The sequence below is a fragment of the Triticum aestivum genome, chromosome 5B (assembly GCF_018294505.1).
Source record: "Triticum aestivum cultivar Chinese Spring chromosome 5B, IWGSC CS RefSeq v2.1, whole genome shotgun sequence".
Taxonomy (NCBI): Eukaryota; Viridiplantae; Streptophyta; class Magnoliopsida; order Poales; family Poaceae; genus Triticum; species Triticum aestivum.
Genome location: NC_057807.1, coordinates 638,541,439 through 638,613,527, shown reverse-complemented (window position 1 = coordinate 638,613,527; position 72,089 = coordinate 638,541,439). Strand labels below are relative to the sequence as shown.

General features: G+C 46.5%; 4 protein-coding genes across 4 annotated transcripts; all 4 read left to right on the top strand.

The window, feature by feature from the left end:
* Positions 1-32,134: 32,134 nt before the first annotated feature.
* On the top strand, positions 32,135-32,932 carry LOC123113819 (chlorophyll a-b binding protein of LHCII type 1-like). The gene has a single exon (XM_044535131.1). The coding sequence runs from the start codon at positions 32,135-32,137 to the stop codon at positions 32,930-32,932; it is 798 nt and encodes a 265-aa protein (XP_044391066.1).
* A 9,226-nt stretch (positions 32,933-42,158) lies between these two features.
* LOC123113818 (chlorophyll a-b binding protein of LHCII type 1) lies at positions 42,159-43,155 on the top strand. Its single transcript, XM_044535130.1, has one exon. The coding sequence runs from the start codon at positions 42,228-42,230 to the stop codon at positions 43,026-43,028; it is 801 nt and encodes a 266-aa protein (XP_044391065.1). The 5' UTR covers positions 42,159-42,227; the 3' UTR covers positions 43,029-43,155.
* Positions 43,156-50,438: 7,283 nt separating this feature from the next.
* LOC123113816 (chlorophyll a-b binding protein of LHCII type 1) lies at positions 50,439-51,436 on the top strand. The gene has a single exon (XM_044535128.1). The coding sequence runs from the start codon at positions 50,510-50,512 to the stop codon at positions 51,308-51,310; it is 801 nt and encodes a 266-aa protein (XP_044391063.1). The 5' UTR covers positions 50,439-50,509; the 3' UTR covers positions 51,311-51,436.
* A 7,292-nt stretch (positions 51,437-58,728) lies between these two features.
* LOC123113817 (chlorophyll a-b binding protein of LHCII type 1) lies at positions 58,729-59,787 on the top strand. The gene has a single exon (XM_044535129.1). It carries the CDS (start codon positions 58,803-58,805, stop codon positions 59,601-59,603), a length of 801 nt encoding a protein of 266 aa, XP_044391064.1. The 5' UTR covers positions 58,729-58,802; the 3' UTR covers positions 59,604-59,787.
* The last annotated feature ends 12,302 nt before the right edge of the window (positions 59,788-72,089 follow it).

Sequence of the window (72,089 nt, the reverse complement as noted above, 5' to 3'; positions counted from 1 at the left end):
ACACACACACACACACATTTACACATTTACACATTTACACATTTACACATTATAATTCACTAGCAAATATGCCCGTGCGTTGCAACGGGAGACAAAAAATTATAGCTGACCAAATAAGTATGACTTAATATCCTGATATATGAGCGTACTCTGTTTTAACACAGTGGCTCACCATGTTGCTATTTTTTTCTCACCCTGGCCGATGATGGTCGCGATGTCCACGTGATCATAATGCATTCGACATGGTAAATTCCAAGGCTATGAGTTTGCTAGTGCATGCCACACTTGTCATTATGTTGCACACGGGAATGTTTAAAACTTTAAAAACAAATCTCGTTGACCACGAACTACTCCCAACGCCAAGACATATAAAGACTTTCGAAAAACTAATTAAATCCTTGACATAAAATACTTTTGAATCAGTGAACATTTTTCCGAATCGACAAACATTTTGTTTTGAAAATTTTTATTTTCTCAAAAAAATCATGAACAGTAGTTTTGTTTACAAAATAAATTAAATGCATGAACCGGTTTCGAATTCATTAACATTTTTTGACTCAACAAACATTTTTTGAGTCGATGAACTTTTTAAAAAAATTGGGGAACAAATTTTAAAAAACAAATATTTATTTTTATTTTTTTGTGAACATTTTCTAAAATGTCATGGACATGTTTTTCAGATTCCCGAATCATTTTTTTCAAAATCATGAACATGATTTTATTTCCCGACCATTTTTTTTCAAATTGTGATTTTTTTTATAATTTTGCGAACATTTTTGCAAAACCACCAATATTTTTTGAATCTTTAAATTTTTATGATTTTCTAAGCACTTTTTGAATTCACATACTTTTTATGATTTCTCAAACATTTTTTTTGAAAAGTCGCACCATTAGAATATCAAAAACCCGAATTAATTTAAACAAGAAAGAAGAAAGAAAAAATAATGAGAAAAAAAAAGACAAAAATGTAAAATGAAAAAGAGGGGAGTGAAGCCCGCACATGGGTAGGACATGCGTGAGAAAAGAAAGATAAAAGATGTGGAAGCTCGGGATCGAACCCCCACTAGTAGAAAAGGGTCTAATGTGCAGCTCATTACTCCCGGTTTGAAATTGAGCTGGCACTAATGTGACCATTAGGGCCGGTTCCAATGGCTAGGCGGGCCGCTCTCACTAGTACTGGTTCGTGGCGACCCTTTAGCACCGGTTCGTGCCATGAATCGATACTAAAGAGCATGGTGGCAGGATGTTGACTCGGGCCCGTCCAGCACCTTTAGTACCGGTTCGTGCCATGAACCGGTACTACAGGTCTTCCTACATATAAACCCTTCGTCCAGCTCGCTCTGTTCTTCCCCCTTTCCCCTCTCCTCTCTGTTCTTCCTCTCTTCCCCTCGAGCTCATCACACATTTTGCCCAAATTTTGTCAAGATTTGAAGGCCCCCATCCATTCAAGTGATTAACAAGGTGAGCAACTTTGTCCTTTCATCTCTCATTGCTAGATTAGCTCTTGCAATGCTTTATATAGTGATTAATTTGTGGGTTTTAGTAATTTGGGAGGAGTTATATGTGGTAGTTTATTTGATTTATATGCAATTTTAACTTAAAATAACACTTAGTTTGCATATGTAAGTGTGGTTTACTTAGCGCCTTCCCGTCTCCGTCGTAACCACCGTCGATCGTCCGCACCGACCCGTCGCCGGCACCACCTTGTGGTGAGCCTCTTGTTCTTATCTTTTTTGTATAAAAAAATCATGTTTGTGTGATTTAGATATATAGTTACTTGTATAATTATCTTACCCGTACGTTGTTTGTTATACATAGTGCCATGGTTTTGATATCCGCCCCCGTCGGCCCTCGTCCGTGTTATGATTCAGATTTGGTATATTCTCTTTTAAAACTATTTGTTGCATTTCATGTTTATGACAAATTATGCCCACCAAGTTGACATAGATGTTTTTATCTAGGAGGTATGTGAACCGGAAATTCCAACCGAACCTATTGTCGAGAGGTTAAATTTAGTTGAAAGAGAAAATGAGTATTTGAAAGAAAAATTGAAAATAATTGAGGGGGAGAAGTTGGAATTGGAGTTGCATGTTGCCGATGTCGTCGATGATCACAAGATCAAGATGGAGAAAATGCGGTTAAAAATTAGAAAGATTAGAAAATATGCCATTGATAGTGAGGCTTGGTATCATTATGTTGTTGGATCAATTGTTACCTTAGTTGCGATCTTGACCGCATTTGTTGTTGCATTTAAATGCTTTAGCTAGAGAGTTATTTGTATGTTGCATTTAAGTGTTGTATGGAGTTTATGTATGAACTTGTATTAATTTGGTATATTCGGTGGTGTGTAATGAAGATGCGCTGGCAATGGATGTACGATGACCGATGCTCTCCCAGTTCGTTGATGGCATGCATACTTTTCTGATTGCGGCTCAGGCAAACAAGCGGGCGGATGGTTTTATGCCTTGTCCATGTGCTGGCTGTAAAAATGATCAAAATTACTCTAACTCAAGAAACCATTCACGTCCACCTGTTTGAGTTCGGTGTCATGCCCCACTATAATGTTTGGACAAAGCACGGAGAAAGAGGGGTTATGATGGAAGACAATAAAGAAGAAGAGGACGACGATAGCTATCCTGGCCATGGGTTCCCTGAACACAATGATACAACAATGGGGGAAGAAGCTGAGCCAGCAATGCAGGAAGAAGCCGAAGAAGAGGCATCAGATGAGCCCACTGATGATCTAGGTCGGGCCATTGCCAATGCAAAGAGAAACTGCGCAAGTGAAAAGGAGAAGAAGAAGTTGCAGCGCATGTTAGAGGATCACAAGAAATTGTTGTACCTGAATTGAGAAGGTGACAAGAAAAAGTTGGGCACCACATGTTGGGGAACGTAGTAATTTCAAAATTTTCCTACGCACATGCAAGATCATGGTGATGCATAGCAACGAGAGGGGAGAGTATTGTCTACATACCCTTGTAGACCGTAAGCGAAAGCGTTAGCACAACACGGTTGATGTAGTCGTACGTCTTCACGATCCGACCGATCAAGTACCGAACGTACGACACCTCCGAGTTCAGCACACGTTCAGCCCAATGACGTCCCTCGAACTACGATCCAGCCGAGTGTTGAGGGAGAGTTTCGTCAGCACGACGGCGTGGTGACGATGATGATGTTCTACTGACGCAGGGCTTCGCCTAAGCACCACTACAGTATTATCGAGGTGGACTATGGTGGAGGGGGGCACCGCACACGGCTAAAAGATCAAACGATCAATTGTTGTGTCTCTGGGGTGCCCCCTGCCCCCGTATATAAAGGAGCAAGGGGGGTGCGGCCGACCAAGGGGAGAGGCGCGCCGGGAGGAGTCCTACTCCCACCGGGAGTAGGACTCCCCCCTTTCCTAGTTGGATTAGGACTTGGGAGGGGGGAAAGAGGAGGGAGAGAGGAAGGAAGGGGGGCGCCGCCCCCCTCTCCTTGTCCTATTCGGACTAGGGGGAGGGGCGCGGCGCCCAGCCCTGGCCGCCTCTCCTCTTCTCCATAAAGGCCCACTAAGGCCCATTAACCTCCCGGGGGGTTCCAGTAACCTCCCGATACTCCGGTAAAATCCCGATTTCACCCGGAACACTTCTGATATCTAAACATAGGCTTCCAATATATCAATCTTCATGTATCGACCATTTTGAGACTCCTCATCATGTCCGTGATCACATCCAGGACTACGAACAACCTTCGGTACATCAAAACATATAAACTCATAATATAACTGTCATCGTAACGTTAAGCATGCGGACCCTACAGGTTCGAGAACCATGTAGACATGACCGAGACACGTCTCCGGTCAATAACCAATAGCGGAACCTGGATGCTCATATTGGTTCCCACATATTCTACGAAGATCTTTATCGGTCAGACCGCATAACAACATATGTTGTTCCCTTTGTCATCGGTATGTTACTTGCCCGAGATTCGATCGTCGGTATCTCAATACCTAGTTCAATCTCGTTACCGGCAAGTCTCTTTACTCGTTCCGTAATACATCATCTCGCAACTAAATCATTAGGTACAATGTTTACATGGCTTAAGTGATGTGCATTACCGAGAGGGCCCAGAGATACCTCTCCGACAATCAGAGTGACAAATCCTAATCTCGAAATACGCCAACCCAACAAGTACCTTTGGAGACACCTGTAGAGCACCTTTATAATCACCCAATTACGTTGTGACGTTTGGTAGCACACAAAGTGTTCCTCCGATAAACGGGAGTTGCATAATTTCATAGTCATAGGAACATGTATAAGTCATGAAGAAAGCAATAGCAATATACTAAACGATCGGGTGCTATGCTAACGGAATGGGTCAAGTCAATCACATCATTCTCCTAATGATGTGATCCCGTTAATCAAATGACAACTCTTTGTCCATGGCTAAGAAACATAACCATCTTTGATTAATGAGCTAGTCAAGTAGAGGCATACTAGTGACACTCAGTTTGTCTATATATTCACACATGTATCATGTTTCCGGTTAATACAATTCTAGCATGAATAATAAACATTTATCATGAAATAAGGAAATAAATAATAACTTTATTATTGCCTCTAGGGCATATTTGCTTCAATCTCCCACTTGCACTAGAGTCAATAATCTAGTTCACATCATCATGTGATTCAACACCAATATTCACATCTGTATGTGATTAACACCCATAATTCACATCGTCATGTGACCAACACCCAAAGGGTTTACTAGAGTCAATAATCTAGTTTAAATTGCTATGTAATTAACACCCAAAGAGTAGTAAGGTATGATCATGTTTTGCTCATGAGAGAAGTTTAGTTAACGGGTCTGTCACATTCAGAGCCGTATGTATTTTGCAAATATTCTATGTCTACAATGCTCTACACGGAGCTACTCTAGCTAATTGCTCCCACTTCCAATATGTATCCAGATTGAGACTTAGAGTCATCTGGATTGGTGTAAAAGCTTGCATCGATGTAACTCTTTACGACGAACTCTTTTATCACCTCCATAATTGAGAAACATATCCTTATTCCACTAAGGATAATTTTGACCAATGTCCAGTGATCTACTCCTAGATCACTATTGTACTCCCTTGCCAAACCAGGGCAGAGTATACAATAGGTCTGGTCCATAGCATGGCATACTTTTATAGAACCTATGACTGATGCATAGCGAATGACTTTCTTTCTCTTTCTATTTTCTGCCGTGGTCGGGATTTGAGTCTTACTCAATTTCATACCTTTGCAACACAGACAAGAACTCTTTCTTTGACTGTTTCTATTTTGAACTACTTCAAAATCTTGTCAAGGTATGTACTAATTGAAAATCTTATCAAGCGTCATGATCTATTTCAATAGATCTTGATCCTCAATATGTAAGTAGCTTTACTAAGGTCTTTCTTTAAAAAACTCTTTTCAAACACTCCTTTATGCTTTCCAGAAAATTTCTACATCATTTCCGATCAACAATATGGCATTCACATATACTTATCGGAAAGGCTGTAGTGCTCCCACTCACTTTCTTGTAAATACAGGCCTTTCCAAAAGTCTGCATAAAACCATATGCTTTGATCAACTCATCAAAGCGTATATTCCAACTCCGAGATGCTTTCAACAGTCCATTGATGGATTGCTGGAGCTTGCACACTTTTTTAGCACCTTTAGGATTGACAAAACCTTCTGGTTGCATCATATACAACTCTTCTTTAATAAATCCATTAAGGAATGCAGTTTTGACATCCATTTGCTAGATTTCATAAAATGTGGCAATTGCTAACATGATTTGGACAGACTTAAGCATCGATATGAGTGAGAAAATCTCATCGTATTCAACACCTTTGAACTTGTCGGAAAAACCTTTTGTGACAAGTCGAGCTTTGGAGATAGTAACACTACTATCAGCGTCTGTCTTCCTCTTGAAGATCCATTTATTTTTTATGGCTTGCCGATCATCGGGCAAGACAACCAAAGTCCACACTTTGTTCTCATACATGGATCCCATCTCAGATTTCATGGCTTCAAGCCATTTCACGGAATCTGGGCTCATCATCGCTTCCTCATAGTTCGTAGGTTCATCATGGTCTAGTAACATGACTTCCAGAACAGGATTACGGTACCACTCTGGTGCGGATCTTACTCTAGAAGATCTACGAGGTTTGGTAGTAACTTGATCTGAAGCTTCATGATCATCATCAGTAGCTTCCTCACTAATTGGTGTAGGAATCACATGAACTGATTTCTGTGATGAACTATTTTCCAATAAGGGGACAGGTACAGTTACCTCATCAAGTTCTACTTTCCTCCCACTCACTTCTTTCAAGAGAAACTCCTTCTCTAGAAAGGATCCATTCTTAGCAAAAAAGATTTTGCCTTCGGATCTGTGATAGAAGGTGTACCCAATAGTTTCCTTTGGGTATTCTATGAAGACGCACTTCTCCGATTTGGGTTTGAGCTTATCAGGCTGGAACTTTTTCACATAAGCATCGTAGCCCCAAACTTTAACAACCGACAACTTTGGTTTCTTGCCAAACCACACTTCATAAGCCGTCGTCTCAATGGATTTCGATGGTGCCCTATTTAAAGTGAATGCAGATGTCTCTAATGTGTAACCCCATAACGATAGTGGTAAATCGATAAGACATCATAGATTGCACCATATCCAATAAAGTGCGGTTACGACCTTCGGACACAGCATAACGTTGTGGTGTTCCATGTGGCGTGAGCTGTGAAACTATTCCACATTGTTTTATATGAAGGCCAAACTCGTAACTCAAATATTCTTCTCCACGATCAGATCGTAGAAACTTTATTTTCTTGTTACGATGATTTTCAACTTCACTCTGAAATTCTTTGAACTTTTCAAATGTTTCAAACTTATGTTTCATTTAGTAGATATACCCATATCTGCTTAAATCATCTGTGAAGGTGAGAAAATAACGATATCCGCCACGAGCCTCAACATTCATCGGACCACATACATCTGTATGTATGATTTCCAACAAATCTGTTGCTCTCTCCATAGTTCCGGAGAACGGCGTTTTAGTCATCTTGCCCATGAGGCACGGTTCGCAAGCATCAAATGATTCATAATCAAGTGATTCCAAAAACCCATCAGCACAAAGTTTCTTCATGCGCTTTACACCGATATGACCCAAACGACAGTGCCACAAATAAGTTGCACTATCATTATAAACTTTGCATCTTTTGGCATCAATATTATGATTATGTGTATCACTATGATCGAGATCCAAGAAACTGTTTTCATTGGGTGTATGACCATCGAAGGCTTTATTCATGTAAATAGAATAACAATTATTCTCTGACTTTAAATGAATAACCGTATTGCAATAAACATGATCAAATCATATTCATGCTCAATGCAAACGCCAAATAACATTTATTTAGGTTTAACACTAATCCCGAAAGTATAGGGAGTGTGCGATGATGATCATATCAATCTTGGAACCACTTCCAACATACATCGTCACTTCACCCTCAACTAGTCTCTGTTTATTCTGTAACTCCTGTTTCGAGTTACTCATTTTTAGCAACCGAACAAGTATCAAATACCCAGGGGCTAGTATAAACACTAGTAAGGTACACATCAATAACATGTATATCAAATATACCCTTGTTCACTTTGCCATCCTACTTATCCACCAAATATTCAGAGTGTTTCCGCTTCCAGTGACCATTTCTTTTGCAGTAGAAGCACTCAGTTTCAGGCTTTGGTCCAGCTTTGGGCTTCTTCACGGGAGTGACAACTTGCTTGCCATTCTACTTGAAGTTCCCTTTCTTTTCCTTTGCCCTTTTCTTGAAACTAGTGGTCTTATCAATCATCAACACTTGATGCTCTTTTCTTGATTTCTACCTTCGTCGATTTCAGCATCACGAAGAGCTCGGGAATCATTTTCGTCATCCCTTGCATTATAGTTCATCACGAAGTTTCAGTAACTTGGTGATGGTGACTAGAGAACTCTGCCAATCACTATCTTATCTGGAAGATTAACTTCCACTTGATTCAAGTGATTGTAGTACTTAAACAATCTAAGCACTTGCTCACTAGTTGAGCAATTCTCCTCCATCTTTTAGCTATAGAACTTGTTGGAGACTTCATATCTCTCAACTCGGGTATTTGCTTGAAATATTAACTTAAACTCCTAGAACATCTCATATGGTTCATGACGTTCAAAACGTCTTTGAAGTCCCGATTCTAAGCCGTTAAGCATGGTGCACTAAACTATCAAGTAGTCATCATATTGAGCTCGCCAAATGTTCGTAACGTCTGCATCTGCTCCTGCAATAGGTCCGTCACCTGGCGGTGCATCAAGGACATAATTCTTCTGAGAAGCAATGAGGACAATCCTCAGATCATGGATCAAATCCGCATCATTGCTACTAACATCTTTCAACACAGTTTTCTCTAGGAACATATCAAAATTAACATATGAAAATAACAACGCGAGCTATTGATCTACAACATAATTTGCAAAATACTACCAGGACTAAGTTCATGATAAATTTAAGTTCAATTAATCATATAACTTAAGAACTCCCACTTAGATAGACATCCCTCTAGTCATCTAAGTGATCACGTGATCCAAATCAACTAAACCATAACCGATCATCACGTGAAATGGAGTAGTTTTCAATGGTGAACATCATTATGTTGATCATATCTACTATATGATTCATGCTCGACCTTTCGGTCTCAGTGTTCCGAGGCCATATCTACATATGCTAGGCTCGTCAGTTTAACCTGAGTATTCTGCATGTGACAAACTGGCTTGCACCCGTTGTAGATGGACGTAGAGATTATTACACCCGATCATCACGTGGTGTCTGGGCATGGCGAACTTTGGCAACGGTGCATATTCAGGGAGAACACTTTTGTCTTGAAATTTAGTGAGAGATCATCTTATAATGCTACCGTCAATCAAAGCAAGATAAGATGCAAAAATATAAACATCACATGCAATCAATATATAAGTGATATGATATGGCCATCATCATCTTGTGCTGGTGATCTCCATCTTCGAAGAACCATCATGATCACCATCGTCACCGGTGCGACACCTTGATCTCCATCGTAGCATCATTGTCGTCTCACCAATCTTATGATTCTACTATTATAGCTACCGCTTAGTGATAAAGTAAAGCATTACAGGGCGATTGCATTGCATACAATAAAGCGACAACCATATGGCTCCTGCCAGTTGCCGATAACTTGGTTATAAAACATGATCATCTCATACAATAAAATTTAGCATCATGTCTTGACCATATCACATCACAGCATGCCCTGCAAAAACAAGTTAGACGTCCTCTACTTTATTGTTGCAAATTTTACGTGGCTGCTACGGGCTGAGCAAGAACCGTTCTTACCTACGCATCAAAACCACAATGATAGTTTGTCAAGTTGGTGCTGTTTTAACCTTCGCAAGGACCGGGCGTAGCCATACTCGGTTCAACTAAAGTGAGAGAGACAGACACCCACCAGTCACCTTTAAGCAACTCGTGCACGTGGCGGTGAAACTAGTCTCGCGTAAGCATACACGTAATGTTGGTCCGGGCCGCTTCATCTCACAATACCGCTGACCCAAAGTATGACATGCTGGTAAGCAGTATGACTTATATCGCCCACAACTCACTTATGTTCTACTCGTGCATATGACATCTACGCATAAAACCTGGCTCTGATACCACTATTGGGGAACATAGTAATTTCAAAAATTTCCTATGCACACGCAAGATCATAGTGATGCATAGCAACGAGAGGGGAAAGTGTTGTCTACATACCCTTGTAGACCGTAAGCGGAAGCGTTAGCACAACACGGTTGATGTAGTTGTATGTCTTCACGATCCGACCGATCAAGTACCGAACGTACGGCACCTCCGAGTTCAGCACAAGTTTAGCCCGATGACGTCCCTCGAACTCCGATCCAGCCGAGTGTTAAGGGAGAGTTTTGTAAGCACGACAAAGTGGTGACGATGATGATGTTCTACCAACGCAGGGCTTCGCCTAAGCACCGCTACAGTATTATCAAGGTGGATTATGGTGGAGGGGGGCACCGCACACGGCTAAAAGATCAAATGATCAATTGTTGTGTCTCTGGGGTGCCCCCTGCCCCCATATATAAAGGAGCAAGGGGGGTACGGCCGACCAAGGGGAGAGGCGCGCCGGGAGGAGTCCTACTCCCACCGGGAGTAGGACTCCCCCCTTTCCTAGTTGGATTAGGACTTGGGAGGGGGGGAAAGAGGAGGGAGAGAGGAAGGAAGGGGGGGGGGGGGCGCCCCCCTCTCCTTGTCCTATTGGGACTAGGGGGGAGGGGCACGCGGCCCAGCCCTGGCCGCATCTCCTCTTCTCCGTAAAGGCCCACTAAGGCCCATTAACCTCCCGGGGGGGGGGGGGGGGGTTCCGATAACCTCCTGGTACTCCAGTAAAATCCCGATTTCACCCGGAACACTTCCGATATCCAAACATAGGCTTCCAATATATCAATCTTCATGTCTCGACCATTTTGAGACTCCTCGTCATGTCCGTGATCACATCTGGGACTCCGGAAAACCTTTGGTACATCAAAACATATAAACTCATAATATAACTGTCATCGTAACGTTAAGCATGCGGACCCTACGGGTTCGAGAACTATCTAGACATGACCGAGACACGTCTCCGGTCAATAACCAATAGCGGAACCTGGATGCCCATATTGGTTCCCACATATTCTACGAAGATCTTTATCGGTCAGACCGCATAACAACATATGTTGTTCCCTTTGTCATTGGTATGTTACTTGCCCGAGTTTCGACCGTCAGTATCTCAATACCTAGTTCAATCTCGTTACCGGCAAGTCTCTTTACTCGTTCCGTAATACATCATCTCGCAACTAACTCATTAGTTACAATGCTTGCAAGGCTTAAGTGATGTGCATTACCGAGAGGGCCCAGAGATACCTCTCCAACAATCAGAGTGACAAATCCTAATCTCGAAATACGCCAACCCAACAAGTACCTTTGGAGACACCTGTAGAGCACCTTTATAATCACCCAGTTACATTGTGACGTTTGGTAGAACACAAAGTGTTCCTCCGGTAAACGGGAGTTGCATAATCTCATAGTCATAGGAACATGTATAAGTCATGAAGAAAGCAATAGCAATATACTAAACGACCGGGTGCTATGCTAACGGAATGGGTCAAGTCAATCACATCATTCTCCTAATGATGTGATCCTGTTAATCAAATGACAACTCTTTGTCCATGGCTAGGAAACATAACCATCTTTGATTAATGAGCTAGTCAAGTAGAGGCATACTAGTGACACTCAGTTTGTCTATGTATTCCCACATGTATCATGTTTCCGGTTAATACAATTCTAGCATGAATAATAAACATTTATCATGAAATAAGGAAATAAATAATAACTTTATTATTGCCTCTAGGGCATATTTCCTTCACCACACTGGAATTGCTGCAATGGAAGGCAGAGGATGGTGTATCTGACAAGGGGTTTGGAAAGTTGCTGGTAATGATAAAGAATATGCTTCCAAAGGACAACAAATTTCCTGAGAGTACGTACGAAGCAAAGAAGTTTGTCTGCCCTCTATGGTTAGAGGTGTAGAAGATACATGCATGCCCTAATGACTTGCATCCCCTACGCGGTGAGTACGAGGATTTGAACGCGTGCCTGGTATGCGGTGCATTATGCTATAAGATCAGGCGCGATGAACCTGGTGATGTCGAGGATGAGCTCTCCAGGAAGAAGATTCCTGCCAAGGTGATGTGGTATGATCCTATAATACCATGGTTGAAATGTTTGTTCCAAAACAAAGAGCATGCCAAGGCGATGCGGTGGCACGAATAAGACCGTAAGAAAGACGGAAAGTTGAGAGTACCCACTGACGGGTCGCAGTGGAGAAAAATCGAGAGAAAGTACAAGGAGGAGTTTGCAGGTGACCCAAGGAACGTATGGTTTGGTCTAAGTGAGGATGGCATTAATCCTTTTGGGGAGCAGAGCAGCAACCATAGCACGTGGCCTGTGACTCTATGTTTGTATAACCTTCCTCCTTGGTTGTGCATGAAGCGGAAGTTCATTATGATGTCAGTGCTCATCCAAGGCCCTAAGCAACCCAGCAACGACATTGATGTGTACCTAAGGCTATTAGTTGAAGAACTATTACAGTTGTGGAATGGAAAAAGTGTACGTGTGTTAGATGAGCACAAACAGGAAGAATTTGACCTAAAGGCGTTGTTGTTCGTGACCATCAATGATTGGCCTGCTCTCAGTAACCTTTCAGGACAGACAAACAAGGGATACTGCGGATGCACGCATTGTTTGGATGATATCGACAGTATATATTTGGACAGTTGTAGGGATAATGTGTACCTGGGACATCATCGATTTCTTCCGAGAAGGCATACCGTAAGAAAGAAAGGCAAGCATTTCAAAGGTGAGGCGGATCACCGGACGAAGCCTCGCCACTATTGGTGCTGATGTGCATGATATGGCCAAGGATTTGAAGGTAATCTTTGGAAAGGGTCCTGGCGGACAACTTGTTCCGAAGGACGCTTACGGACGCGCACCCTTGTGGAAGAAGAAATCTATATTTTGGGACCTGCCCTATTGGAAATACCTAGAGGTCCGCTCCGCAATCAACGTGATGCACGTGACGAAGAATCTTTGCGTGACCCTGCTTGGCTTCCTGAGCGTGTATGGGAAGACAAAAGATACATCGGAGGCATGGGAGGACCAGCAACGTATGCACGGAAAAGACGGCATACATCAGGGTCATGCCAGCTATGCTCTTACCAAAGAAGAGAAGGAAATCTTCTTTGAATGCCTACTCAGTATGAAGATACCGTCTGGCTTCTCGTCGAATATAAAGGGAATAATAAATATGGCAGAGAAAGTTCCAGAACCTAAAGTCTCATGACTGCCACATGATTATGACGCAACTGCTTCCGGTTGCATTGAGGGGGCTTCTACCGGAAAACATTCAATTAGCCATTGTGAAGCTATGTGCATTCCTAAATGCAATCTCTCAGAAGGTAATCGATCCAGAAATCATACCAAGGATACAGAATGATTTGGTGCAATGTCTTGTCAGTTTCGAGTTGGTGTTCCCACCATCCTTCTTCAACATCATGACACACATCCTAGTTCACCTATGCGAAGAGATTAATATTTTGGGTCCTGTATTTCTACACAATATGATCCCCTTTGAGAGGTTCATAGGAGTCTTGAAGAAATATGTTCATAACCGTGCTAGGCCAGAAGGAAGCATCTTGAAGGGCCATGGAAATGAGGAGGTCATTGAGTTTTGTATTGACTTTATTCCTTACCTTAAGCTGATTGGTGTTCCTGAATCGCAGCATAAGGGCAGACTAGATGGAAAAAGCACGCTAGGAGGGGATCAAATAATATGTATGGACGGGCATTCTCTCACTGAAGCACACTACACAGCTCTACAGAATTCCGTCTTGGTGGCTCTGTATATGGAGGAACACAAGAATTTTCTACACTCCAAACACCCGGAGCAGTCCGACGAGTAGATTACACGTGAACGAACGGGGAGTTTTGCCGGTTGGTTGCACACACGTACCATGCATGATGGCGATATTGAAGATGACCTGTACTTGCTGTCCCAGTCACCATCTTCGAATATAATGACTTTCAAAGGGTATGAGATAAATGGGAATACATTTTACACGATCGCCCAAGATAAGAAGAGCACCAACCAAAACAATGGTGTCCGCTTTGATGCAACAACCAACACGGGAAAGGAAACATATTATGGTTACATAGAGGACATATGGGAACTTAACTATGGAGGTGGTTTGAAGGTCCCTTTGTTTCGGTGCAAATGGGTCAATATGACATGAGGCGGGGTAACGGACGGAATGACAACAGTGGATCTCGACAATCTTGCGTATGCAAACTAACCATTTGTCCTAGCCAATGATGTGGTGCAGGTTTTCTATGTGAAAGACATGTCTACCAGGCTGAGAAAAAGAAAAGATATGAAAGCGAATGCATCATACGATGAGCCAAAGCGCCACATAGTTCTTTCAGGGAAAAGAAACATCGTGGGAGTGGATGACAAGATAGACATGTCAGAAGATTATGAAAAGTTCGATGAAATTGCTCCATTCACAGTGAATATTGATCCGAGCATCCAGTTAAATGATGAAGATTGTCCATGGTTACGGCGCAAAGGGACACACGTGAAAAAAAAGTTTCACACCCAAAGATCCCACTCTGGTATGTGATAGGCTTCACCATCATCACTTTCTTGTGTAGTGACTTTCCATACTTATATATCTTGAAAGTGCCGCTTCAAACAAACCAGAGGGAATCTTTGTAATAGTTAGGGTACTTATGTGTTTTGGCATTTAAAACGCGAAGAAATTTTATGTGCAAAAACTATGCACTTCGTCTACAATTAGTTCGTCAAATAATTCAAATTTAAACTATTCAAATTTGAAAACTACTGACACTGACAGAAAGTTTATAATTTTTTGTACCTAAAGAAAAAATATTCAGAAATAAATAAATGAAAAGAAATAAAGTAGAAAAGAAAAGAAAACTAATTTTTTTGAGACAAAACTAAATAAAAAAAGCCAACCTACTGGGCCACATCGGCCTGTATACGACTAGTAACCCAACCTATAGTTGGGCCAGGATGCAAGCCCGCAAGGCCCAGTAGGCCCACAGGGCAGAGCGGCAGAGTTAGGCTTAGAAGCCTGCTGTAGAGAGGAGTTCGAGAGAGCAGCCGCGCCGGGGCTTTTAAACAGGTGCGTGCGCCCTCTCGGCTAGCAAGGTGGGACTAAACTTGCCCGCACCGCACCTACGCCAGTGCACCCTCTTTAGTACCCGGTGGTGGCTCAAACCGGTACTAAAGACCCCCTTTAGTACCGGTTGGAGCCACCACCCAGTACTAAAGGGGGTGCGCTTCCCGCCGCTTTGCCTGGCCAAAACAGCCTTTTAGTAACGGTTGGTGGCTCCAACCAGTACTAAAGGTGCCTCCTATATAAGCGGCACTTACGAATTTTTCTTCCCTTTCGTTCTTCCTCTGCTTCTTCTCCTCTGCCCCCCGTCACCGTCCCCGTTGCTGTCCGTCACTGTCCCCGCTGTCCCTCGTCGCCCCCCTCCACCGTCGCCGTCCCCGTCACCGTCCGTTGCCGTCCCCTCTGCCTCGTCGTCCCCTCGCCTCGCTGTCACCGTCGCCGTCGTCGTCACCTCGCCCGCGCTGTGAGCCCCCTCCCCAGCCCCTCTCCTCCCTCCAATTGAAGCCGCCGCGCCGCCAGCGCTGTAGGAGCACACGCGCACGCGCACGCACACACACACACACGGTTCTGTTTTTAGTTTTTAGTTTTCTGTTTTTTATACAAATGTTTTATATGAATTAATTAATTAATTAGATTAATGTCAAATAGTATATAGAAATGTTAGAAATGTTATAGAAATGTTACAAATTTTAGAAATGTTAGTTTTAGCTAGATGAATTAGATTAATTTCAAATTGTTATAGATATGTTAGACATGTTATAGAAATGTTAGTTTTTAGTTTCTTATAATTTTAGTTATAGAAATTTAGAATTTGCATATAAGAAATCACAATCCAATCATTTAAAAATTGTTACTTTTGTGATGTATAGTATTTGTTCTCGACGATGCCCGGCCCGCATCCTCGCCATCAACCCGTTCGCGACGACGTCTTGCTTCAGAGGAACCATGTCCGGGACTGGGCTCCGCCGGGCTGGCACAGGTAGGTGCTACCTTCGGGGGCTCGCCGCTTGATGAGGAACCCGGGTCCCGTCGTCGACCCTGAGCTCCTTTGGTGGCGTTCCCGTGGGCCACTTTCGGTGCGGAGGGAGCCGACCCCGCCGGAGGTGGTGCGTCGCCGTGTCAGGGAGGAGGACGAGCACGTCCGTCGTTACATGGCTGCTATGGACGTCAGGTTCTCCAATTCCTGGCAAGGTCTTTGGGAAGATGACCGGAGCTATGATCCTGTGATGCTTCCTTCTCTTTGGGTGTCCACCGCCCGCGCCTCAGGAACCGCCAGTGGCCTAGATTATTATGTAGTATTCAATCTTTATTAGCTAGTTAGCTAGTGATGTATTCGATATATAATATACGAGACAATGTATTCGAGATTATATATTATTCGAGACGATGCATGTCATGTACTATGATTCAGGATTTCTTTATTGTGACTACATGCATGCATTGTAATTTGAATACTAAATTGTTTTATATTTCTTCTGGATTAGTTAAATAAAAGCTATGGTGGACAATACCGGCAGAGAGGGAGAAGAGGCCCTGTTCGAGATCATATGCTTCCCTCGTGCGCGAGATGATCGAAATGAAGAAGATGATGGCTCCCAATATCTGAACAATACCGGGGAGGGTGATGATATGATATTCGATCACGACGACCGAATTGATGAAGTCATGGACGACGACTATGATTATGATGGCGAAGAAAATGTTGATCTTGAAATTGGTGAAGAAACTGTTGATCTTGAAATAACAGAAATCGGCGAGGTATATTTATATAAGAAGGCATCTGGTGATCTCACATGTTTTAAATGATTTTAAGATATATTAACGAATTGATCAAATCTTCTACAGGCAGAGTGCAAGGCCCGGGCAAAAAGTTGAAGGAGGGCGTAAAGTTTAACATCGATGCCATCAAAACTAATGACGAACCAATAGCGCCTAAGAACATCGTGAACAAGTTGGCTCATCAGTGCGGAGTTCTTGTGAAGGACAAACTCCTGATCTCCCTTCAAGAATGGAAAAAGCCATCAAAGCCCCGTCCAGATCTTACTTTTGTCGATGACAGAGCAAAAACTATGCTTTGGGAAAATCTCATGGAACATTTCACCCTACCAGATCATTTCACAGCTGCAGATGTGGAGAAAGTCAAGGACGCTGCTCTTAGGAAGATGGCAATTGCATTTAACAACCACAAGAAAACTGTATGGAATAACTACGTCAAAGGAGGAAAGAAGACTCCAGAATTCAAGGGAACATTGGAGAACCAAAGAGAACACTGGCCCGCTTTAGTGAAATTCAAGGAATCAGAATTATCTAAGGAATGGTCCAGAAAAAACAAGGCCAATGCCGGAAAAAAAGAACAAATTCCATAGGATGGGGCCAGGTGGCTACGCAGTGGCAATGCCTAAGTGGGATAAGTCTGAGCAAGAGATGCTGGCTGCACAGGTCACTCCAGTTACATTGAGCTGGCCCCCCAGGTGCAGAACTTGGTTCTATGCGCATGGGGGGGTGTTGGACCCGAAGATAGGCTAGGTTTTGAAGAAGGCGTGTCTTAAAGGAGCCGATGTTAAGTTAGTTGAAGCAATAGAAGAAGCTCGAAAGGGGGTGTTCACGCCCAACAGAGAGAACGACGACCTTACGTGCGCCCTGGGAAATCCTGAACACCCGGGAAGAACACGAGGCAAGGGCGTTGTTCCGTGGTATGAGGGATTTTCTGACTGGAACACCGACTACAGAAGCCATGTGAGAAGGAAGATGGAGGAGGATAAGAAGAAGAAGCTGGAGGACGAGCAGAGGAAGCAGGAAGCAGAACGCCTTCAAGGCCTAGAATCAGCGCACGCGGACTTGTCACTCAGATTGCAGTGGCAGTAGCAGTACCAGATCGACTCACTTAGCCAGGAAAGGGGGTCTCAGCAGCAGCGGTAGCAGCTAGCGGATGATCCAGCATTGGATAGCACCGTCCCATCCATTCTGAGAAGTAGCGTGGGTTCCGTGAAGGTGGCAGACGCCGTTGCTTATACAAATCCCCCCGGAGCAACCTACCATTGCAGAACGATTCCAGCCGGCTATGCTCGTGTCGTGGTTGATGAGGTGGTGGACCAATATTCGGGGCTAGCGCTTGACATTCCCGAAGGTGACGAGGGGCACACACTGGGAGAGGCCATACATCGTATCATCCTATGGAGAAACGATTGCATCATCTTTCGAAGACCACCGACACCGTGTCAGCTAGAGCTTGACATCCCAGGAGGTGACGAGGAGCAGACGACTCTCGCTCCTCCTAGTCCGGCACAGCTTCAGGCCACTCCTCCTGCTTCAACTCAGCCAACGCGTGAGGCCACTCCTCCTGCTTCAACACAGCCAACGTGTGAGGCCACTCCTCCTCCTCCAAGTCCACCAACGCGTGCCACTCCTCCTCCAAGTCCGACAACGCGTCAGCCATCTCCGCTACCTCAGCAATCGCGGAAGAGAGCCACCGCAGCTATGGTGCGCAGTGCTACAAGTCGAGGTAGTATAGGAGGTACATGCGGAGGCAAGCAATTTCAATATGGTCTAAGCCTCGCGCCTCTTCTGCAGAGGCCTTACGATATGACCAAGGAGCAAAACGAAGCCATAGTGAAGGCCCAAGTGGACGCCCATTTTGCCCCAAAACCGCCACCACCGCCAAGGGAGAAAGTGCTCGAGGAAAAGATTGACCACTTTATTCATATGGCTAAAGCACCAGCTCCCAAGCCTGTTGACACAGACTATGAGCGCCAAATCAGGAAGGCACATCGAGCATGACAAAAGGAGTCGAGCTCGAGCTCGAGCCAACCAGCTAGCCAAAAATGCGGGAAAACCGTTCCACAACTAGGAGAACAGGTGGCGCAATTGATCCCCCCGCTTGTTGTACCAACACATGAGAGTATCGACGCCAGTCGGCTGATAATAACCGACGAGCATATAAGGCAGGTTGAAATGCTCGGCATCACTGTTGGACAACTCCTCGAGATTGAGCCCATGCCTCTGCTTAGAGAGGAGGACATAAAACGGAAATATGTCCGCGGCCAACCTTTGGTCAAGCCTGAGGAGGTCAAGAACCTCCCAACGAGAATGTATGAATTGCATGATTGGTACATGAAAATTACCAAGAGTACCAATCGAGAGTCCCTCATGGTGAAAGTCAAGGAAGAGTATTACTTCGATAAGCTAGCTCTTTCCGTTGAGTATTCAGAACTATTTCAGTTATTCAATCAAGACGCAATCGACAAATCTCTCGTCAGTTGCTATTATCTGTAAGTGATTTCTTTCTGTAATTTAAGTCTCAAGCTAGTTGTAGTGCTCATTGATCGATCATTACCTGTAATTATCCTCACTATATTCTTTTCTGTGGTATTATGCAGGATGAAGATGTATGAAATGAAAAAAGGTGGACGCTATGGCATTTGGTTCATTGACCCAAATACCGTTAATGAAGAAACATGGACATATCCATGGTATAAAGCAGATGTAGAGAAAAACATGCTAGAGTTCTTGAAGCGCCTCAATATCAATGAAGATATACTACTTCCTTACAACTTCCTGTGAGTCACACTGTCTTGTACTATAAATTCTGTTTCTACTTACTAGCTGGCTAGATGTTAATAATTAAGTGTATAGGGTTTAGGGTAGTTGATGAGTGTTATGCACATCCCCGCTTAATTAAGACATGCAAACGTGTGTGCATGCAGTTTGGATCTTGTTAATCATTAAAGCTGACGAAGGAACAGTTGAAGTACTGGACTCACTACTTAAAAAAAGAGACTACACAATCATGAAGGGGATAGTCGACAGGTAATTTCAATCATTATTAACTATATGTCGGCCTCTTTAGTTCGTCATTTCCTGATATCAACTATTTAATAACTCGTTTATTCATTTTCTTTGCCGGCGGGTAGGGCTTGGGAAAAGTTTAGGAATTCGAAAGATGTTCCAGGCGAATGGAGAGAAAAGCTGTATTGGTTTCGACCCAACGTATAATTAATTAAGTAGTACTAGCTAGCTACCATGCATCTATTTAATTCTAGTTTCAATATCATTAATTATCATGCTTGATTAATTATTATCTGATTAAATTCTATTGTCGTAAAGGCCCTGAAGCAGGCAAAGGGGACTGATGTGTGTGAATACTACGTTTTCGAGAACATTCGCATGATGACGTCCGAAAGGACCAAAATTGATAGACAGCTATGGGTACGTTTGACATAACAATATTCACAATTTTTAGATCATTATCGATATCTAGTCACATAACTAATACACATGCATATTGATCTCCTTCTTAACAGTTCGAATCGGTGCGGGAGAAGCTCCTACCAGAGGAGCGCATACGAGCACCTCAAGAGGAAATAGCGGGATTTTTGTTCGACAGGGTTATAGATCCCAAAGGGGAATTCTATTACGAGTTACCGCCCCAATGAACCACTCCCAATCATCATCGTGCTCCGAAGTCACCAAGGTAAATGCCACTGGCTCTGAAGACAACATTAGGAAAAACTGTATATATATGATCGGTTCTACGAGAAATTCTATTTATATATATGCATAATGTGTACAATATGTAGTATCGTAAAATAACAGCAAATGAAAAATAATTAAATGGAAAACACAACATTAAAGGAAAAATAAATGATAAAACCAAAATCCCCCAAAAAATTTAGTACCGGTTGGTGTTACCAACTGGCACTAAAGGTCTCCCCACACCCGGCCCTGGCTCGTGCCACGTGGTGGCCCTTTAGCGGCGGTTCGTGCAGAACCGGTACTAAGAGGGGGACTTTTAGTCCCCACCCTTTAGTGCCGGTTACAGAACCGGCACTAAAGGCCCTTACGAACCGGTGCTATAGCCCGGTTCTACACTAGTGCCTGGTCTCATGGCTAGAGGAGCTCTCGCCCAAACACTCTGTTGCCGGTAGTTCTGGTACTTCTACTCGTCGCCGTGCTATAAAACAACCAAGGGGGCGGCGGTTTTTGGTCCAAAAAATTGAATCGTTTTCCCACTTACAGGTGGCATTGGTGGGTAATTTTTACCAATTTGGAGGGTAATTATAATGACGGACGACCAGAAACCCAATTTGCTTTATTATTAGGTAAAGATACAAGTGTCACAAATCAATCCTTGGAAGCATGTGGTTTTATTTATTTTTTACTTTTCAACCATTCTTACAAATCTATTATATAATTAAGACAAGAGGCAAACAAGCCATCACGTTCGTCCACATATGTTAAATTATCTAAACCACTAATTTTAGATATAAACGGTCAAGATTTAAAGATGTAAACGTTACATACAAATATAGTTTACATGCCTATATTTAAATTATCTAAACCACTAATTTTAGATATAAACGGTCAAGATTTAAAGATGTAAACGTTACATACAAATATAGTTTACATGCCTATATGCTTTTTGCACATGACAAATCTGTCACGTACATAGTACATATATGTAGATGGAAAAAGTGCAATCAGAATCACATACTATAAGAGAAGGAGACGTGTAGGAGATGGAAGCTAATTAAAGATGCGATTCTTTTAGGGTGCCGTGTATGTGTAGGAGATTTAAATCATGTACATCCAATAAATCTATGCGGTCCAAAAGCTCAAATGGACTACGGAACGCAAGCTAAAAAAGGGAGTCCGGAACAGAAGCATTTCATGTACGTCAAAGCAGTATTAGGTCAACTTGATTTTTAATGCTTTTTTTCTAACACTGATTGGACCAGGTTTCAATAAAAACATGCATGAGATTGATGAGAAGCACATCCGTATGAAGCACCCCATGCATGAAGCATATGTTCTTAATCATATCAATCAGACTGAGCTCAATGCACATAGAATTTACTTTGTTTAGCTTACATACTTGCATCTTGCCATAATTAGAGCCTTTTTCAACTTGCGAGGTTAATAAAAAAAAGGAAAAAACATAGAATTATAATTCGACATCAACTCAAATTCTGCACGGTTGACATTGTAAAATAAATTGCACAACTGAGAAAAGAAATTTTATTTTCATGCTTTTTTTAGTTAGATGTAAAATTATATTTGAAATATAAAGCGAATTCTTAGGAAAAATTCTGATCCCCGAAGTTTTAATAAAAATACACTATCGAAGGGTAAGCGAAGCATACTGCCCAACAGAAGAAAAAAATGATGGTGCGAGAAGGTTAAAATTAAAAACAAAAGGCCGCTCCATGCAAGCAAACCAAATGATTGTAGGATAGAGAAGATAGAAAATTAAACAAATATAAACTTCAATATGCATAAATATTACTGTTCGGCGCAAGCACACAAAAAAAGAGCTTAAAAGAACGAACTGGGTTTGTTAGAAAGAAGTACACGTACACAAGCCTCCACATCCCATACGATTTCCAACCAGCCATATTAGGCACCTTTTACATGCAAAAAATACATTAGGCACTTTTTTTTAGTGGTAACCACCCATGAAACGTACATGCAACAAGGAAAGCTTATAATACTCCTGCCTTTACTCTGAATTCGAATCGCAATAGAGATAAGAGTCCTTATCGCTTACTCCTACGTACAAAATAGATGTGATCCATAAGACACCTTGGCTCGGCTCCAACTTCCGGATGCATGCCCATGATCCAATCAGAGCCCATGGCACTTTCCGCTGCTGCAAATCGATCGGCGGGAGCAAGGAAAGAAGACGAAGCGCCGAGGGAAACTCTTTGGAAGAAGGCTGACGACCCCGACGCACCTCGCTCCGGGCGGCAACATCAGAAAACAGTCCAAGGCTGACATGCATGGGTGCTACAACTTCGCAGCTCGCTGTGGACCTTCCTGTAGACCCCTTTTGCCTCAACGACCGCACGAACCACTCTCGCATGCTTCTCGACTCCGGCAAGACTGCGGCGAACTCTTTCATCGTGCCAGGGAGCAGGAAGCTGAGAAGTTGCTGTAGTTTTGCCCCAGCACCACCGGCTCGGTTGGGATTGTGGGCAGCAACGTGTTACACAACAATCGCTTCCACACACACAACAACGAGTACTCAAGCACAGTTGGCGCGAGAGCCGAGCGAGGCAAGGGATGCGGAAGAGCAGGATTGGAACAAGCCTGCAGCAAGCGCGAGGGTCGCGGGTGAGCAAGAAGGGGCCATCGCCATGTAGCTGCTAAAGAGCGAGATGGATGCGCCCGCGCATACGTGGTGTAGCCGAAGGAGGAGAAGCTGGCGTACGAGCACCGCGAATACCAGCTGCAGCGGCTGCATCAAAAAGTTGGAGCAGTTCTGACTTCGGAGCCAACAAGGAGTGCGCGCCGAGATGAAAGGCCGAGAGAGCCTATACTGAAAGGATCTGCCGCGTCGCGGATGCCGGCAGAGCCACCTGCTCCGATACATCGCGGGCGCGCTTATTGGAACCGGAGCTATATATACCGAGGCGTCACGAGGAGTTGCGACTTCACAGTATTGCTGCATGCTCCACATGCAGCGCATCCGACGTGTGATTAACGTTTCTTCTCGGCACTCATAATGAAAAATGTAAAACAAGAGGATGAGCTGAGCTCCCACTTAAAAACAATATCTTTTCATATGTCAACAATTTTTTTAATAGTCATGGACATTTGTCTTTTTTGTGTATAAATTTCCAAGAAAAAATTGATCAGATTTTTTGGTGTTCTTTTAAAAAAAATCATGATTACAAGACGAATTCCTAGAGCGTCCCTTTTTTTAGGCATAGAAACATTATTTCTATTTTTTTATATATTTAGACGTGCTTGAAACATTAATAAGTACACTTGGTACTATCAACCGTTTAGTGAATTTACAGAAGAACATTTTCTTCCTTAATCCGGTAGGCTTGGAGATGAATTATATATTATGGTAGGCTTGGTGATTACCGATGAAACATGCCATTCTAGGAGAGCAAAGAAATTTACATATATTTAAATAATATAACTACATCGAGGCAGCCCTAAATGCAAATATGCACTTATGTTAAGAAAATGTATATATGCCAAATCTTTGAAATCATTAGCTATGAAACAGGTTTTTGTTTCTAAAATTATATTTAAATTTATCACAACCTAATCTAAGGAACATCATTTTCACACCAATTTTTAGTGGCACCTAATAAATCAACATTTAGTTGTACACTATGTTGGTTTTACCACACAGAAACAGAATACTCAAATGCCAACAAATGGTTGTCTCAAATACATAAATAGCAACAAAAAAGATCTAGCGCGCAAATGCGCGGGTGGACCCACTAGTTTATTTTAAAGATCTTCGTAAGTAAATATGACTCAAAGATAAAAAAATAATATGTTTTTTGACAAAATATGTTTGAATTATGAAACATGTTGTAGCTGCATAACAAGTACCAACATTGTCATGTAGTTAGTATGGTAACTAATAAAATATACTAGCTAATAATGAGGTTTGACTCATTGAGTTGTAAATAACTATAAAAGTTTGATATAAATAATGTTTGTTCACTTTTCTAAGACTATCATGTGTTGCATTATGATACTAGACTCTAGGTTAGTTTTGCTTTCATATTTTCGTGAGTTAGACGAATGATTTGAAACAAAATTTTAATTAGAATTTCGTGATGCAGGTTACTGTTGAGCATTATTACCCGTTTTGAGGTTACCATTAGTATACATCTAATAAATTTTGATAGTATGCAACATTTGACAAATTGGCTGTGAAAAAACACTATCACATTTGAGTTTTGAAAGATTAGATAAAAATAAGGTTAATTATCATTTTTAATATCAAGTTAAAATTTTAGATTATTTCCATTATAAGAGATAAAATGTGGCTAAAATATTAATGAAAATAAGCCAGCAATTTAAGTGTCAATATTACTATTCAAAATATTAAGTTATTTAACAAATATCAAATGATGAAAAATAGTTTGTCAATATAATCTCAATTATACAATTACATGCATCTTTACACAATAAAGCATACATTTGTTAAATTAACAGAGTGGCGATAAAAAACATGATGACTAGTTATCATCCATAACTACGAAAATTTTATCTTTTTAGGGCCATTAAAATACTTCAGGGGAAAGTTAGGGGTCAAAGAAGGGTTCCGGAAGGTTCGTACATCTCCTAGCCCTCCTAGGCACCTACAGTGGCGCCTACGTGCCCTCTTGGCCTAACTCCAAGTCACCTCGATGCTCCTTGGTGCATACACATCATTATCGTATTTTTTTCCTGAAGGCTTAAAATACCTAATTTACTTCCAAACATGAACACTAGGAAACAGGAACTAACACTAGGAACTTTATTAATATGTTAGTCCAAATAAGCTTCAAAATCTTTGCATAAATGATGGAGATATGGTATGAAACATGCAAAAATTGTACGTTGGACACCTATCAGAGCGCTTGGATCCTATCTTCGTATCGACGATTCCCGAACTACGGTGACTACATGATCGGAATTTCAATGCTAATATAAAGCCTAGAATCAATCAAGTTGGGATGCGTGTCCCGAGCGGTGGCCTGCTCTGAGGCCATAGGCGAGCACGACCCCACCTCCCGCGTGTGGCCTCTCGAGCTAGATAGAGAGCACCAACTCCGCCGCGAAGCTCAATCGGACTGTGGCCTCCTTCTCAACCCCCTTCGGTGTGCTTCTGCTAGCCGCTGAGATGTGTGGTTAGCTGCTTATTAGCTTATTTTTAGTTCTTGACTAGATCATTTATGCATTCGATTGGACTGGAAATTCGATGTACTATTGGATTGGGTTGGATTGTGTTCTCGCCAATTGGATGGGAAAAGACAAGAGCAGGAAGATCACCAAAGTATTTCACGACACTCTTGAGTAGTGTCTCCTAGTGTAAAGTGCATTATCAATGTGCTTTTTTTGCGGGTGAAAACTTGTATTACTCAATCACAAGATCCTTACAATCATCAAAAGCTAAAGACAAAGCAACTTCAGGGCCAGACCCTAACCAGGTCATAGTTCTGCCCTCTTCTCTAGCAAACTTAGCTAAACTATCGCTAACATTATTCTGAGTACGATTAACATGAGTAATATAAGAATCACGAAGAGACAAGAGATGCCTAATTTCCTTAATGAGAGAAGCGTAGATTGATCTATCCTCTTCGCGGCCTTGGATCAACTTGACAGCAACTATAGAATCCATCTCAATTATGATAGGTAATTCACTTCTTTCTATGGCGAAAGAGAGACCTTCCATGCACGCACACAATTCAGCTTCGAGAGCCTCACGACATGAAAATAGCGCCCTACAGGATGAGAATATGATCTTGCCCTTGGCATCTCCTAGAACCATACCCGCACCAGCAGTACCATCCACAGCAAATGAACCATCAGTATTTAATTTAACCCAACCACTAACAGGAGGACACCACTTAGGTTGTACCTCTTGCATCATTATCGCATGTGATTGATGCACCGGTTTGCCATATGAAATAACCACTTTCCCTTTGGACGGATCAGAAGATAGCTCAGTTTTGAGACCAACCAAAGAGTCCAAATAACTCACAAGGAATGTTCTAGACGCTTCCATAGGGGGAGGGGGTTTATGATGTACCACTTCATTGCGAATATGCCAAGCACGCCAGAGATTCATCAGTAACATAGAGCGCTCAATATCAGGTAGCGGATATAGCACATGAAATAACCACTCCTCACCTGTATTTTGGACGGAAGAGAGAGCCGGTAGCATCCACACCTTCGCCATGACCCTCCATAACTCGCGTCCATGAGTGCAGCAACAAAACGGGTGAAAATTATCCTCAGTCTCAACCGAACACACAGGACATAAATCATCTATTTCCAGACCTCTAGTGTGTTTGTTCTGCCACGTGGGCAACGAGTTCGTCGCTAATCTCCATGCAAAATTGCGAACTGTAGGAGGAACCTCACAAGCCCAAATCAACTTCCAGCAATCACGACGTCCATCCGGTCTAGAACTAGACCCTGTAGCAGTATCTCTGTACACCTCTCCAAAGGCTAATTGATAAGCACTTTTTACTGTAAAATCTCCATACTTGCCTGGTCCCCAAGCCATTGTATCGGCCTCCTGCCTAGGTGAAGCTCGAATCTTAATAATCTCAACTACATCGGCCGGCATGAAATAATTTTGCAACAAACCATAATTCCAAGAGCCGTTTGCATTCAACAATTCAGAGACAAATCTAATGCGACATCTTCCTTGGACAGTAATAGGTTTGTACGAGAAGGGCCTGGGTATCCAATTGTCACGCCACACACGGATACTCCTCCCTTGCCCACTCTCCATATCAATCCTTTTTTCAAGAGCTCAAGTCCATAACTCACTGCTTGCCAAGAGGAAGATGCATCCCCGTGAAGACTGTGTCCTCAATTTTACCATTCGGATAGTATCGGGCCTTTAGTACTTGTGCACATAGACTTTCTGGCTTAACAATTAACCTCCAAGCTTGCCTAGCCAGAAGGGCTTGAGTAAAGAGCCGAAAATCTCGGAAACCAGCACCACCTTTATCTTTTGGTTGTAGAAGATCATCCCAAGCTCGCCAATGTACTTTTATTTTTCCATTAGCAGAGCCCCAATAGAAACTCCTTACCATCCTAGTTAATTCATCACACAGAGAGAATGGTAATTTGAACACACCCGTAATGTAGGTGGGTAATGCCTGGGCTACAGATTTAATAAGAGTTTCTCTGCCAGGTTGTGCTAGAAAACCATCACCCCACTGTATAAGCCGTTTGGTCAAACTCATCTGAAGGTTTTGGAAGCGGCCTTTCGACATGCGACCGTCTGGAGTTGGAAGCCCTAGATACTTCTCTTCGAAAACCAAGCTAGTCACGTTTAGTGCACCCCGAACTTGTTCCTGGACAGCAACAGGACAAGTACTTCCAAACAAAATTGAGCACTTGTTAAAATTTAGGCTTTGACCAGTAGCGGAACCATATAGATCCAAAGCTTGCTTCACCTTTTCAGCCGGTGCTAGTGAAGCCTCAAAGAATAGCATAGTGTCATACGCAAATAAAAGATGTGAGATGCCCGGAGCCCTTCTACACACCTTAATAGGAGTTATATCACCACAAGAAAGGCTATGCTTGAGAATTGCAGATAAACCATCAGCCACAAAGAGGAACAAAAGAGGGGAAAGAGGGTCGCCTTGCCGAAGACCTTGCGACGGTGCAAATGAATCCAAGAGGGTCCCATTTAATTTGACAGAATATCTCACCGATGTGACACAAGACATTATCCAGTCCACCCACAGTTGAGAGAAACCCAACTTATGCATCACCTGCTCCAAGAATACCCAGTCCACCCTATCATATGCTTTAGACAGATCAAGTTTATATGCACAAAAACTCTTCATCGGGTCCTTTTCCTGCTTGATGTGATGTATGCATTCAAAAGCCACTAGGGCATTATCAGTGATCATCCTTCCCGGAATAAAAGCACTTTACTCCACAGAAATTATATCATCCAGTAAAGGTCGCATACGGTTAACAAGGCACTTAGAAATAACCTTATAAATGACGTTACATAGACTTATAGGCCTGTAATCAGTCAAACGGGTGGGGTTAGGAATTTTAGGAATAAGAACAATAGAAGTAGCATTTACCCCATCAGCCATAACTGTCGTCCTGAAGAATTCCTTAACCGAACCGATGACATTATCTCTCAAAGTACTCCAATTACGCTGAAAGAATCTTGCCGGGAAACCATCTGGTCCCGGAGCCTTCAAAGGACCAATCTGAAATAGCGCATCTGCTATTTCCTTATCAGAAAACGGAGCACATAAACGTTCATTGTCCAGCTCTGACACCTTTTTTTTCCAATAGATCAAGAATGAGGGAGGCATCTAGGTTACGGTCAGCCGAAAAAATACCCTAGAAATATTCATTAGCCATACTAGACATGATATTAAAATCAGAGTGAACATTACCAATACTATCTGTGAGCTCACGAATTTTATTTTTCCGCGCCCTCCAAACCGCCTTGCTCTGAAAATATTTTGTGTTTCTGTCACCCTCTTTTAGCCACGTAATTCGTGAACGTTGCATCCACATCATCTCTTCGTGATATAATAACTCATTCATTTTATCCGTGATCCGCCTAATATCCTGCCTGTCCGCATTCATGTTCATCAACTCCTCAAGCTGGGATCTGGACTTAGCTAATTCCCTTGCCACATTACCAATTTTTTTGTTACTCCACATGCCGAGAGTAGCCATGCTCTTGCTAAGTGCACCCTGTAATCTCTCTAGATTGTCCACTATTCCCACCGATTCCCATGCATCTTTAATTACGTTTGGGAGAGCTACATCACGTTCCCAAAAAACCTCATATCTCCTTGACTTGGGGCCTCTGTACCCATCATCCGGCTTCCCTTCTAGGATTAGTAAGACATGGTCAGAGCACGGAGAAGCAACATGTTGGACTGTAGAAAACGCAAACATGTTGCGCCATGAGTTGGTCGCCGTGGCCCTATCAAGCCGAACCTTAACGTTGCCCACTCCGCTGCGCATATTATCATATGTGTAAGGGACACCTGAGAATCCCAAATCGACAAGTTCACAAGCTTCCAGGGTATCTCTGAAATCAATCATTTGTGATTCAGGTCTAGGGGTATTTGATAAATGCTCAAAATCCCATAAAGCTTCATTAAAATCACCGATAACTAACCACGGCAGATCGCTAACATTCTTTAGGCCTTGAAGTTTAGCCCACATCAAATGCCGGTTTTCCACATGCGGCTCGCCATAGACCCATGTAATTCTCAATTGTGCAGCATCCGCATTAACCTGTACCAGAGCATCAATGTATCTGTCCTCTTTATGAAGAATATCAACTATACATGACTCATGCCAATAGAAGGCCAAGCCACCACTCATACCATTACTGTCCACACCGGCAAAACCCTTGAGGCCAAGGCGACCTCGAATCCTTCTCATTTTCTCTGCTTTTTGTCTAGTCTCGCAAAGGAACACAAACGTGGGGGAATGCGACCGAGCAATGGTCGCTAACTCACGAACTGTCTGGGGATTCCCCCCGCCCCGGCAGTTCCAACTTATTAGATTCATTGGTCCCGGCGGCGTTCCTCGAAAGAACCCACCGATGCTGACGAATTATTTGAACTATTACTGGACTGAATCACTTTATGTCTCTTAAGATCATGCTCCGTAGGAGGACTAAGAGCAGCCTGCCCTGTATTTGTCAACAAAAACTGTGGTCCTATAGCTGAAACCGGAGCATTAAGCTTATGAGTAGGTGCATTCACACCCAGTCCTACAACCGGTCTCTTTCTGTTCGCATCTGGATCAGAATCAGAACGCTTACCAGCATCAACTTCCATGTCTTCACCATCTGTAGCTACCTCATTAACCGATGTTGCACGCTTATCATTCTCCCTGTTACCTCCACGGTTACCCCATGAAGCCCGAAGCTCCTTGAAAATCAGTGCTGCAGGCGGGTGCAAACCATCCCCATGTTCAGTATGTAAGTGGCCTATCAATGTGCTAACTGTTGTGCAAAATGAAAATCCATGGAAGAATCCGACCTTCAAGATTGTTCCAAGGTTGTAGGTTGTTCATATAGGTAGCCTGATGTTAATCGACTTATTTCATCCTAGATGCATGTTAGTATACTAAAATGTTGGAAGCTATTTAATCATCCAATTGATGCCACGTTTGTAACGCCACTCAGCCACTCCATAAATGAAATTTGAAGATAAAAATCAACTCCCGTATTTGGTATTTTATATTACTTCCTAATTGTATTTTCATTATTTTTAGTGGAAAAAAATCTTGATCCTTGAAGAAGTGAATATACAGGGGCTGTTTTCCATGAAAAGAAACAATGCCAAGAGAGGTTCTAAGCAAAAGATATCCTAGGTGGACAGTTGACCAAAAGATAACTTAGATTCGCTCTAGCCGGTGTGAGATGTAAAAACTATATCATCGCACAACCGTCATACGTATTAGACATGCATTTGCAAGGGTCATATATCTCCCCAGGTGTACATAAGAACGAAAAATTCTATAGATTTTGTTAAAAACTAACGCCTTAGGCAAGAAGGAAATACTTTAATCCAATCCATTAAAAGCTATACTTAACTTTGATGGTTCATTGAATCAAGGGCTGGATAGAATGTAATAGAATTTACCGATAGATATCTTAATGAAATAATTAAACAAGTTAACTTTTCATCACAATTCAAAACTGCTATTTTTATTTCACTTATTTGACTGTATACTGATGGTTAGATTTAGGGAATTGTTATGATACACATTATACACCATCTATCTTTGAACAAATTTCGTACAGCACCGAGGCACATGCATGAGCATCAATGTTTTATGCACAGCAGTCAATTAGGAATTGCATCCATTACACGTTTGTTCAACGGTTGTGGTGGCAGGTTCATTCGCTGCAATAATGGATGCCATATATTTTCCTTTTGGGGGGGAAGGCATGTAACCCAATCACCGTTCTCCACGGAGATTCCCAGCTTAGCCATAGCCACAAGTATCTCTGATTCCCAGCTTAGCTTAGCCTAGGGAAGATTGGCGCTTTGGGTTTGCGTGCAGCAGCTGGTAGGTGGGCGGCTGGTGTCCATCAAGTCCCTGTGGCTCGGTAGCTCCTTCACTCCGGCAACTCTTCCGGCGGCTTACCCTCTACGATTGGCCGCCTTCGGTGTCTGCGGTGTTGCTGTTGTGTGTGCTCCGACCTGTGGTCGTGCTCCGTGGCGGGCCCAGTCTCGAGACCAACCTTTGCTCAAGCTCTCGGGTGAGCGTCTCTTCATTCGACGGTGCGGCGCCTTCGAGCCTAGGCGAGGGGAAGGGATCCCTTTCGATGTTAGAGAGGGCAAGTGTTTGGATCTTCTCATCTGCTGGTTTCCTCCCTGTGTTCGATTCCTTGCCGGTGCTCCTCGAGGCTGCACTTGTAGCCATATTGGTGCCTTGTTGTAGTGGGGCTTATCCTCAACTAGCAGTTCTTCATAGTTCATCTTCTGTTTGCTGGTTGTGGGAGTAGCGTTGTAAGCTGTTCTTGCAGCCCCCTTGTATCGTTTGGCCGATGTGGTGTGGTGTTCTTGTTTCTTGTATTCCTGGCCGGTTGATGGCTTTGTTAATTCAAAGCCGGGCTCTTCTTGAGCCTTCGTTCTAAAAAATCTCTGATCCCCGTGTGCCTCTCGAAGTCTCTCTGCACCAATGGCATCCAAGATACAGATTTCCTGTCCCGCAACTCTCTCTTGAGTCTTGACAGCCTACAGAAGTCACTGCCTTAAGAAGCCCCGGGCTCCGATCCTCTCAAGACATCTCCACACCCACTCCTCCTTCTTGGAGAACAGAATACAGAGGACCTCCACGATCAGAATGGCCGCAACCACCATGTCGCTCTCTTCCCCAGCCTTTGCCGGCAAGGCAGTGAAGAACTTGCCATCATCGCCTCTTTTCGGCGAGGCCCGCGTCACCATGCGCAAGACGGCAGCAAAGGCCAAGCAGGTTGCTTCTGGCAGCCCGTACGGCTCTGACCGTGTGCTCTACCTCGGCCCACTTTCTGGCGAGCCCCCGAGCTACCTCACTGGTGAGTTCCCTGGCGACTACGGCTGGGACACCGCTGGGCTGTCGGCCGACCCCGAGACCTTTGCCAAGAACCATGAGTTGGAGGTGATCCACTGCCGCTGGGCCATGCTTGGCGCACTCGGTTGTGTCTTCCCTGAGCTGCTCGCCCGCAACGGCGTTAAGTTTGGTGAGGCCGTTTGGTTCAAGGCCGGATCACAGATCTTCAGCGAGGGCGGCCTCGACTACCTTGGCAACCCAAGCCTCGTGCACGCGCAAAGCATCCTTGCCATTTGGGCTTGTCAGGTTGTGCTCATGGGTGCCGTTGAGGGTTACCGTATTGCTGGTGGACCACTAGGTGAGATTGTCGACCCGCTCTACCCCGGCGGTAGCTTTGACCCACTTGGCCTTGCCGACGATCCTGAAGCATTCGCCGAGCTCAAGGTTAAGGAGATCAAGAATGGTCGCCTCGCCATGTTCTCCATGTTCAGTTTCTTTGTGCAAGCCATCGTCACCGGTAAGGGTCCACTTGAGAACCTCGCTGACCACCTCACCGACCCCGTCAACAATAATGCCTGGGCATTCGCCACCAACTTCGTTCCTGGCAAGTAAGGAGTGTGTGTGCCTATGCTTGCGGTGAAGTGTGCAGTTGGCTGTCTGAGTTGTACTACCATGTTGTAAATTACGAGGATTCCATTGTTTGCAAAAAATTATGAGGTTTCTGTGCAAAAGCTTATGTTTTCCCACCTTCAGTCTCATCCATTTGACATGATCATCTGAACGAATACGTCGGGTTCGCATTTGTGTAACACCATTACCGTGTTGTGCTCTGAGCAACGACAACTTACATTGGGAAATTTGCCACGATGCAACGAGAAGACGGTGGTACATGGTTGAGGCGTTGTTCAGGCCTTCCGTCGATATACCTGGCAACAAAAAAGATCAGTGGTTTCTGGTCTAAAAGCAAGATATAAATTTTAGTTATGCATGCTTCACAGGAGTGCATTGTCCTATTAGAGATCTCTCTGCAATGTTATTTTACAGTTTGGAAAAATTCAACACATGTATTTATCTAGCAATGTGAAAATAGCAAAGGGTCTGAAGCCAAACTTTGGAGTCCTGGCGACGGATGGCTCTTCCCTCCCCTCCCTCTCCCCTCCCCCTCGCGGCGTCTCCGGTGACTGGCGAAGCTCCGGCGGCGCCCCGGCCTCGTGCATCCTCCTCCTCCCCACCCCCTCCGCGCTCTCCTCCGGGCTTCGCTCCGGCACCCCGCGCAACACCCTCTTGCTCTCTGGCCTCGACTCCTCGCTCTATCCTCATCGCCCCTCTTCGGGCTAACAAGTTCTGGGCTCTCGATTCGGACGGCTCCGGCTCGGATTCTGAGGCTTCCTCTCCCCCACTGCGCTCGTCCCCGGCGTGCTCTCCCCTCGTGGCTGCGGCGGCCGCTCGCCGGCGCAAGTTTGCGCCCGGTGGGCTGGGGCGGCCAGTCCGGCCTTCAGTGGAGCCGAACGGGTGGCACCACGTCTCGCGCGGGCGGCGTCATGCTTCGTGCTGGTCCCCGTGTTTGGATTCGCTGCGGTCTGCGCCGGAGTCGGCCTCGCCCTCTCCGGTGGGTTCGCGAGCTGGCGCGCATGAGAGTTCGTCCTCCGCTGCGATGGCGGCGCCGGCGCCGGTCCAAACCCTAGATCTGGTTGCGGGGGCGGTGTTGTTGCCCCTTCCTGTGGTGCGGGCCCCGGTGGGTGCTGCTGGGCCTGGTGGGCGGGCTTCGGCCTTGGCCCTGGCGTCTCTTTCTGAATTCCCCCCTCTTCCTTCTGTGGACCCTGGGCTGCGGGCGGCCCAGGTCCAGCCCACCTCTTCTGTTAGGCCGTGTACCGGTTCGGGCCTGGCTCGGTCGGGGTACTTATGGGTGCGGAGAGGTGCGGCTCCCCCATTCCTAGGGTTTCCTGCCTCCTCTTCAGATCTGCTCCGCCACCGTTTCCCAATCCGGCGCTTCGGCAGATCTACTCCCCCTCCTCCCCTTTCCCTCCCCTTTGTTGTGGTGGCGGCGATGACCGCTCTCGTGCGTCCTCAAGTGAGGCGATCTCTGGGCAGAAGTGGGGCCATGGGGGATCTGGCCATGTGGATGCGGATCTGGAGTATGAGGCGGCTCTCCGCGCGAAGCTTTAGGCCTCGATCGCTCCGGAGGCGGGGTCGGCGGCGGTGTCCGTTGGTGTGTCTCCTCATGCTTCCGGGTCGGGTCCGTCGGCGCCCCCTCTCCCTGCCTCTGGTGCTCCTTCGGCGGCGGCCGATCCCTGGGAGGTGGCGGCGGCGACCAGTCGAGAGGGTTCGTCGGGGCCCGCTCTGGCGCCCCCTCCGCTGGGTGCTGCTTCCCGGGGCGGCGCTCCGGTGCGGGCTCAGGCTGGGGGCGGGTCATCCCGCTTCTTCCCCAGAGGCGCGTCGGGGGCTCCGTCTCGGCGTCTCGTCGGCCCCGTGGTGGGGCGGGGCTCCGGCTCTGGGCCTGCTGCGGCTGGGGATGGCATCCTCCCTCCTCCTCCTCATGGTCGCATCCCTCCCCAATCCCAAGTCTCCAACCCCATCCTCACTTGCTTTGCATGTCATCGACCTGGCCACTTCCAATCACGGTGTGAAAACCCTCCCTTCTGCCTCATCTGCCGGGAAGACGGCCACCTTACGGTGGACTGTCAGAATCGCGTCAAGCCTCCTTCGTTTGTTCATTATGGCACCGGTCTTCCTGGATGCTCGTTCTTCGCTCTTGATAGGGAGATCCCTGAGGCTGCCCCCATCCCTTCCCTGTCCAATGTTGGCATTATCTCCGTCCAGGATAAACGCATCTCTCCTCAGATCCTTCTCGATGAGCTTAAGTTATGGGACGAGGGTGGATGGGATTGGCAAATCCGCCAACTCTCTGAATTCGAGTTTGCAGCGACTTTCCCCTCTAAAGAGAGCCTCCAGATGATATCTTCTTGCTCTAGCTTCACTTTGCCTCTGAATCAACTCGTGGTCTCGGTAAAAGCGGCCTCTAATGGATCCAAGTCTATCTCTTCCTTGTCTGATGTGTGGGTGCTGGTAGAAGATGTCCCTCCGAGCATGCGTACCACGGCTTTCCTGATGGCCTTCGGAGTTCTTATTGGCAAACCCATTGATGTTGACCAAGAATCTTTGGCGATCCTGGGGCCGGCCCGGCTCCGGGTCTGGTGCGTCGACCCCCTGTGCATTCATGGCTCCCTCGATGTCTTCCCTGCGGCTGGTGGCTTCCGGCTCCGTGTGAGGGTGGAGGGGGCCTCAGGCCCAGTGTCGCCTCCTCCTCCTCCCCCGCCTCCAGCCTCTGACAATGGCGACAAGAGCAAGGAGGGGGATGGCTGCCCCGATGACTCCATGCGCGGGTCTGATCCACGGTTCACCCAGTCAGAGTGGGATGGCCTTTCTCCTAAAGATCAGGACATGCTCAAGGAGAGCGCGCCGGCTGGCAAGGGGGTCCAGGGCTCGGCGCCAGATCTGGGTGGGGAGGAGGCGGCTGCTGGTAGGACCATGGGCACGCCTTTCTCGGTGGTATGCTCCAACCTCCCTGCTCGCCCTGCCTCTCCCTCCCTGTGAGGCATTGAAGATCTTCCCCCGGCGGGTCCTGCGGCGCTCAATAAGAAGAAGAAATCCTCAGTCAAGAAGTTCTCCGCCAAGAGCCGTGCCTCTGGTGACTCTAGGCAGTCTGCGGCTGGGCTCTGCCGACGGCTGGAGGCTGATTTGGGTATGGCCTCGGGTCCGTCTTCTGTTGCGGCTTCTCCCAGTCGCGCGCGGCCCGTTCCAGTGCGTTCGCCTGCGTCCACGGTATGCAAGAGTGGCCGTGTCTCCATCAGTTCGGGCTGCTCGGCGTGCGGCGGCTCGGGATCTGCCCTCTGCAGGTTCGTCCTTTCCTCCCTTCCCCTCCCCCCCACGATTCCCACTCCTATTCGTTTAGTTCTCCCTTCTCAATCAGATGATCACTTGCTTAATATTTTAAACGATGTGGGTATCTGTTTAGATTCTAGTTTGGGTTCTCCTTCGTCTATTCTTGGTATCATTAGGGCGAATGAAATCGCTCAGGCGGATATTGTGAAAGCCAAGGAGGCCAGGGAGGGATCGGGCGCCCCACTGGTGGTGGCTGGTGGGGACGAGGGGGGAGATGATAGGAGTCATGCTCCCTCGAAGGTCTCTAAACGCGGGGTAGGGAAAGATCAAAATCCTGCGTAGCCCCGAGCAGGTTGAGTCTCCGTATCAAAAACTTGTCGTATAAATGAAGGCATTTTTCTGGAACATTAGAGGTTTCTGTGCTAGGGGGCGCAGAGACCAACTTAAGGACCTAGTTCGATCTGAGAATGTAGATTTTATTGGCCTTGTCGAGACTTTCAAATCTTCCTTTTCTGCTAGTGAATTATCGGCTATTGCTGGGATAGACAGATTCCATTGGAATTATGTGGCCTCGGCTGGTCACTCGGGCGGGCTTTTTACTTGGTACCAAAAAAGATACTTTTGATTTCGTGGCTTTCGACCATGGCATTTTTTGGGCTAGCACGGTGGTCTCCATTCGATCTCTCAACTCCTTGGTGGAAATTTTAGTGGTTTATGGTCCGGCTGACCATGCTATGTCTTATGCTTTTTTGGATGAGCTTAGTATTAAGATTGAATCTTGCCAGCTCCCTCTGTTGATTGGGGGTGATTTTAATCTGCTTCGATGTCCCTCCGACAAGAGCTCTCCTAACTTCTCGTGGCCCTTGGCTGATGCATTCAATGCCTTCATTAGGGATATGGCTATTCGTGAGATACCTAGGGTCGGAGCCCGGTACACGTGGTCTAATCATCAACACCCCCCCCCCATTCGCTCAGTTCTTGACAGAGTTTTTGTTTGCCCGAGATGGGACCCTGTCTTCCCTAATGCTAGTCTTAAGGCCCTTGCCTGTGTTGGCTCTGATCACACACCTCTGATTCTAGATGATGGTTCACGCCCTATGGGTTTATCGAGGTTTCATTTTGATGCTTCCTGGCTTCAAGTCGAGGGCTTCAATGGTTTGGTGGCTCAAAAAATTTGTCCTTCCTTTCTTCGAACCGTCGGTCTTTTGGCCCGATGGATGACTGGCATCAATGCTCTTATTTTCTGCGTAGATTCCTTAAAGGTTGGTCCAAAAATCACTTTGCTGAGTCAAGGCGCGACAAAGCAAGGCTGGTGGCTCAGATTGGCGTTCTGGACGAATGTGCGGATTTAGTTGGGTTGTCCCCGGATGAATGGCATTCCAGATATAGTCTAGAAGAGGCGTTGTTGGCCATTCATAGGCAGGAGGAAATTTACTGGAAACAATGCGGTACTATCAACTGGACCCTCAAGGGGGACTTGCCCACGGCGTATTTCTTTGCTATTGCCAATGGTAGACGGCGTAAGTGCTTTATTGATAGCCTTATTATTGATGGGGTCAGGACTTCTGACCCACCGGTGATTTTGCGGCATGTGGTCTCCTTCTTCTCTAACCTTCTAGCGGCTAAACCTGAGCTAGGCTTTAAGTTGGCTGCGTCCTTTTGGTCCCCGCGTGATCAACTTTCGAGCGCTGATAATGAAAGCCTTCTAATTCCCCCTTCGGAGGACGAAATTTTCGAGACGATTCATTCTGCCAATTATAATGCAGCGTCTGGCCCTGATGGCTTGTCCATTCCTTTTTTCCGGCAATTCTGGCCTCAACTAAAAGGCTTAATCCTGGCTATTATTCAAGGCTTTTGGTTGGGGACTGTAGACATCTCGAGACTGAACTACGCAGTCCTTACCCTCATTCCTAAAGTCAAAGGCGCTGACCTAATTTCCCTATTCAGGCCTATTGCTCTCATTAACAACTTTGCTAAGATCCCAGCCAAGGGTATGGCTGTTAAACTGTCCCCGATCGCTCATCGGGTCATTAGCCCTTTCCAATCCGCGTTCATTAAGGGAAGATACATACTGGACGGGGTGCTTTGCCTCCACGAAATTATCCATGACCTTCGTAGCAAGAACACCAAGGCTCTGGTTCTGAAGCTCGATTTTGAAAAGGCTTATGATTCAGTGAGTTGGAGCTTCCTTCGCCAAGTGTTGTTGGCCAAGGGATTCAATGGCTCGGTGGTCCACCGTCTGATGCAACTTGTCTCTGGGGGTCATACGGCGGTGGCTGTTAACGGGCAGACCAGTAATTTCTTTGCGAATGGTAGGGGTTTGAGACAAGGGGACCCGGCGTCTCCCCTGCTTTTCAACTTTGTGGCTGATGCTCTCTCCCGCATTCTGGCTCGAGCAGCGGCTGCTGGACGTATTTCGCCTGTTAGTTCTCATCTCATTCCTAATGGCATTTCTCACTTACAATATGCGGACGACACCATCATTTTGGTGGAGCTTAATGATCATTCCATCACAAATCTGAAATTTATTCTTCTATGCTTTGAAGCTTTGTCGGGCCTTAAAATCAACTTCTCTAAGAGCGAGGCTATTGTGACTGGGGTATCTGATGTGGAGGCGCAGCGGGTGGCACACCTTCTGAATTATTCTCTTGGGTCTTTCCCTCTGAAATATTTGGGCCTGCCCATCTCCCCTCTTAAGTTGTTGGCTAAAGATTTTGCCCCGGTTGTGACTAAAGTTGGCAATAGAGTTCTGCCGTGGCGAGGCCGGTACAATTCCCAGGCGGGCAAGGTTGCCCTCACCAACTCCTGCCTCTCCTCGCCCCCGATGTTCCTTATGGGATTCTACCTGCTGTCCGAAGGGACGCACTCGGGCTTCGATAAGCACAAGGGTGCTTTCTTCTGGAATTCCTCCGATAATAAACGCAAATATAGGATGGTGAAGTGGGATCTCATTTGTAGACCCAAGAGCATGGGGGGTCTTGGCATCATTAACACCAGAATCATGAATAAATGCCTGCTGCTAAAATGGTGGTGGAAGATTATGTTCCTCGACGAACGTCCCGCTTGGCTTAATCTCCTAAAAGCAAAATATTTCCCTTCTTCCAGCCCTATGTTCGCTACCGCCTGTGGTGGCTCTCAATTCTGGCGCCAGCTGGTTAGCATCAGGCCGGCTTTCCAGTCCCTTGTGAAGTTTGTTGTCCGTAACGGTAAGTCCACGCGTTTTTGGTTAGACTGGTGGGTTGGGGACACCACGTTGGCGGTGGCCCACCCAACTCTGTTCTCGTTCTGTGCTAATCCCGAGATCTCTATCTTTGAGCTCTCGGCTCAGGGCTGGGTTCTAGATTTCCGGCGCTCTCTTTCCCCAGTAGAGTTGGAAGATTGGCATCTACTTATTGCCTGCTTCCCCCTGCTCTCGGAGGAAGAGGACTCCGTGGTTTGGCCTCACTCCTCTTCGGGGCGTTTTTTGGTAAAGTCGGCGTATTTGAAACTTATCGCTGGTACCCGCACGGATAAGTTTAAGTACATTTGGTCTACCCGCATCCCTCCCAAGATCAAGATCTTCCTTTGGCAAGCTCACCATCGTAAACTTCCTGCGGCTGATCAGATTAAGAAGAGGAATGGTCCGGGCTCGGACTCATGTCAGCTTTGCGGTGCCCTTGAAAATACTGAGCATATCTTTTTCCAGTGCTCTTTGGCTAAATTCATTTGGAGTTGCATTAGACTTTGGCTTGGGGTTAATTGGAACCCTTCCTCCTTTGGTGATTTGAGGCAGTGCATCGATTCCCTAGTAGGCCGTTCTAAGAGGGTTTTCATGGTGGGCTGGGCTGCGATTTGTTGGCCGCTCTGGACTACTAGGAACAAGTTGACTATTGAACACATTTTTCCAACTAACCCAGTCAACTGCTTATTTAAAGCCATTATCTTTTTACAGCAGTGGAGATCATTGATTAAGGATGGAGATCTAGAGGCTTTCGACGATATGCTATCCAGAATGAAATCTACGGCGTCCACCCTGCTGCGGCATTCTAGGCGGGATCTTCCTTAGTGGTTTGGCTGTTGGTTTGGAGGCCTGCGTGCCATTTAGGTTGGATCCCTTGTATCTGCACTTCTTTTTCGGCTTTGTTAAACTTCTGTGGTTTCGTGGTTGGCTGTGACTCTGACTGGTGGCTTTATTTATAAAGTCGGGCTATCGCCTTTTATCTAAAAAAAAGCCAAACCTCACATAACTTCATCGATTTTGTAGGATAACACCACATTTTAAAGAGCAGTACTATCTGCTAGTTGAATGTATAAACAGTTAAGGGAGCAATAATCTTTGATCTTGGAGGATGAACAAAGTACCAATGGTCCAAAGACAACAAACAGCAGTTTTATTTTGACAATTTACTCCTCCTTTATTCACTTATAAGAATAGTGGCATCATTTACAATCTGTCCAGATACTAGGAGGAGCTAATCTGGCTAACTTAGCCAGTTCATGTGCTACTTGATTCTCATCTCTATTACAGTGTTCATATATTACATGTGAAAAATCTAGCGCCATGAATTGGCAGTCATCGAAGACTGCACTTGCCACTGAAGAAGAAGATCCTTCTTGCATTGTAATTATAACCTCAGAGTTATCAGAGTTTACTTCAACCCGGTTGCATCCAACTATGCGGGCCAGGTTAAATCCAAATCTCAGCGCTATGGCTTCCGCTGTAAAAGCATCGAAACAGACATCCAATTTCTCGTCCGCCGCTGCTACAAAAGCACCCGAACTGTCTGTGATAACTCCACCAACTGAACCCTGTAGTCTATCCTCATTGAAACTACCGTCGACGTTCAGCTTCACATATCTGGTTCTTGGTTCACAACAAACGGCAGTTATCTAAACCGAGCCTGGAGGCATTACCTTTTTCTTTCAAGAAAAGAAACCCAACTATTCGAGCCGTATAATAAATTCATCATTGGACACTTGGACAATGAGTGAACTATTATGGTGCTGGTCTAGGTCGAAACTTGAATGCTTTGTTTCTAAATCTGGGAGCGAGGCAAAAGAGGAGTCCAGAGAGACCTTGACTCTTTTAGGAAAAAAGAGAGATCAAATGTGTGGCACGTGCAAGTGCATGGACAACATTTTTAGTACCCTTGTAGCATATGTTGTCGTTGCTTGCAGTGCCGTCGCAACATTTTCATCGCTGTTTGCAGCATCCAGCTGTGCCGTTCGTAACACCACAACTACGCAAATGTAACTCGACTGAGACTTCGACCGAGTTCTAGACACACAATTTTTAGTATGGATAATTATATTTAAGGTTGAAATAATCCAATTTTAAAATCATACTATTAAGAACTTTATGTTTTATGAAATAAGTTTCCGTGGACATCTTATGCACATTATGACTAAGGTAAAAGAAAACTAATAGGTAAGAAAAGTTGAGACATATGCCTTTTTGTATAATTGTTCATGATAGTTACCATTTTATCAGTCCATCTTTGCAATAGCTATGGTCATGTGCGATGATCATGGTATGTTTCTTCCCGCTGCTAGCTATTTGCCGTATGCTCTGGATTGATGCTGCTAGCAGTAGCATGGACGCACATGCATGGGCACGTCTCCGTTTTTATTTCTGATAACATCAGAAGGATAATGGGATATCCAATTATGTCAGTAAAATGTAATCAGTCAAATAGAAATTCGCTCAACAAATGCGGTGGCAAGAATGGATATCCTATAATGTCCTTTTGGGGGAAAATACATGGCATGCTCACGTGCATACCAGCATCTCATCCAATCACTGTTCTCTAAGGAGATTCCCAGCTACCCAAATCCACAAGTATATCTGATCTCCTTGTGGCTCTCACTCTGCACCAATGACATCCAAGATACAGATTTCTTGCTCTGTACCTGTCCTTTCAGCCTAAAACGGTCGATTCCCTCTGTCCGTCCTCTGCCTTAAGAAGCCCCCTGCTCCAATCCTCTTAAGCCATCTCCACACCCACTCCTCATTCTTGGAGAACAACACAGAACCTAGTCAATCAGAATGGCCGCAACCACCATGTCACTCTCTTCCCCAGCCTTCGCCGGCAAGGCAGTAAAGAACTTGCCATCATCATCTCTTTTCGGGGAGGCTCGCGTCACCATGCGCAAGACGGCGGCAAAGGCCAAGCAGGTTGCCTCCGGCAGCCCGTGGTACGGCTCTGATCGCGTGCTCTACCTCGGCCCGCTTTCTGGTGAGCCCCCGAGCTATCTGACCGGTGAATTCCCCGGCGACTATGGGTGGGACACCGCTGGGCTGTCGGCTGACCCCGAGACCTTCGCCAAGAACCGCGAGCTGGAGGTGATCCACTGCCGTTGGGCCATGCTTGGCGCGCTCGGTTGCGTCTTCCCCGAGCTTCTCGCCCGCAATGGTGTGAAGTTCGGCGAGGCTGTTTGGTTCAAGGCTGGATCCCAGATCTTCAGCGAGGGCGGCCTCGACTACCTGGGCAACCCAAGCCTTGTGCACGCACAAAGTATCCTTGCCATCTGGGCTTGTCAGGTCGTGCTCATGGGCGCCGTTGAGGGCTACCGCATTGCCGGTGGACCGCTCGGTGAGATCGTTGACCCGCTCTACCCGGGCGGCAGCTTTGATCCGCTCGGCCTTGCCGACGACCCTGAGGCATTCACCGAGCTCAAGGTTAAGGAGATCAAGAACGGTCGCCTCGCTATGTTTTCCATGTTCGGTTTCTTTGTGCAAGCCATCGTCACCGGCAAGGGTCCACTAGAGAACCTCGCTGACCACCTCTCCGACCCCGTCAACAACAACGCATGGGCATTCGCCACCAACTTTGTTCCCGGCAAGTAAGGTGTGTATGTGTGTGTGCACACGCTTGCGGTGAAGTATGCCGTTGTGCGGTCTGAATTGTACTACCATGATGTAAATTACGAGGATTCGATTGTTTGGAAAAAAATTATGAGGTTTTTGTGCAAAAGCTAATGTTTTCCCACCTTCGATCTCACCCATTTGACATGATCATCTGAACGAATACGTTGGCTTCGCATTTGCGTAACAGCAGCACGTGTTGTGCTCTGGCAACGGCAACTTATGCATCATATACATTAGCAAATTTGCCGGGCTGCATCAAACAAGACAGTGGTACATGGTTGAGGGGTTGTTCAGGCCTTCCGGTCGAAATACCGGGCAACAAAAATGATGAGTGGTTACTGGCCTGAAAGCAAGATAGAAATTTGAGTTATGCATGCTTCACAGGAGTGCGTCGGTCTGTTTGAGATCTCTCTAAAATTTTATTTTATGGTTTGAAAAAATTCAACACAAGTATTGATCTAGCAATGTGGAAAAATAGCAAAAGGTCTGAAGCCAAACCTTCAGAAACAGATAACTTCATCGATTTATTAGGACGACACCACATTTTAAAGAGCATGTACTATCTGATAGCTGAATGTATGAACAGTTAAGGGAGCAATAATCTTTGATCTTGGAGGATGAACAAAGTAGCAATTGTCCAGAAGACAACAAACGGCAGTTATCTGAGCTGAGCCCGGAGGCATTGCCTTTCTCTTTCGAAGAAACAAACCCAACGTGCCGTTTTATCACCAGACACCTGGACAATCAGTCTACTACTCCCTTCGTTCGGAATTACTCGTCGAAGAAATGAATGTATCTAGATGTATTTTAGTTGTAGATACATCCATTTTTGTTACAAGTAATTTCGAACGGAGCGAGTACTATCATGATGGTCTGCTTTGTTTCTGAATCTGGGAGCAAGGAAAAAGAAGGCCAGAGAGACCTCAACTCTTCCAGAAAAAAAGAGCGCAAGTGTGTGGACAATATTTTTAGTATGGATAATTATATTTAAGATTAGAATAATCTAATTTTAAAATCATATTATTAAGAACTTTATGTTTTATGAAAATGAGTTTTCGTGGTATCAAAAAGAAAAAATTCCATTGGTAACATATTATGCACATTATGACTATGGTAATAAGAGCCTTATAGGAAGGACGTTTGAAACAATATGCCTTTTGTATAATTGTTCTTGATAGTTACATATGAGTTGTCGCTTAAACATATGTATCTTAACATATTTCGGTACTATTTAAGAGACAACTAATATGGGATCGAGAGAGTACCATTTTATTGGTCCTTCTTTGCAATAGGTATGGTCTTGTGCGACGATCATGGTATGTTTTTTCTAGCTGCTAGCTTGTACTACGCATGTCCTGGTTTATTGGCCCCCGTCATAATCTGTGCTAAATTTTAACCATAAATTTAACTAACAAAATATTTATGCATATCACAAAAAATTATATAACTGAAAACTATGTTCAAATACAAATCCAACGATGTAATTTTTGTTGACATGCACTAACATTTTATTAGCTAAATCTTTGATCAAAATCTAGCACAAATTATAAAGGGGGGTCAATAAATCAGGACGGAGGTAGTATTTGCCGTATGCTCTGGATCGATGCTGCTAGCAGTAGCATGGACACACCTGCATGAGCATGTGTCCGTCTTTATTTCAGATAAGATCAGAAGCATAATGGGATAGGGTGAGGCGGGGGAAACCCTAGTCGCGCCGTTGCCAGGCCCTACCGCTCCTCCTTCCCCCGCATCGCCGCCGCCGGAGGGGACGCGGGCGAAGCCCATGCGTGGCCAGTGAAGGTGGCGGCAGGGCGGTCGTTCTACACTCGATTGCGTTGCGACCCAGGCGGATCGCCACCTATGGGGGCGGGGCGCGGTCTTCCCATCCTGGCGGCGACTTCTCTAGGCGTCGGCATTCTGCTCGTCTCTGGCAGCTTCGCGTGTCTCGTGGTGGAGGGCGTGCAACAGCGGGCGCGTATGGGCGGCTGGGAGGACCAGATCTGGCTGGCATGCTCCCTACGCGCTCAGGTGGGGGGCTGGGACGGCACCCGAGGCTCTTTCCGGCTGCAGGGGCGCGGTGCCGGGCTGGCGACCTCCGGTGGTGCTGTCCAGGGTGAGCATCGGAGGTGCTCGGCTCGTTGGCTCTGGTTCATGTGGGCTGGTTCCCAGTCCGGCGAGTTAGGCTGAGGAGGTGGATCTGGGGGAAGTTGGTGGTGGGGAAGTTGTGGCGGCCAGGCTCGACATCCCCTCCCGTCGGCGACGGTGCTCGAGGTGAGCAGCTGTGTCAATGGAGGTGCACCCCGCAGTCAACGGTGAGGACGCTCGCCGCGGAGTTGCTGGATGTTGGGAGGTCTTGCGCTCCTATGCTTGCCGGACACAACGACCAATGTATGCGGAGAGGTCAGGCCTGTGATGCTTGAGGCGAAAGCCTTGTTTCGGCCTTGCCAGCATCGATGATGGCGACGCCTTCCGGCGCCGTTTTCCTCCCTGGAGGCGTCATTGTCAAGCTCCTTCCTTGTGTCCTCTAATGTGCTCCGGGCGAAAGCCTAGATCCATCTGTGGATCGGACATCGACGAGGTCTTTGACATCGTTACCCCCTTGGGGGCGTTGTCTTTGGAGCCATTGAGCTGCTATGGTTCGTTTGTCGTCTCGGCTCGAGTGCGGTTGGTCTGTTGGTGTGTGGTTGGGCTGATGGATTGTTTGGTGGTGGTTGCAGAAGTGAATTGTGGCGGCGTTCTTTGCCTTGGTCATCCCTGTGCTATTGGTCGATCTCTCTCTTGGGGGCTTGTGGCGGCGGTGAGGTCTCATGTTTTGGTGCCCTTCGACGACTCTTGAGGTTTGGTTGCCTCGCATAGTGCTCTGGTTCCCTCTATTTGTGATGGTGGCCGTGGTGTGGCCCAGAGGAGGTGCGGGGCTGTCTCGGCGGAACATTGCCCTTCGTCACGGTCTGTGGCTCTCTCTGTCGCGTCGTGGCTAGGCATTGGGAAGCCCTTCGACGGTTGTTGCGACTCTCCTAGTTCTTCAAAGTGTTGAGTGTTCGCAGGGTAGCAGGCGGCTTCTTCTCTTGGTCTTCTCGGTGTTGATTCTCCTTTCGACTGATCCAACAATGCTAGTTTCCGCTCTTCTTGGTCTGCCTAGTGGTGATGGGTGCTAAGTTCTTGGTTTCGGCTACTTGTCGTAACTCATTTTCTGGTTCTTCTCTGTTGTACCTCGGTCCTTCTCGTGTGTGTTGGGTGCTGCAGTTGTGTAGCCTTTGTGTTGTATCTTAATCTTACTTACGTTAGAATAAATCCGAGGCACTCCGTCGATCGTCCGAAGACCAAGCAATCACACGAGCACGATACCGAGATTTGTTAACGAGGTTCAACGATATAGCTACATCCCCGGGGCCTGACTATGGGCGCTCTTCCCCATGATACCGCTACAATACCACACCCGGTCGCCCTGGACACCAGCACATGCCGCCGGCTTCCCCTGCGTTCCGGTGCTATTATGTTGGCATATGTTACATCGTGTGTCTACCCCACTATATATGAGAGGCCTAGGATACAAGTGTCCTACTAGGACACGACTCTGCATCCTATATAAACACAATACAACTCATAGTCCAACTGTAACTTACTTTGTACACAATATTCGACACAACTCTAACAAACTCCACCTTGGCGAATATTCTCCACCACCTTGAATTCTTCAGTGCGTCAAACTTCCATGTACATTGGACTTGAGCTTATCCCATGAGTTTCGCTGCTACTGCAAAGACTACATATAACTCCACCTACAACTTGTAGTCCCTTCTTTTCTTGACCACGGTCAACACTCGAGCAAAACTAAGTTCCTTGTTACTCTAGCTTGTGCTCCCAACTTTCAGAGTACCCGTCCAATGCCATCACACACCGATCACTGACATGCGTGAAAGTGAACAACTCACATATTGGGTGTCACACATAAGAATTACCTGAACTCAACATCACCGCTCTTTTCTTGACCGCCTGTCTGAAACTTGAAGGAATTTCACCATTGCTTATAGTCACCCTGAGTCAAATTCGCAGTTGTCTCACCACATGTATGACCACCAGAGCCCTGGCCCATCTCCATGTCCCGTGAGTACCGTACGCCTTGCCGCTATTGCCGCGTCGAGCCTCCGCTGTCCCGGTCGAGTCTCAAGGGCCGCGGACCCACACCACTCAACCCCCACTACAGAGTACCACCGATCATCACCGACCGATGATGAGTTTCACGCTTCCATCAGACCACTGGGCTCCAGTCCGAATTGTGTGTCACTCGATTTTCCTGCTGAATAGGCTTCGATTCCCTGGATCCTTACACCGTAGCCCCTCAATCCAGCACCAAGTGAAGTCTTACAGACTCCAACTCCACCTTCAACATGACTCCATGGTAGATGATCAGTCCACCCTTGCGCCCCGTCGACTTCAAGCTCCGTGTGTACATCACCTTGAATCAAACCCGCACCATAGTCTTGTCGAAGCCACACAAGCCCTCAGGGCCTGCGCCACGTGTTTCCACGTCCAGAAGTCGGTCACCATCAGCATCACGTTCCTATGTCGTCGTCGCCGATCCACCACCGTCTTCTGTACCAACCGACTTGCGTCGATCCCTCAGACTGCCTAGTCCGACCCAGCCGAACTCGTTCGTCTGTATGACACGCTCGAGGCTCCCAAATCGTCTTCCGCAAATTTCCATCCAACACATAATAATTCCATCTTAGCTGACCTGACTTCCTGCAACGCCTTCAAGCATCACTGTTGTGCCATCAAAACTTTCACCCTTGTCTGTCATAACCCAAGGTTTTCAATTTTGTAAATTTCTTCACCTTAAACCTGATACCCGTTGGCGCCATGGTTCTTCATATGACTGACCTTGTGAAAAATTATTCAAGCTTTCCACGTGATGCCCCAAGTAGACGAACAGCCTCCGCGTACTACAGCAGTTCCAACCAGAAAACATTCTGGTCCTCGCGTGTAAAAGCTACTAGGCTCAACTCACGGTGCTAGCTTTTGCCTTGCCACAGCCTTGCTATTTCCAATGGACGTGAAACATGTATCAATAGATTTCCTTTGCCGATTCGTTCTGCTGCTGCCTCTTTCCGTGTCGTACACGAGGACCCGGTCTTCTTTTTTTCCAAAACAAATCTCACGTAGTACCTGTACGCACGCAGCCTCCCTAGCAGCCTCCACACCGGCCATGGGCCAGCAAACGGCCAACGATCCCATCAGTATAGAGGTACGCTTGTACGCTAGGCCGCCGCCAGTACGCTCGCCCGATCGGGTCATCGATCGCCGCACGGAGTATTTAACCAAAAACTACCAAAATTCATGGAACCATAACAAAAAACTACCACTTTACGATTTTGTGCAAAAAACTACCGCTTTTTTTCTAAACCGTGGCAAAAAACTACCAAGTCTGAAAACAGTCCGATTTGTCTCTTTTAAGCGCGTTTCTGACAGAGTTGGCTCACACATAAGCAGGCTAAAAAAGCAATCGGGTCCCTAGTTTTTTTAAAAAAAAGCAATCCAGTCCTCCAGCGACTGGAGGGGGCGGGCGGCTGCGTGCACGCGTGCGAGGAGGCACTGGGATGCGCGACGGCGGCGGCGTGGCGAGCTCGCGGCGGCCCTGCGAGCTGCGCGTGCCATGGGGCCCGGCTGCGTCAGACAAGGGGAGGATCCTGCACGCGCTGCTGCGGCGAGCCGGCGGGGCGGCTGCTCGAGCGGTTGCGCAAGGGCTGTGCGCACGGCTGCGTGTGCGCGTGCGGCAGTGGGGCTGCGACGAGGTGCGGCTGTGCAGTGCGGCGGGGCTGCGCGAGAGGAGGAGCTTGTGCCCGTGCTGCTGCTGCAAGAGAAGGAGAGGAGGCAGAGGAGAAGGAGATGGAGAGGAGACAGTGGAGAAGGAGAAGAGGGGCTGGGTTGCTGCTGCTCAGCGAGCTGCTGGAGCGAGGAGAAGTAGAGGAGCACAAGCACCACCGCCACGACGCTCGCCGTTTGCTGGCCGGCTAGCTTGCGTGCGTGCGCAGCAGCCGCGGCCGCCGCCGCGAGCGTGCTGGGCCTCGCCAAGAAGTGGATCGCTTTTTTGAAAAAAAAAACTAAGGACCCGATTGTTTTTTTAGCCTCCTTATGTGTGGGCCAACTCTGGCAGAAACGCGCTTAAAAGAGCCAAATCGGGCTCTTTTCAGACTTGGTAGTTTTTAGTCAAGGATTAGTTTGAAAATGGTAGTTTTCGGCACAAATTTGTAAAGTGGTAGTTTGTAGGCACGGTTCCACGAATTATGATAGTTTTTGCTAAATACTCTCGCCGCACGTCTCCCTGCTGGTGGCATACGCCCACGCGCCTCAAGTCAACTCGCCGAGATCAAGATTCACCGCCTGCGTACCGATTCGATATGCCAAACCTGTGCTACTGCCTCTTGATTGCTCCACAAAGATTCCAAGGACCAACATCCGCTGATCTGCAACACCGACGACGAACTCGCCTAATTGCTTCGGCAAAATATTGTCGCTATCTTTTTCAATCTCGTCGAGAACCACGCCGCTTCTGGCTGCAATCTCAGACTCGATAATTTCTCTAGATCAACAATCCACAACCTCCGGACAACGTAGCTCATGATACCACTTGTTAAAATAAATTCGAGTCCGTCGATCATCCGAGGACCAAGCAATCACATGAGCACGATACCGAGATTTGTTAACGAGGTTCACCGATATGGCTACATCCCCGGGGCCTGACTATGGGCGCTCTTCCCCATGATACCGCTACAATACAGCACCCGGTCGCCCTGAACACCGTCACATGCCGCCGGCTTCCCCTGCGTTCCGGTGATATTATGTTGGCATAGGTTATATCGTGTGTCTACCTCCGCTATATACGAGAGGCCTAGGATACAAGTGTCCTACTAGGACACGACTCTACATCCTATATAAATACAATACAACTCAGAGTCCAACTGTAACGTACCTTGTACACAATATTCGACACAACTCTAACTTATGATAATCAAAATGATTCAGGCCGGCGTAAGCCCGCCGTAGCCGTCAAAAAGTAATAATGGGATATCCAATTATGTCAGTAAAATGTAGAGTCAGTCAAATAGAAATTTGCTCACCAAATGCGGTGGCAATCCTTGGTTGCAAGAATGGATATCCTATAATGTCCTTTGGGGGGAAAATACATGATATGCTCACGTGCATACCAGCGTGTCATCCAATAACTGCTCTCTAAGGAGATTCCCAGCTAGCCATATCCACAAGATCTTAAAAGTGTATCTGATCTCCTTGTGGCTCTCACTCTGCACCAATGACATCCAAAATACAGATTTCTTCAGCACAACGGTCGATTCCCTCTCTCCGCCCTCTGCCTTAAGAAGCCCCCCTGCTCCAATCCTCTCAAGCCATCTCCACCTTCACTCCTCATTCTTGGAGAACAACACAGAACCTAATCAATCAGAATGGCCGCAACCACCATGTCACTCTCCTCCCCAGCCTTCGCCGGCAAGGCAGTGAAGAGCTTACCATCGCCATCTCTTTTCGGGGAGGCTCGCGTTACCATGCGCAAGACTGCAGCAAAGGTCAAGCAGGTTGCCTCCGGCAGCCCGTGGTACGGCTCTGACCGCGTGCTCTATCTTGGCCCGCTTTCTGGTGAGCCCCCGAGCTACCTGACCGGTGAGTTCCCCGGCGACTACGGGTGGGACACCGCTGGTCTGTCGGCTGACCCCGAGACCTTCGCCAAGAACCGCGAGCTGGAGGTGATCCACTGCCGTTGGGCCATGCTTGGCGCGCTCGGTTGCGTCTTCCCCGAGCTGCTCGCCCGCAACGGTGTGAAGTTCGGCGAGGCTGTTTGGTTCAAGGCTGGATCCCAGATCTTCAGCGAGGGCGGCCTCGACTACCTCGGCAACCCAAGCCTTGTGCACGCACAAAGTATCCTTGCCATCTGGGCTTGTCAGGTCGTGCTCATGGGCGCCGTTGAGGGCTACCGCATTGCCGGTGGACCGCTCGGTGAGATCGTTGACCCGCTCTACCCGGGCGGCAGCTTTGATCCGCTCGGCCTTGCCGACGACCCTGAGGCATTCGCCGAGCTCAAGGTTAAGGAGATCAAGAACGGTCGCCTCGCTATGTTTTCCATGTTCGGTTTCTTTGTGCAAGCCATCGTCACCGGCAAGGGTCCACTAGAGAACCTCGCTGACCACCTCTCCGACCCCGTCAACAACAACGCATGGGCATTCGCCACCAACTTTGTTCCCGGCAAGTAAGGTGTGTATGTGTGTGTGCACACGCTTGCGGTGAAGTATGCCGTTGTGCGGTCTGAATTGTACTACCATGATGTAAATTACGAGGATTCATTGTTTGGAAAAAAATTATGAGGTTTTTGTGCAAAAGCTAATGTTTTCCCACCTTCGATCTCACCCATTTGACATGATCATCTGAACGAATACGTTGGCTTCGCATTTGCGTAACAGCAGCACGTGTTGTGCTCTGGCAACGGCAACTTATGCATCATATACATTAGCAAATTTGCCGGGCTGCATCAAACAAGACAGTGGTACATGGTTGAGGGGTTGTTCAGGCCTTCCGGTCGAAATACCGGGCAACAAAATGATGAGTGGTTACTGGCCTGAAAGCAAGATAGAAATTTGAGTTATGCATGCTTCACAGGAGTGCGTCGGTCTGTTTGAGATCTCTCTGAAATTTTATTTTATGGTTTGAAAAAATTCAACACAAGTATTGATCTAGCAATGTGGAAAAATAGCAAAAGGTCTGAAGCCAAACCTTCAGAAACAGATAACTTCATCGATTTATTAGGACGACACCACATTTTAAAGAGCATGTACTATCTGATAGCTGAATGTATGAACAGTTAAGGGAGCAATAATCTTTGATCTTGGAGGATGAACAAAGTAGCAATTGTCCAGAAGACAACAAACGGCAGTTATCTGAGCTGAGCCCGGAGGCATTGCCTTTCTCTTTCGAAGAAACAAACCCAACGTGCCGTTTTATCACCAGACACCTGGACAATCAGTCTACTACTCCCTTCGTTCGGAATTACTCGTCGAAGAAATAAATGTATCTAGATGTATTTTAGTTGTAGATACATCCATTTTTGTTACAAGTAATTTCGAACAGAGCGAGTACTATCGTGATGGTCTGCTTTGTTTCTGAATCTGGGAGCAAGGAAAAAGAAGGCCAGAGAGACCTCAACTCTTTCAGAAAAAAAGAGCGCAAGTGTGTGGACAATATTTTTAGTATGGATAATTATATTTAAGATTAGAATAATCTAATTTTAAAATCATATTATTAAGAACTTTATGTTTTATGAAAATGAGTTTTCGTGGTATCAAAAAGAAAAAATTCCATTGGTAACATATTATGCACATTATGACTATGGTAATAAAAGCCTTATAGGAAGGACGTTTGAAACAATATGCCTTTTGTATAATTGTTCTTGATAGTTACATATGAGTTGTCGCTTAAACATATGTATCTTAACATATTTCGGTACTATTTAAGAGACAACTAATATGGAATCGAGAGAGTACCATTTTATTGGTCCTTCTTTGCAATAGGTATGGTCTTGTGCGACGATCATGGTATGTTTTTTCTAGCTGCTAGCTTGTACTACGCATGTCCTGGTTTATTGGCCCCATCATAATCTGTGCTAAATTTTGACCATAAATTTAACTAACAAAATATTTATGCATATCACAAAAAATTATATAATTGAAAACTATATTCAAATACAAATCCAACGATGTAATTTTTGTTGGCATGCACTAACATTTTATTAGTTAAATCTTTGATCAAAATCTAGCACAAATTATAAAGGGGGGCCAATAAATCAGGACGGAGGTAGTATTTGCCGTATGCTCTGGATCGATGCTGCTAGCAGTAGCATGGACACACCTGCATGAGCATGTGTCCGTCTTTATTTCAGATAAGATCAGAAGCATAATGGGATAGGGTGAGGCGGGGGAAACCCTAGTCGCGCCGTTGCCAGGCCCTACCGCTCCTCCTTCCCCCGCATCGCCGCCGCCGGAGGGGACGCCGGCGAAGCCCATGCGTGGCCAGTGAAGGTGGCGGTGGGGCGGTCGTTCTACACTCGATTGCGTTGCGACCCAGGCGGATCGCCACCTATGGGGGCGGGGCGCGGTCTTCCCATCCTGGCGGCGGCTTCTCTAGGCGTCGGCATTCTGCTCGTCTCTGGCAGCTTCGCGTGTCTCGTGGTGGAGGGCGTGCAACAGCGGGCGCGTATGGGCGGCTGGGAGGACCAGATCTGGCTGGCATGCTCCCTACGCGCTTAGGTGGGGGGCTGGGACGGCACCCGGGGCTCTTTCCGGCTGCAGGGGCGCGGTGCCGGGCTGGCAACCTCCGGTGGTGCTGTCCAGGGTGAGCATCGGACGTGCTCGGCTCGTTGGCTCTGGTTCATGTGGGCTAGTTCCCAGTCCGGCGAGTTAGGCTGAGGAGATGGATCTGGGGGAAGTTGGTGGTGGGGAAGTTGTGGCGGCCAGGCTCGACATCCCCTCCTGTCGGCGACGGTGCTCGAGGTGAGCAGCTGTGTCAATGGAGGTGCACCCCGCAGTCAACGGTGAGGACGCTCACCGCGGAGTTGCTGGATGTTGGGAGGTCTCGCGCTCCTATGCTTGCTGGACACAACGACCAATGTATGCGGAGAGGTCAGGCCTGTGATGCTTGAGGCGAAAGCCTTGTTTCGGCCTTGCCAGCATCGATGATGGCGACGCCTTCCGGCGCCGTTTTCCTCCCTGGAGGCGTCATTGTCAAGCTCCTGCCTTGTGTCCTCTAATGTGCTCCAGGCGAAAGCCTAGATCCATCTGTGGATCGGACATCGACGAGGTCTTTGACATCGTTACCCCCTTGGGGGCGTTGTCTTTGGAGCCATTGAGCTGCTATGGTTCGTTTGTCGTCTCGGCTCGAGTGCGGTTGATCTGTTGGTGTGTGGTTGGGCTGATGGATTGTTTGGTGGTGGTTCCGGAAGTGAATTGTGGCGGCGTTCTTTGCCTTGGTCATCCCTGTGCTATTGGTCGATCTCTCTCTTGGGGGCTTGTGGCGGCGGTGAGGTCTCATGTTTTGGTGCCCTTCGACGACTCTTGAGGTTTGGTTGCCTCGCATAGTGCTCTGGTTCCCTCTATTTGTGATGGTGGCCGTGGTGTGGCCCAGAGGAGGTGCGGGGCTGTCTCGGCGGAACATTGCCCTTCGTCACGGTCTGTGGCTCTCTCTGTCGCGTCGTGGCTAGGCATTGGGAAGCCCTTCGACGGTGGTTGCGCCTCTCCTAGTTCTTCAAAGTGTTGAGTGTTCGCAGGGTAGCAGGTGGCTTCTTCTCTTGGTCTTCTCGGTGTTGATTCTCCTTTCGACTGATCCAACAATGCTAGTTTCCGCTCTTCTTGGTCTGCCTAGTGGTGATGGGTGCTAAGTTCTTGGTTTTGGCTGCTTGTCGTAACTCATTTTCTGGTTCTACTCTATTGTACCTCGATCCTTCTCGTGTGTGTTGGGTGTTGCAGTTGTGTAGCCTTTGTGTTGTATCTTAATCTTACTTATGTTAGAATAAATCCGAGGCACTCCGTCGATCATTCGAAGACCAAGCAATCACACGAGCACGGTACCGAGATTTGTTAACGAGGTTCAACGATATGGCTACATCCTCGGGGCCTGACTATGGGCGCTCTTCCCCATGATACCGCTACAATACCACACCCGGTCGCCCTGGACACTGGCACATGCCGCCGGCTTCCCCTGCGTTCCGGTGCTAATATGTTGGCATATGTTACATCGTGTGTCTACCCCGCTATATACGAGAGGCCTAGGATACAAGTGTCCTACTAGGACACGACTCCGCATCCTATATAAACACAATACAACTCATAGTCCAACTGTAACTTACTTTGTACACAATATTCGACACAACTCTAACAAACTCCACCTTGGCGAATATTCTCCACCACCTTGAATTCTTCAGTGCGTCAAACTTCCATGTACATTGGACTTGAGCTTATCCCATGAGTTCCACTGCTACTCCAAAGACTACATATAACTCCACCTACAACTTGTAGTCCCTTCTTTTCTTGACCACGGTCAACACTCGAGCAAAACTAAGTTCCTTGTTACTCTAGCTTGTGCTCCCAACTTTCAGAGTACCCGTCCAATGCCATCACACACCGATCACTGACATGCGTGAAAGTGAACAACTCACATATTGGGTGTCACACATAAGAATTACCTAAACTCAACATCACCGCTCCTTTCTTGACCGCCTGTCTGAAACTTGAAGGAATTTCACCATTGCTTATAGTCACCCTGAGTCAAATTCGCAGTTGTCTCACCACATGTATGACCACCAGAGCCCTGGCCCATCTCCATGTCTCGTGAGTACCGTACGCCTTGCCGCTATTACCGCGTCAAGCCTCCGCTGTCCCGGTCGAGTCTCAAGGGCCGCGGACCCACACCACTCAACCCCCACTACAGAGTACCACCGATCATCACCGACCGATGATGAGTTTCACGCTTCCATCAGACCACTGGGCTCCAGTCCGAATTGTGTGTCACTCGATTTTCCTGCTGAATAGGCTTCGATTCCCTGGATCCTTACACCGTAGCCCCTCAATCCAGCACCAAGTGAAGTCTTACAGACTCCAACTCCACCTTCAACATGACTCCTTGGTAGATGATCAGTCCACCCTTGCGCCCCGTCGACTTCAAGCTCCGTGTGTACATCACCTTGAATCAAACCCGCACCATAGTCTTGTCGAAGCCACACAAGCCTTCAGGGCCTGCGCCACGTGTTTTCACGCCCAGAAGTCGGTCACCATCAGCATCACGTTCCTATGTCGTCGTCGCCGATCCACCACCGTCTTCTGTACCAACCGACTTGCGTCGATCCGTCAGACTGCCTAGTCCGACCCAGCCGAACTCGTTCATCTGTATGACACGCTCGAGGCTCCCAAATCGTCTTCCGCAAATTTCCATCCAACACATAATAATTCCATCTTAGCTGACCTGACTTCCTGCAACGCCTTCAAGCATCACTGTTGTGCCATTAAAACTTTCACCCTTGTCTGTCATAATCCAAGGTTTTCAATTTCGTAAATTTCTTCACCTTAAACCTGATACCCGTTAGCGCCATGGTTCTTCATATGACTGACCCTGTGAAAAATTATTCAAGCTTTCCACGTGATGCCTCAAGTACACGAACAGCCTCCACGTACTACAGCAGTTCCAACCAGAAAACATTCCGGTCCTCGCGTGTAAAAACTACTAGGCTCAACTCACGGTGCTAGCTTTTGCCTTGCCACAGCCTTGCTATTTCCAATGGACGTGAAACATGTATCAATAGATTTCCTTTGCCGATTCGTTCTGCTGCTGCCTCTTTCCGTGTCGTACACGAGGACCCGGTCCTCTTTTTTTCCAAAACAAATCTCACGTAGTACCTGTACGCACGCAGCCTCCCTAGCAGCCTCCACACCGGCCATGGGCCAGCAAACGGCCAACGATCCCATCAGTATAGAGGTACGCTTGTACGCTAGGCCGCCGCCAGTACGCTCGCCCGATCGGGTCATCGATCGCCGCACGGAGTATTTAACCAAAAACTACCACAATTCACGAAACCGTGACGAAAAACTACCATTTTACGATTTTGTGCGAAAAACTACCGCTTTTTTCTTAAACCGTGGCAAAAAACTATCAAGTCTAAAAAGAGCCCGATTTGTCTCTTTTAAGCGCGTTTCTGACAGAGTTGGCCCACACATAAGCAGGCTAAAACAGCAATCGGGTCCCTAGTTTTTTTTAAAAAGCAATCCAGTCCTCCAGCGACTGGAGGGGGCGGGCGGCTGCGTGCACGCGTGCGAGGAGGCACTGGGATGCGTGACGGCGGCGGCGTGACGAGCTCACGGCGGCCCTGCGAGCTGCGCGTGCCATGGGGCCCGGCTGCGTCAGGCAAGAGGAGGATCCTGCACGCGCTGCTGCGGCGAGCCGGCGGGGCAGCTGCTCGAGCGGTTGCGCAAGGGCTGTGCGCACGGCTGCGTGTGCGCGTGCGGCAGTGGGGCTGCGACGAGGTGCGGCTGGGCAGGGCGGCGGGGCTGCGCGAGAGGAGGAGCTTGTGCCCGTGCTGCTGCTGCAAGAGAAGGAGAGGAGGCAGAGGAGAAGGAGACGGAGAGGAGACAGTGGAGAAGAAGAAGAGGGGCTGGGCTGCTGCTGCTCAGCGAGCTGCTGCAGCGGGGAGAAGTAGAGGAGAACGAGCACCACCGCCACGACACTCGCCGCTTGCTGGCCGGCTGGCTTGCGTGCGTGCGCAGCAGCCGCCGCCGCCGCCGCCGTCGCCGCGAGCGTGCTGGGCCTCGCCAAGGAGTGGATCGCTTTTTTGAAAAAAAAACTAAGGACCCGATTGCTTTTTTAGCCTGCTTATGTGTGGGCCAACTCTGGCAGAAACGCGCTTAAAAGAGTCAAATCGGGCTCTTTTCAGACTTGGTAGTTTTTAGTCAAGGATTAGTACGAAAATGGTAGTTTTCGGCACAAATTTGTAAAATGGTAGTTTGTAGGCACGGTTCCACAAATTGTAGTAGTTTTTTGCTAAATACTCTCGCCGCACGTCTCCCTGCTGGTGGCATACGCCCACGCGCCTCAAGTCAACTCACCGAGATCAAACTGTTGGATTCACCGCCTGCGTACCGATTCAATATGCCAAACCTGTGCTACTGCCTCTTGATTGCTCCACAAAGATTCCAAGGACCAACATCCGCTGATCTGCAACACCGACGACGAACTCGCCTAATTGCTTCGGCAAAATATTGTTGCTATCTTTTTCAATCTCGTCGAGAACCACGCCGCTTCTGGCTGCAATCTCAGACTCGACAATTTCTCTAGATCAACAATCCACAACCTCCGGACAACCTAGCTCATGATACCACTTGTTAAAATAAATTCGAGTCCGTCGATCATCCGAGAACCAAGCAATCACACGAGCACGATATCGAGATTTGTTAACGAGGTTCACCGATATGGCTACATCCCCGGGGCCTGACTATGGGCGCTCTTCCCCATGATACCGCTACAATACAGCACCCTGTCGCCCTGGACACCGTCACATGCCGCCGGCTTCCCCTGCGTTCCGGTGATATTATGTTGGCATAGGTTATATCGTGTGTCTACCTCCGCTATATACGAGAGGCCTAGGATACAAGTGTCCTACTAGGACACGACTCTACATCCTATATAAATACAATACAACTCAGAGTCCAACTGTAACGTACCTTGTACACAATATTCGACACAACTCTAACTTATGATAATCAAAATGATTCAGGCCGGCGTAAGCCCGCCGTAGCCGTCAAAAAGTAATAATGGGATATCCAATTATGTCAGTAAAATGTAGAGTCAGTCAAATAGAAATTTGCTCACCAAATGCGGTGGCAATCCTTGGTTGCAAGAATGGATATCCTATAATGTCCTTTGGGGGGAAAATACATGATATGCTCACGTGCATACCAGCGTGTCATCCAATAACTGCTCTCTAAGGAGATTCCCAGCTAGCCATATCCACAAGATCTTAAAAGTGTATCTGATCTCCTTGTGGCTCTCACTCTGCACCAATGACATCCAAAATACAGATTTCTTCAGCACAACGGTCGATTCCCTCTCTCCGCCCTCTGCCTTAAGAAGCCCCCCTGCTCCAATCCTCTCAAGCCATCTCCACCTTCACTCCTCATTCTTGGAGAACAACACAGAACCTAATCAATCAGAATGGCCGCAACCACCATGTCACTCTCCTCCCCAGCCTTCGCCGGCAAGGCAGTGAAGAGCTTACCATCGCCATCTCTTTTCGGGGAGGCTCGCGTTACCATGCGCAAGACTGCAGCAAAGGTCAAGCAGGTTGCCTCCGGCAGCCCGTGGTACGGCTCTGACCGCGTGCTCTACCTTGGCCCGCTTTCTGGTGAGCCCCCGAGCTACCTGACCGGTGAGTTCCCCGGCGACTACGGGTGGGACACCGCTGGTCTGTCGGCTGACCCCGAGACCTTCGCCAAGAACCGGGAACTCGAGGTGATCCACTGCCGCTGGGCCATGCTTGGCGCGCTCGGTTGCGTCTTCCCCGAGCTGCTCGCCCGCAACGGTGTGAAGTTCGGCGAGGCTGTTTGGTTCAAGGCTGGATCCCAGATCTTCAGCGAGGGCGGCCTCGACTACCTCGGCAACCCAAGCCTTGTGCACGCACAAAGTATCCTTGCCATCTGGGCTTGTCAGGTCGTGCTCATGGGCGCCGTCGAGGGCTACCGCATTGCCGGTGGGCCGCTCGGTGAGATCGTCGACCCGCTCTACCCGGGTGGCAGTTTTGACCCGCTCGGCCTTGCCGACGACCCCGAGGCATTCGCCGAGCTCAAGGTTAAGGAGATCAAGAACGGTCGCCTCGCCATGTTTTCCATGTTCGGTTTCTTTGTGCAAGCCATCGTCACCGGCAAGGGTCCATTAGAGAACCTCGCTGACCACCTCTCCGACCCTGTCAACAACAACGCATGGGCATTTGCCACCAACTTTGTTCCGGGCAAGTAAGGTGGAGTCAGTCATTGTGCAGTCCAAGTTGTACTACCATGATGTAAATTACGAGGATTCGATTGTCTGGAAAAGAGACAAGGATTCTTTGCAAAAGCTTATGTTCTCCCAAATAGGTTGATGTAAATTACGAGGATTCGATCATCCGAACAAATATGTTGTTGTTCGCATTTGATTAACACCATTACCATGTTGTGCTCCGGGGCCGGGCAACGGCAACTTATGCATCATATAATTCTGCAAATTTGCAGGCCTGCATTGAGAAGCCAGACATGGTTGATGGTTGAGGCGTTGTGCAGGCCTTCGGTCAAAATACCGGCAACAAAAATGATGAGTGGTTACTTTACTGCCTAAAAGCAAGATCGAAGTTTGAGTTATGCATGCTTCACAGGAATGTATCTCGTCTGTTTGAGATCTCTCTTCAATTTTATTTTAATGGTTTTGAAAACAGAGGACTCATCATTTAGCAATGTGGAGAAATAGTGAAGGATCTGAAAACCAAACATTTAGAAACAGAGGACTCATCATGTTTTTTAGGACAACACCACATTTCAAAGGGCAGCTTCTGCTAGCTGAATGTAAAAACAGTTAGTGCAGCAATAAAGTACCAGATGGCATTTAACTGAGCGGAGCCGGGAGGCTTTGCCTTTCTCTTTCAAGAAAAGAAACCCAACTATTCGAATAAAGTTTCACACGATTTTTGGCTTGTTTTTGTGTGTGTTAAGGGTCCCCATTGCACATGGCTTGCATAAGTTCACAACCACACACATATTCACACGCACAAATACATATCCACCTTACCAAGAAGAGGCGGCCTTTTTGGTAGTAGTATTTAATTGGTAATATGCCTTGCCAAGAAGACTGCATTTTTGGTAATGGTACTTATTTTCCGTTCAACTTTTATCTAGTACTAGATGAACCAGAAACTGCTAAGGCAGATGATGAATTAGGTTCCCTTTTTCAGATATTAACTTTAATGAGGTTTCCTCTGTTATGAAACATAACTCGATTCGCACTCTACTCAATGTAGGTGCTACCTCAGTGGGTCCAAAGCATATGACAAAGACAGCTCGCCGTTTCAGTTCCGTTCAAAGTGCCACGTGTCCTCGCCTATGCCGTCAGGGATTCTTTGTCGTCAGCCTATGTCTCTCTTTGCCGATAGTGGTTCTTTGCCGTTGGTTTTTATATTCTTTGCCGACAGTGGATCTTTTCCATTAGTTTTTCCGCTATTTTACCGTCAGCTATTCTTTGCCATCTGCCCTGATGAAAAGCTGGCGGCAAAGAGCTCCACATACAACAAATTACCTGATTTCTAGAGTGAGGCGTGACCACATCCCTATGTGATGTACTCGGATCTTTCTTCGATCATATATTTCGGTCCCCTTTGCCTTAGTTTTCTCTATCTTTATAGAAGATACAGAGACTGAAAACCTAAATTGATCCAATGTCATGCCCCTAGACCTAGCCTAGAAAAGATAGCTACATTACTAGGAAAAGGCCTACTAATAGCGCACCAGTTTTGCCTACTAATGGCGCACTACCAGTGCGCCATTAGTACCACGCCACTAATATTTTTTACTAATGGCGCACCACTGGTGCGTCATTAGTATCTGGTATACTAATGGCGCACCAAGAAGTGCGCTATTAGTATGTAACACCATGCGCCATTAGTGTGCCTCCCGGGGGGCCATACGTAACCATGTGCTTTGTCATACTAATGACGCACTCTGTGGTGATGCGCCATTAGTATCCTTTGGCATACTAATGGCGCACCTGGAGGTGATGCGCCATTAGTATGAATATTTGTTTTTTTTACTTTTCTGATTTTTGCACAGGTTACAAAATATATTATTGGACAAAATATAGACAGCAGCACACAGCAGCAGCAGATTCATCGAATACAATAGAAGATTAGTCTCCGAATACAATTCATCCTATTAGTCTCCGAATTCAAAAGACCAAACAAAGATAAAACATACAAGTCTCAAGACCGCGAGTATCGAGTTTGTCTTCACATTACAAGTCGATATCGATCATCTAAACTACCAGCACATAGAAGAGAGTTGCGGTCATCACGATGAGCATCATCGCGATCAAACTGGTCTTCATCCGGTTCCTCCAACGCTCCCTCCTCTCTCCCGCTAGATAGCGGGCGTATCTAGATTCGGCCTCCGCCCTAGTGGTGTACCCTTTGTAACTGTTACCGCTGAAACGGTGAACCTGTCTCCGACACTCCTCCCAGTCGTCGTAGACTCTGGGAACCTTACCCTTGTACACGACATACGACGGCATCTCTATGCACAAGCCAAACAATAGACAATACGTAAGCAATATGTAAGTATGCAACAAAAGGATCGGAAGAGAAAAGCAAGACATTAATAGCACGATTCATGGTCCTACTAATAAATAGCATCGATTACATCTAAGTTGACCGACTGTCCAAACCAAAGAGACATACGGATTCATTAAAGTTTAATTACAATATGAGTCAATCAATGTTTCAGAACTACACATCACTACTTTCGACTCGACTCATCGGACAGGAGCGTGGATGAAGCCGTCGTCTGTCGTGATGGTCATGAAATCGCGGTCATTGTCACCCTGCATTTGTAGCGTTCCATCTATCTCACTGTTTGACGGTTGATATCTGAGGAAGAACTGCCCCAAGGTATGAAGGACATCTTGATGGATGATGTCCGCAAACTCTGACTGGATACGAAAGAATTCTTGTCTGAGGTCCGCGTCCTGGATTACCGACAACCTCGCGGCCCAATCTTTGAGACTATCTGGTAGCAGAAGGTGATGATGGTCCCTTACGATCGCCCGCATGTGATGGAGGGCGTAGTAGGCATCCTTCTGACCGCCAGGCGGCTACTTGACGCAGCAGAACTTCGTATTGTGTGAGAAGGTGTGCTTGCCGTACTTACGAACTGCCCTGGTGAAGGTGCCTCCAGATTTGGCGTAGCCGGGGAGAACATCATCAAGAACTTTCTTGACATTTGTGTAGTCTATCTTGGAGTTACGGATCGGGTTGAAATACGTGGCCATGAAATATTTCAGGCTTAAGAGGATGAGTGTGCAATGTGTGTCACTGCACAGAACACGGAATGTTAGAAAAAAAAAGAACGATCGAAATCTAAGAAATCATATGCTACGGGGCGGTTAAGGGATGACTTACTCGGGAAAGTAAGCCACAAGGAAGTTATCCTTATCTGGGTTTGCCAGAATGACGCCTTCGAGGTGTGAACTCGCAACTTGGCGGTCCCCAGCGCTGCTCAAGTGCTTGGCACGCATGTAGAAGGGGTCGACTATCACGATGTCCGGGGTCTTGTCTCTAATGGTCCGCATCTCCATACTCAGCGAAAACAGCCGAACGAAGGTGTAGTGCAGCGGATGAAGGTTAAACATAGCAAAGATGTCATCAAACCGTAGGACGATCGTACCCCCGATGTCGCCATCCACAAAGCCCTTGCCCTCTAGCACCTTGGCCATGAAAACCGAGTATGCCACATCATTCTCTCTGAGACGCCGCTTCTCCAAAGAAAGAACACTGTCGTGCAGACTCTGCATAGCACCGGTTACATCATTGAGCATATTTGGCGGTAGCATCACCCTATCCGCCACATGCACCCTCCTCGAAATATCCTTAGGTGAAGGTGGCCCGTCCTGAGCACGGATCGAACTCGGTGTCGGCTGGCTCGCACCGGCGCCCTTGTTAGTCTTTCGTTTCCGTCCCTTCTTCTTGATCTCCTGTAATGGGACCGAGTTCTGCTCACAGACCGCCTTCTTGAGCGTGTTGGGGCTGATAATATTTCGCACCTCAGCTATCTGAGGCTCGGTGAAGGCGGGAGCTGGAGGCATCTCCTGAGAACTGAACACCAGACGACGCCTGTATTGGATTTCTCCGCCGTACCAGCTAGATCGCGGTCGTCTTGGTTGGGTTCTTAAGAAAGAGGCCCGCAGAACTCGTCAGCGTACCCATGTTCGGCAAAGTACTTATCGACTTTGGTAAATGTACCGTCGTCGTTGTCGTCGTCGTCCGGATCCTGTGCCATAGGGATGTCCGGATCCTGTGCCATAGGGATGTCCGGCATAGGGATGTCCGACAGGTCCGGTAGCGTTGCGGCGTTCTTGCCATGGCTTGGTGCCGGCACGACTGGCGGTCTTGTCTGTGGGGTGGTGTCCCCCGCCCCCAAACGAATCTGGCTCTTCAGCCAAAGTAGGGGCCAGTTTACGCGGGCGCTGAGGGTCATCTCATCTTCTTCGTCGGCCCCAGCGGGTCGAATCGGAGGTAACAACTCGTCGTAGCCTGGCAGCACCCGAACCACTTCAACCCTATACACTGTGGGTGGCATCGGATTACCGTGGAACATGGGGTTGCCCGGTTGAACGATTCTGCCCTTGGCGACATCGACCAACTCGCCTACCACGAAGTGCAGAAAAGTGCAAGGAACGTCGGCGGCGCCCTGCGAAAACATGTAGGGCGTCAGGGATGCCCACAAAGGCAAGGAGATGAAGTCATCGGCCGAGAGGCTTAGTTACCATGATGCCGTCAAGCTCGGCTAATGTCGAGGCACCGCCAACGGCGAGCGTGCAACTGACGGAGGGGGCGCTTGCTGGCGAGGTGCCGGCCGGCGTACACCCGGGTGCATTAAGCTCCAATGCCCGTGCCGGCGCCGGAGACACGAATACCGCCTCCGCTGAAGACACCAATGGCGCCGCTGGAGATACCAATGGCGCCGCCGCCTGCGCGTTGTGCGAGTTGCTGGCCGTGAAGCTGGGAACCGGGGGAGGCCCCTGTTGGCCGCCCGCAATCCACGTCGTCAGCCCATGAATCAACGTAGGCACCATGGCGTTGAGCTTCGTTCCCAGTTGTTGTTCCACTTGCTCTTGGACAAGCTCCGGAATCCACGCCACTTGTGCCTTGAGTGCTTCAACCTCGCGCGTCTGGCTTTCCGAGCTGGTCTTTTTCTCCTTCCGCCCACCAGCGGTATAGTATGACGACCATTTTGTGGACAAGCCTTTGCCGGCCACATGACCAGCTGACGTCGGCTTACTGAGCTTATCCTTGTTTTTCATTATGTTCAACGTCCTATTTAAAGGGGCGTTGAAAGTGTTGGGGAACGTAGCAATTTCAAAAATTTCCTACATATACGCAAGATCATGGTGATGCATAGCAACGAGAAGGGAGAGTGTGTCCACGTACCCTCGTAGACCGAAAGCGGAAGCGTTATGACAACGCGGTTGATGTAGTCGTACGTCTTCACGATCCGACCGATCCAAGCACCGAACGTACGGCACCTCCGAGTTCAGCACACGTTCAGCTCGATGACGATCCCCGGACTCCGATCCAGCAGGGTGTCGGGGATGAGTTCCGTCAGCACGATCAGCATATGTCTTCCTCTATGTATTCACACATGTATTATGTTTCCGGTTAATACAATTCTAGCATGAATAATAAACATTTATCATGAAATAAGGAAATAAATAATAACTTTATTATTGCCTCTAGGGCATATTTCCTTCAGTCTCCCACTTGCACTAGAGTCAATAATCTAGTTCACATCGCCATGTGTTTTAACACCAATATTCATATCTGTATATGATTAACACCCATAGTTCACATCGTCATGTGATCAACACCCAAAGGGTTTACTAGAGTCAATAATCTAGTTCACATCGCTATGTGATTAACACCCAAAAGAGTACTAAGGTATGATCATGTTTTGCTTGTGAGAGAAGTTTAGTCAACGGGTCTGTCACATTCAGAGCCGTATGTATTTTGCAAATATTCTATGTCTACAATGCTCTGCACGGAGCTACTCTAGTTAATTGCTCTCACTTTCAATATGTATCCAGATTGAGACTTAGAGTCATCTGGATTGGTGTAAAAGCTTGCACCGATGTAACTCTTTCCGACGGGCTCTTTTATCACCTCCATAATCGAGAAGTATTTCCTTAGTCCTCACTAAGGATATTTTTGACCGCTGTCTAGTGATCTACTATTATATCAAAATTGTATTCCTTTGCCAAACACAGAGCAAGGTATACAATAGGTCTGGTTCACAGCATAGCATACTTTATAGAACCTATGACCGAGGCATAGGGAATGACTTTTCATTCTCTTTCTATTTTCTGCCATCGTCGGGTCTTGAGTCTTACTCAACTTCACACCTTGCAACACAGGCAAGAACTCCTTCTTTGGCTGTTCCATTTTAAACTGTTTCAAAAATTTTATCAAGGTATGTACTCATTGAAAAATCTTATCAAGCGTCTTGATCTATCTATATAGATCTTGATGCTCAATGTGTAAGCAGCTTCACCGAGGTCTTTCTTTGAAAAACTCCTTTAAAACACTCCTTTATGTTTTCCAGAAAATTCTACATCATTTCCAATATGTCATTCACATATACTTATCAGAAAGGCTGTAGTGCTCCCACTCACTTTCTTGTAAATACAGGCATTTCCAAAAGTCTGTATAAAACCATATGCTTTGATCAACTCATCAAAATGTATATTCCAACTCCGAGATGCTTGCACCAGTCCATTGATGGATTGCTAGAGCTTGCAAAATTTGTTTAGCACCTTTAGGATTGATAAAACCTTCTGGTTGCATCATATACAAGTCTTCTTTAATAAATCCATTAAAGAATGCAGTTTTGACATCCTTTTGCCAGATTTCATAAAATGTGGCAATTGCTAACATGATTCAGACAGACTTAAGCATCGCTACAGTTGAAAAAATCTCATTGTAGTCAATGCCTTGAACTTGTCGAAAACCTTTTTGCGACAAGTCGAGCTTTGTAGATAGTAACACTACAATCTGGCGCGGACTGTACTTTGGAAGACCTACGAGGTTTTGTAGTAACTTGATCTGAAGTTTCATGATCATCATCATTAGCTTCCTCACTAATTGGTGTAGGAATCACTGGAACTGATTTCTGTGATGAACTACTTTCCAATTCGGGAGAAGGTACAAATTACCTTATCAAGCTCTACTTTCCTCCCACTCACTTCTTTCGAGAGAAACTCCTTCTCTAGAAAGGATCCATCTTAGCAACGAATAACTTGCCTTCAGATCTGTGATAGAAGGTGTACCCAATAGTTACCTTTGGGTACTCTATGAAGACGCACTTCTCCGATTTGGGTTCGAGTTTATTAGGTTGAAAACCTTTTTCATATAAGCATCACAACTCCAAATTTTAAGAAACGACAACTTAGGTTTACGGCTAAACCATAGTTCATACGGTGTCGTCTCAACGGATTTAGATGGTGCCCTATTAAACGTGAATGCATCTGTCTCTAATGCACAACCCCAAAACGATAGTGGTAAAACCGACAAGAGACATCATAGATCGCACCATATCTAATAAAGTACTGTTATGACGTTCGGATACACCATTAAGCTGTGGTGTTCCAGGTGGCATGAGTTTGTGAAACTATTCCACATTGTTTTAATTGAAGACCAAACTCGTAACTCAAATATTTGTCTCCGCGATCAAACTGCAGAAACTTTATTTTCTTGTTACGATGATTCTCCACTTCACTCTAAAATTCTTTGAACTTTTCAAATGTTTTAGACTTGTGCTTCATTAAGTAGATATACTCATATCTGCTCAATTTATCTTGTGAAGGTCAGAAAATAACGATACCCGCCACGAGCATCAACACTCATTGGACCGCATACATCGGTATGTATTATTTCCAATAAGTCACTAGCTCGTTCCATTGTTCCGGAGAACGGAGTTTTAGTCATCTTGCCCAAAAAGCACGGTTCGCAAGCATCAAATGATACATAACCAAGAGATTCCAAAAATCCATCTTTATGGAGTTTCTTCATGCGCTTTACACCGATATGACCCAAATGGCAGTGCCACAAATAAGTTGCACTATCATTATCAACTTTGCATCTTTTGGCATCAATATTATGAATATGTGTATCACTACGATCTTGATCCAATAAACTATTTTCATTGGGTGTATGACCATCAAATGTTTTATTCATGTAAATAGAACAACAATTATTCTTTGATTTTAAATGAATAACCGTATCGCAATAAACATTATCAAATCATATTCATGCTCAACACAAACGCCAAATAACATTTATTTAGGTTTAACACTAATCCCGAAAGTATAGGGAGTGTGCGATGATGATCATATCAATCTTGGAACCACTTCCAATACACATCGTCACTTCACCCTCAACTAGTCTCTGTTTATTCTGTAACTCCTGATTCGAGTCACTAATTTTTAGCAACCGAACAAGTATCAAATACTCAGGGGCTACTATAAACACTAGTAAGGTACACATCAATAACCTGTATATCAAATATACCCTTGTTCACTCTACCATCCTTCGTATCCACCAAATATTTAGGGTATTTCCGTTTCCAGTGACCATTTCCTTTGCAGTGTAAGCACTCAGTTTCAGGCTTTGGTTCAGCTTTGGGCTTCTGCGCGGGAGTGACAACTTGCTTGCCATTCTACTTGAAGTTCCCTTTCTTTCCCTTTGCCCTTTTCTTGAAACTAGTGGTCTTGTCAATCATCAACACTTGATGCTCTTTTCTTGATTTCTACCTTCGTCGATTTCAGCATCACGAAGAGCACAGGAATCGTTTTCGTCATCCCTTGCATACTATAGTTCATCACAAAGTTCTACTAACTTGGTGATTGTAACTAGAGAACTCTGTCAATCACTATCTTATCTGGAAGATTAACTCCCACTTGATTCAAGCGATTGTAGTACCCAGACAATCTGAGAACATGCTCACTAGTTGAGCGATTCTCCTCCATCTTTTAGCCATAGAACTTGTTGGAGACTTCATATCTCTCAACTCGGGTATTTGCTTGAAATATTAATTTCAACTCCTGGAACATCTCATATGGTCCATGACGTTCAAAACGTCTTTGAAGTCCTGATTCTAAGCCGTTTAAGCATGGTGCACTAAACTATCAAGTAGTCATCATATTGAGCTAGCCAAATGTTCATAACGTCTGCATCTGCTCCTGCAATAGGTCCGTCACCTAGCGGTGCATCAAGGACATAATTCTTCTGTGCAGCAATGAGGATAAACCTCAGATCACGGATCCAATCCGCATCATTGCTACTAACATCTTTCAACACAATTTTCTCTAGGAACATATAAACATATGAAAAGCAACAACGCAAGCTATTGATCTACAACATAATTTGCAAAATACTACCAGGACTAAGTTCATGATAAATTTAAGTTCAATTAATCATATTACTTAAGAACTCCCACTTAGAGAGACATCTCTCTAGTCATCTAAGTGATCACGTGATCCAAATCAACTAAACCATGTCCGATCATCACGTGAGATGGAGTAGTTTCAATGGTGAACATCACTATGTTGATCATATCTACTATATGATTCACGTTCGACCTTTCGGTCTCCGTGTTCCGAGGCCATATCTGTTATATGCTAGGCTCATCAAGTTTAACCTGAGTATTCCGCGTGTGCAACTGTTTTGCACCCATTGTATTTGAACGTAGAGCCTATCACACCCGATCATCACGTGGTGTCTCAGCACGAAGAACTTTCGCAACAGTGCATACTCAGGGAGAACACTTCTTGATAATTTTTAGTGAGAGATCATCTTAAAATGCTACCATCAATCAAAGCAAGATAAGATGCATAAAGGATAAACATCACATGCAATCAATATAAGTGATATGATATGGCCATCATCATCTTGTGCTTGTGATCTCCATCTCCGAAGCACCGTCCTGATCAGCATCGTCACCGGCGCAACACCTTGATCTCCATCGTAGCATCGTTGTCGTTACGCCATCTATTGCTTCTACGACTATCGCTACCGCTTAGTGATAAAGTAAAGCAATTACAGGGCGTTTGTATTTCATACAATAAAGCGACAACCATATGGCTCCTGCCAGTTGCCGATAACTTCGGTTACAAAACATGATCATCTCATACAATAAAATATAGCATCACGTCTTGACCATATCACATCACAACATGCCCTGCAAAAACAAGTTAGACGTCCTCTACTTTGTTGTTGCAAATTTTACGTGGCTGCTACGGACTGAGCAAGAACCGTTCTTACCTACGCATCAAAACCACAACGATAGTTCGTCAAGTTAGTGCTGTTTTAACCTTCGCAAGGACCGGGCGTAGCCACACTCGGTTCAACTAAAGTTGGAGAAACAGACACCCGCTAGTCACTTGTGTGCAAAGCACGGTGGTAAAACCAGTCTCGCGTAAGCATACGCGTAATGTCGGTCCGGGCCGCTTCATCCAACAATACCGCTGAACCAAAGTATAACATGCTGGTAAGCAGTATGACTTGTATCGCCCACAACTCACTTGTGTTCTACTCGTGCAAATAACATCAACACATAAAACCTAGGCTCGGATGCCACTGTTGGGGAACGTAGCAATTTCAAAAATTTCCTACGTACACGCAAGATCATGGTGATGCATAGCAACGAGAGGGGAGAGTGTATCCACGTACCCTCGTAGACCGAAAGTGGAAGCGTTATGACAATGCGGTTGATGTAGTCGTACGTCTTCACGATCCGACCGATCCAAGCACCAAACGTACGACACCTCCGAGTTCAGCACACGTTCAGCTCGATGAAGATCCCCGGACTACGATCCAGCAGGGTGTCGGGATGAGTTCCGTCAGCACGATAGCGTGGTGACGATGATGATGTTCTACCGACGCAGGGCTTCGCCTAAGCACCGCAACGATATGCCCGAGGTGGAAATATGGTGGAGGGGGGCACCGCACACGGCTAAGAAACGATCACGATGATCAACTTGTGTGTCTAGAGGTGCCCCCTTGCCCCCGTATATAAAGGAGCCAAGAGGGAGGGGGTGGCCGGCCAAGGAGGGCACGCCAAGGGGGAGTCCTACTCCCACCGGGAGTAGGACTCCTTCTTTCCTAGTCCAACTAGGAGAAGGGGGGAAAGGAGGGGAGTGGAGAAGGAAGGGAGAGGGGGGCCGCGCCCCAAACCCCTTGTCCAATTCGGACTGGGCTTGGGAGGGGCGCGCGCCACCTCCTGGCTCCTCCCCACTAAGGCCCATTAAGGCCCAATACTCTTCTCCGTATTCCCGTAACTCCCCGGTACTCTGAAAAATACCCGAATCACTCGAAACCTTTCCGAACTCCGAATATAGTCGTCCAATATATCGATCTTTACGTCTCGACCATTTTGAGACTCCTCGTCATGTCCCCGATCTCATCCGGGACTCCGAACTCCTTCGGTACATCAAAACTCATAAACTCATAATATAACTGTCATCGAAACCTTAAGCGTGTGGACCCTACGGGTTCGAGAACTATGTAGACATGACCGAGACACGTCTCCGGTCAATAACCAATAGCGGAACCTGGATGCTCATATTGGCTCCCACATATTCTACGAAGATCTTTATCGGTCAGACTGCATAACAACATACGTTGTTCCCTTTGTCATCGGTATGTTACTTGCCCGAGATTCGATCATCGGTATCCAATACCTAGTTCAATCTCGTTACCGGCAAGTCTCTTTACTCGTTACGTAATGCATCATTCCATAACTAACTCATTAGCTACATTGCTTGCAAGGCTTATAGTGATGTGCATTACCGAGAGGGCCCAGAGATACCTCTCCGACAATCGGAGTGACAAATCCTAATCTCGAAATATGCCAACCCAACATGTACCTTTGGAGACACCTGTAGAGCACCTTTATAATCACCCAGTTACGTTGTGACGTTTGGTAGCACATAAAGCATTCCTCCGGTAAACGGGAGTTGCATAATCTCGTAGTCACAGGAACATGTATAAGTCATGAAGAAAGCAGTAGCAACATACTAAACGATCGTGTGCTAAGCTAACGGAATGGGTCAAGTCAATCACATCATTCTCCTAATGATGTGATCCCGTTAATCAAATGACAACTCTTTTGTCCATGGCTAGGAAACTTAACCATCTTTGATTCACGAGCTAGTCAAGTAGAGGCATACTAGTGACACTATGTTTGTCTATGTATTCACACATGTATTATGTTTCCGGTTAATACAATTCTAGCATGAATAATAAACATTTATCATGAAATAAGGAAATAAATAATAACTTTATTATTGCCTCTAGGGCATATTTCCTTCAGAAAGGGGAGCTCTGAGACGACCCCGCACTACTGCTTTCAGTGTCCTGCGGAAGGAACGTGAACCATTTAGAAATATTGGGGATTAATTAGAGTGCAACCATATGGAGCTAATTACACGGGGGTGTATTCCTTACTAGAACAAGCTCAAGCGCCCTGGTCTTCGGATCCGTGGTAAGCTCCTTTGTTATCGGGTCCTCCTTGTACGGGACCCTAACAAAGTTCCTGGTCTGCTTGTCACCGTTGTATTTCTCGAAGCGGGGCGGTAGGCCTTGCTCGGCATGCTCCGTGTCCTCCTTGTCCCATATAGGCTCCGCCACTCTATAACCGCCGGGACCGAGTTTGTGTT

Excerpts from the sequence above, each read along its gene's own strand:
- LOC123113819 (XM_044535131.1), top strand. The coding sequence starts at position 32,135 with ATGGCCGCAACCACCATGTCGCTCTCTTCCCCAGCCTTTGCCGGCAAG.
- LOC123113818 (XM_044535130.1), top strand. The coding sequence starts at position 42,228 with ATGGCCGCAACCACCATGTCACTCTCTTCCCCAGCCTTCGCCGGCAAG.
- LOC123113816 (XM_044535128.1), top strand. The coding sequence starts at position 50,510 with ATGGCCGCAACCACCATGTCACTCTCCTCCCCAGCCTTCGCCGGCAAG.
- LOC123113817 (XM_044535129.1), top strand. The coding sequence starts at position 58,803 with ATGGCCGCAACCACCATGTCACTCTCCTCCCCAGCCTTCGCCGGCAAG.